The following is a 60948-nucleotide window of genomic DNA, read 5'->3' on the forward strand; positions in this document are numbered from 1 at the left end:
AGTGTAGAACAACAACAACAGAGGATGGTGGTGTAGAACAACAGAGGGATGGTAGTGTAGAACAACAGAGGGATGGTGGTGTAGAACAACAACAGAGGGATGGTAGTGTAGAACAACAACAGAGGGATGGTGGTGTAGAACAACAACAACAGAGGGATGGTGGTATAGAACAACAACAACAGAGGGATGGTAGTGTAGAACAACAACAACAGAGGGACGGTGGTGTAGAACAACAGAGGGATGGTAGTGTAGAACAACAGAGGGATGGTAGTGTAGAACAACAGAGGGATGGTAGTGTAGAACAACAACAACAGAGGGATGGTGGTGTAGAACAACAGAGGGATGGTGGGTGTAGAACAGAGGGACGGTGGTGTAGAACAACAGAGGGATGGTGGTGTAGAACAGAGGGACGGTGGTGTAGAACAGAGGGACGGTGGTGTAGAACAACAGAGGGATGGTAGTGTAGAACAACAACAACAGAGGGATGGTGGTGTAGAACAACAACAACAGAGGGATGGTGGTGTAGAACAACAGAGGGATGGTAGTGTAGAACAACAGAGGGATGGTGGTGTAGAACAACAGAGGGACGGTGGTGTAGAACAACAGAGGGACGGTGGTGTAGAACAACAGAGGGATGGTAGTGTAGAACAACAACAACAGAGGGACGGTGGTGTAGAACAACAGAGGGATGGTAGTGTAGAACAACAGAGGGATGGTAGTGTAGAACAACAGAGGGATGGTAGTGTAGAACAACAACAACAGAGGGATGGTGGTGTAGAACAACAGAGGGATGGTGGTGTAGAACAACAGAGGGATGGTGGTGTAGAACAACAGAGGGATGGTGGTGTAGAACAACAGAGGGACGGTGGTGTAGAACAACAAGAGGGATGGTAGTGTAGAACAACAACAACAGAGGGACGGTGGTGTAGAACAACAGAGGGATGGTAGTGTAGAACAACAGAGGGATGGTAGTGTAGAAACACAGAGGGATGGTAGTGTAGAACAACAACAACAGAGGGATGGTGGTGTAGAACAACAGAGGGATGGTGGTGTAGAACAACAGAGGGATGGTGGTGTAGAACAACAGAGGGATGGTAGTGTAGAACAACAACAACAGAGGGACGGTGGTGTAGAACAACAGAGGGATGGTAGTGTAGAACAACAGAGGGACGGTGGTGTAGAACAACAGAGGGATGGTAGTGTAGAACAACAGAGGGATGGTAGTGTAGAACAACAGAGGGATGGTAGTGTAGAACAACAGAGGGATGGTAGTGTAGAACAACAACAACAGAGGGATGGTGGTGTAGAACAACAACAACAGAGGGATGGTGGTGTAGAACAACAGAGGGATGGTGGTGTAGAACAACAGAGGGATGGTAGTGTAGAACAACAACAACAGAGGGACGGTGGTGTAGAACAACAGAGGGATGGTAGTGTAGAACAACAACAACAGAGGGATGGTGGTGTAGAACAACAGAGGGACGGTGGTGTAGAACAACAGAGGGATGGTAGTGTAGAACAACAGAGGGATGGTAGTGTAGAACAACAGAGGGATGGTAGTGTAGAACAACAACAACAGAGGGATGGTGGTGTAGAACAGAGGGACGGTGGTGTAGAACAACAGAGGGATGGTAGTGTAGAACAACAACAACAGAGGGATGGTGGTGTAGAACAACAGAGGGATGGTAGTGTAGAACAACAACAACAGAGGGATGGTGGTGTAGAACAACAACAGAGGGATGGTGGTGTAGAACAACAACAGAGGGATGGTGGTGTAGAACAACAACAGAGGGATGGTAGTGTAGAACAACAACAGAGGGATGGTAGTGTAGAACAACAACAGAGGGATGGTGGTGTAGAACAACAACAACAGAGGGATGGTGGTGTAGAACAACAACAGAGGGATGGTGGTGTAGAACAGAGGGACGGTGGTGTAGAACAACAGAGGGATGGTAGTGTAGAACAACAGAGGGATGGTAGTGTAGAACAACAACAACAGAGGGATGGTGGTGTAGAACAGAGGGACGGTGGTGTAGAACAACAGAGGGATGGTAGTGTAGAACAACAACAACAGAGGGATGGTGGTGTAGAACAACAACAACAGAGGGATGGTGGTGTAGAACAACAACAACAGAGGGATGGTGTGTAGAACAACAGAGGGATGGTGGTGTAGAACAACAACAGAGGGATGGTGGTGTAGAACAACAACAGAGGGATGGTGGTGTAGAACAACAGAGGGATGGTGGTGTAGAACAACAGAGGGATGGTAGTGTAGAACAACAACAGAGGGACGGTGGTGTAGAACAACAACAGAGGGATGGTAGTGTAGAACAACAACAGAGGGATGGTGGTGTAGAACAACAACAGAGGGATGGTGGTGTAGAACAACAGAGGGATGGTGGTGTAGAACAACAACAAGAGGGATGGTGGTGTAGAACAGAGGGACGGTGGTGTAGAACAACAACAACAGAGGGATGGTGGTGTAGAACAACAGAGGGATGGTGGTGTAGAACAACAGAGGGATGGTAGTGTAGAACAACAACAACAGAGGGATGGTGGTGTAGAACAACAACAACAGATGGATGGTGGTGTAGAACAACAACAGAGGGATGGTGGTGTAGAACAACAACAACAGAGGGATGGTGGTGTAGAACAACAGAGGGATGGTAGTGTAGAACAACAACAACAGAGGGATGGTGGTGTAGAACAACAACAACAGAGGGATGGTAGTGTATAACAACAACAGAGGGATGGTGGTGTAGAACAACAGAGGGATGGTAGTGTAGAACAACAGAGGGATGGTAGTGTAGAACAACAACAACAGAGGGATGGTGGTGTAGAACAACAGAGGGACGGTGGTGTAGAACAACAGAGGGATGGTAGTGTAGAACAACAGAGGGATGGTAGTGTAGAACAACAGAGGGATGGTAGTGTAGAACAACAACAGAGGGATGGTGGTGTAGAACAACAGAGGGATGGTGGTGTAGAACAGAGGGACGGTGGTGTAGAACAACAGAGGGATGGTAGTGTAGAACAACAACAACAGAGGGATGGTGGTGTAGAACAACAGAGGGATGGTGGTGTAGAACAACAGAGGGATGGTAGTGTAGAACAACAACAACAGAGGGACGGTGGTGTAGAACAACAGAGGGATGGTAGTGTAGAACAACAACAACAGAGGGATGGTGGTGTAGAACAACAGAGGGATGGTGGTGTAGAACAGAGGGACGGTGGTGTAGAACAGAGGGACGGTGGTGTAGAACAACAGAGGGATGGTAGTGTAGAACAACAACAACAGAGGGATGGTGGTGTAGAACAACAGAGGGATGGTAGTGTAGAACAACAGAGGGATGGTAGTGTAGAACAACAACAACAGAGGGATGGTGGTGTAGAACAACAACAGAGGGATGGTGGTGTAGAACAACAGAGGGATGGTAGTGTAGAACAACAACAACAGAGGGATGGTAGTGTAGAACAACAACAACAGAGGGATGGTGGTGTAGAACAACAACAACAGATGGATGGTGGTGGTGTAGAACAACAGAGGGATGGTGGTGTAGAACAACAGAGGGATGGTGGTGTAGAACAACAGAGGGATGGTGGTGTAGAACAACAGAGGGATGGTGGTGTAGAACAACAGAGGGATGGTAGTGTAGAACAACAACAACAGAGGGATGGTGGTGTAGAACAACAGAGGGACGGTGGTGTAGAACAACAGAGGGATGGTAGTGTAGAACAACAACAACAGAGGGATGGTGGTGTAGAACAACAGAGGGATGGTGGTGTAGAACAGAGGGACGGTGGTGTAGAACAACAACAACAGAGGGATGGTGGTGTAGAACAGAGGGATGGTAGTGTAGAACAACAACAACAGAGGGATGGTGGTGTAGAACAACAGAGGGATGGTAGTGTAGAACAACAACAGAGGGATGGTGGTGTAGAACAACAACAGAGGGATGGTAGTGTAGAACAACAACAGAGGGATGGTGGTGTAGAACAACAACAACAGAGGGATGGTGGTGTAGAACAACAACAACAGAGGGATGGTAGTGTAGAACAACAACAACAGAGGGATGGTAGTGTAGAACAACAGAGGGATGGTAGTGTAGAACAACAACAACAGAGGGATGGTGGTGTAGAACAACAACAGAGGGATGGTGGTGTAGAACAACAGAGGGATGGTAGTGTAGAACAACAACAACAGAGGGATGGTAGTGTAGAACAACAACAACAGAGGGATGGTGGTGTAGAACAACAACAACAGATGGATGGTGGTGGTGTAGAACAACAGAGGGATGGTGGTGTAGAACAACAGAGGGATGGTGGTGTAGAACAACAGAGGGATGGTGGTGTAGAACAACAGAGGGATGGTGGTGTAGAACAACAGAGGGATGGTAGTGTAGAACAACAACAACAGAGGGATGGTGGTGTAGAACAACAGAGGGACGGTGGTGTAGAACAACAGAGGGATGGTAGTGTAGAACAACAACAACAGAGGGATGGTGGTGTAGAACAACAGAGGGATGGTGGTGTAGAACAGAGGGACGGTGGTGTAGAACAACAACAACAGAGGGATGGTGGTGTAGAACAGAGGGATGGTAGTGTAGAACAACAACAACAGAGGGATGGTGGTGTAGAACAACAGAGGGATGGTAGTGTAGAACAACAGAGGGATGGTGGTGTAGAACAACAACAGAGGGATGGTAGTGTAGAACAACAACAGAGGGATGGTGGTGTAGAACAACAACAACAGAGGGATGGTGGTGTAGAACAACAACAACAGAGGGATGGTAGTGTAGAACAACAACAACAGAGGGATGGTAGTGTAGAACAACAACAACAGAGGGACGGTGGTGTAGAACAACAGAGGGATGGTAGTGTAGAACAACAGAGGGATGGTAGTGTAGAACAACAACAACAGAGGGATGGTGGTGTAGAACAACAGAGGGATGGTGGTGTAGAACAGAGGGACGGTGGTGTAGAACAACAGAGGGATGGTGGTGTAGAACAGAGGGACGGTGGTGTAGAACAGAGGGACGGTGGTGTAGAACAACAGAGGGATGGTAGTGTAGAACAACAACAACAGAGGGATGGTGGTGTAGAACAACAGAGGGATGGTAGTGTAGAACAACAGAGGGATGGTAGTGTACAACAACAGAGGGATGGTGGTGTAGAACAACAACAGAGGGATGGTGGTGTAGAACAACAGAGGGATGGTAGTGTAGAACAACAACAACAGAGGGATGGTGGTGTAGAACAACAACAACAGAGGGATGGTGGTGTAGAACAACAACAACAGAGGGATGGTGGTGTAGAACAACAACAACAGATGGATGGTGGTGGTGTAGAACAACAGAGGGATGGTGGTGTAGAACAACAGAGGGATGGTGGTGTAGAACAACAACAGAGGGATGGTGGTGTAGAACAACAACAGAGGGATGGTGGTGTAGAACAACAACAGAGGGATGGTAGTGTAGAACAGAGGGATGGTAGTGTAGAACAACAACAACAGAGGGATGGTGGTGTAGAACAACAACAACAGATGGATGGTGGTGTAGAACAACAGAGGGATGGTGGTGTAGAACAGAGGGACGGTGGTGTAGAACAGAGGGACGGTGGTGTAGAACAACAGAGGGACGGTAGTGTAGAACAACAGAGGGACGGTAGTGTAGAACAACAGAGGGACGGTAGTGTAGAACAACAACAACAACAGAGGGATGGTGGTGTAGAACAACAGAGGGACGGTGGTGTAGAACAACAGAGGGATGGTAGTGTAGAACAACAGAGGGATGGTAGTGTAGAACAACAACAACAGAGGGATGGTGGTGTAGAACAACAGAGGGATGGTGGTGTAGAACAGAGGGACGGTGGTGTAGAACAACAGAGGGATGGTAGTGTAGAACAACAACAACAACAGAGGGATGGTGGTGTAGAACAACAGAGGGATGGTAGTGTAGAACAACAACAACAGAGGGATGGTGGTGTAGAACAGAGGGACGGTGGTGTAGAACAACAGAGGGATGGTAGTGTAGAACAACAACAACAGAGGGATGGTGGTGTAGAACAACAACAACAGAGGGATGGTGGTGTAGAACAACAACAGAGGGATGGTGGTGTAGAACAGAGGGACGGTGGTGTAGAACAGAGGGACGGTTGTGTAGAACAACAGAGGGATGGTAGTGTAGAACAACAACAACAACAGAGGGATGGTGGTGTAGAACAACAACAACAGAGGGATGGTGGTGTAGAACAGAGGGACGGTGGTGTAGAACAACAGAGGGATGGTAGTGTAGAACAACAACAACAGAGGGATGGTGGTGTAGAACAACAACAACAGAGGGATGGTGGTGTAGAACAACAACAGAGGGATGGTGGTGTAGAACAGAGGGACGGTGGTGTAGAACAGAGGGACGGTGGTGTAGAACAACAGAGGGATGGTAGTGTAGAACAACAACAACAACAGAGGGATGGTGGTGTAGAACAACAGAGGGATGGTAGTGTAGAACAACAACAACAGAGGGATGGTGGTGTAGAACAGAGGGACGGTGGTGTAGAACAACAGAGGGATGGTAGTGTAGAACAACAACAACAGAGGGATGGTGGTGTAGAACAACAACAACAGAGGGATGGTGGTGTAGAACAACAACAGAGGGATGGTGGTGTAGAACAGAGGGACGGTGGTGTAGAACAGAGGGACGGTGGTGTAGAACAACAGAGGGATGGTAGTGTAGAACAACAACAACAGAGGGATGGTGGTGTAGAACAACAGAGGGATGGTAGTGTAGAACAACAACAACAGAGGGATGGTGGTGTAGAACAACAACAGAGGGATGGTGGTGTAGAACAACAGAGGGATGGTAGTGTAGAACAACAACAACAGAGGGATGGTGGTGTAGAACAACAACAACAGAGGGATGGTGGTGTAGAACAACAACAACAGAGGGATGGTGGTGTAGAACAACAGAGGGATGGTGGTGTAGAACAACAGAGGGATGGTGGTGTAGAACAACAGAGGGATTGTAGTGTAGAACAACAACAGAGGGATGGTGGTGTAGAACAACAGAGGGACGGTGGTGTAGAACAACAGAGGGATGGTAGTGTAGAACAACAACAACAGAGGGATGGTGGTGTAGAACAACAGAGGGATGGTGGTGTAGAACAGAGGGACGGTGGTGTAGAACAACAACAACAGAGGGATGGTGGTGTAGAACAACAGAGGGATGGTAGTGTAGAACAACAGAGGGATGGTAGTGTAGAACAACAGAGGGATGGTAGTGTAGAACAACAACAACAGAGGGATGGTGGTGTAGAACAACAGAGGGATGGTGGTGTAGAACAGAGGGACGGTGGTGTAGAACAGAGGGACGGTGGTGTAGAACAACAGAGGGATGGTGGTGTAGAACAACAACAACAGAGGGATGGTGGTGTAGAACAACAACAGAGGGATGGTGGTGTAGAACAACAACAGAGGGATGGTAGTGTAGAACAGAGGGATGGTAGTGTAGAACAACAACAACAGAGGGATGGTGGTGTAGAACAACAACAACAGATGGATGGTGGTGTAGAACAACAACAGAGGGATGGTGGTGTAGAACAGAGGGACGGTGGTGTAGAACAACAGAGGGATGGTAGTGTAGAACAACAGAGGGATGGTGGTGTAGAACAACAGAGGGATGGTGGTGTAGAACAACAACAGAGGGATGGTGGTGTAGAACAACAGAGGGATGGTAGTGTAGAACAACAGAGGGATGGTGGTGTAGAACAACAGAGGGATGGTGGTGTAGAACAACAGAGGGATGGTAGTGTAGAACAACAACAACAGAGGGACGGTGGTGTAGAACAACAGAGGGATGGTAGTGTAGAACAACAGAGGGATGGTAGTGTAGAACAACAGAGGGATGGTAGTGTAGAACAACAACAACAGAGGGATGGTGGTGTAGAACAACAGAGGGATGGTGGTGTAGAACAACAGAGGGATGGTGGTGTAGAACAACAGAGGGATGGTAGTGTAGAACAACAGAGGGATGGTAGTGTAGAACAGAGGGACGGTGGTGTAGAACAACAGAGGGATGGTAGTGTAGAACAACAACAACAGAGGGATGGTGGTGTAGAACAACAGAGGGATGGTAGTGTAGAACAGAGGGATGGTAGTGTAGAACAACAGAGGGATGGTGGTGTAGAACAACAGAGGGATGGTGGTGTAGAACAACAGAGGGATGGTGGTGTAGAACAACAGAGGGACGGTGGTGTAGAACAACAGAGGGATGGTAGTGTAGAACAACAACAACAGAGGGACGGTGGTGTAGAACAACAGAGGGACGGTGGTGTAGAACAACAGAGGGATGGTAGTGTAGAACAACAGAGGGATGGTAGTGTAGAACAACAACAACAGAGGGATGGTGGTGTAGAACAACAGAGGGATGGTGGTGTAGAACAACAGAGGGATGGTGGTGTAGAACAACAGAGGGATGGTGGTGTAGAACAACAGAGGGATGGTAGTGTAGAACAACAACAACAGAGGGACGGTGGTGTAGAACAACAGAGGGATGGTAGTGTAGAACAACAGAGGGATGGTAGTGTAGAACAACAGAGGGATGGTAGTGTAGAACAACAGAGGGATGGTAGTGTAGAACAACAACAACAGAGGGATGGTGGTGTAGAACAACAGAGGGATGGTAGTGTAGAACAACAACAACAGAGGGACGGTGGTGTAGAACAACAGAGGGATGGTAGTGTAGAACAACAACAACAGAGGGATGGTGGTGTAGAACAACAACAACAGAGGGATGGTGGTGTAGAACAACAGAGGGATGGTAGTGTAGAACAACAGAGGGATGGTAGTGTAGAACAACAGAGGGATGGTGGTGTAGAACAACAGAGGGATGGTGGTGTAGAACAACAGAGGGATGGTGGTGTAGAACAACAGAGGGATGGTGGTGTAGAACAACAGAGGGATGGTGGTGTAGAACAACAGAGGGATGGTGGTGTAGAACAACAGAGGGATGGTGGTGTAGAACAACAGAGGGATGGTGGTGTAGAACAACAGAGGGATGGTGGTGTAGAACAACAGAGGGATGGTGGTGTAGAACAACAGAGGGATGGTATGGTGTCGAACAACAGAGGGATGGTGGTGTAGAACAACAGAGGGATGGTGGTGTAGAACAACAGAGGGATGGTGGTGTAGAACAACAGAGGGATGGTGGTGTAGAACAACAGAGGGATGGTGGTGTAGAACAACAGAGGGATGGTGGTGTAGAACAACAGAGGGATGGTGGTGTAGAACAACAGAGGGATGGTGGTGTAGAACAACAGAGGGATGGTGGTGTAGAACAACAACAACAGGGTGTGGTAGTGTATGAATCCAGCAGACTGTTAGTTAGGCCATATTCATCAAGACAACACAGAATATCTTCCATTACACAGGGTATATGAAATATACAGTCAAGTGTTCCCAGGAAAGATAGATAACAGCCAGCAGTTCTGCCTGACCTGACAGTTTGTTAGGGAAATGACCGGATGACAAGACTAGCCGACCTAAATTTCTGCACCATCTAAATTATCTCTGCATGCAAATACTCACGTTAACCAGTAGCCATGTCAGTCTAAATGGGCCTGCAGTCTAATCTTTGCTTCCTCAATTTCTCTCAAAGCTCATTGGAGGAGGGGATCCAAGGTCCCTCCCTCCTCTAATGAGCTTTGAGAGGAAACAAGAATTTTGACAGCTAGTACCTTTTCACACACAGCCCAAGTTTGGTAATAGATATAGACAGGATGCTATAGCTTTTGTAACTTCCTGTCTGACTCAACCACTGGCAGCGTGTCACAGGAAGTACATCCATCAGGAAGTAAGAGTCAGACATCGTCAGCGGTTCCAAAGTGACGTCACCTCAAGCACAGCCAGGCGTGCACTAACGCCCCGCACCTCTGATTCAGAGGGTTGCATGAAGAAGACACATTTCAGTTGGGGATACCTAGTCAGTTGTTCCTTTTCCTTCCCCTAACCACCTTCCAATCCACAGTTATGAAACATACCGAAGACAACAAAAAAATGATATCAAAAACATCCTGACAGCTGTGATGGAGGGGAAGTTTCAGTAATGTTTTTTAATAGATATATTTTTAAATACAGACAGGTTTCCATCCAATTGGTGACAGATTCTACCTACTGACAGTCACTTAATTAGCCTATGTCAGGAATATATTTAGTTTTATTGTAAGTCAGTTGACTGCTAGACTGTCTAATTACTGACCCGGGGGGCCCCCCCCATTGATTTTGTTAGTCACTCACTCAGATATCATATTAAAAACTGCCAACGTTTCTCTCCACCCGACGGCAAAATGTGTACGACAGCAATAAATTAGCGGTAAACTGCTGAATCTCTTCTCTGCCTCATGGCAAAATGAGTCAAATAACTGCTGAATCTCTTCTCTGCCTCATGGCAAAATGAGTCAAATAACTGCTGAATCTCTTCTCTGCCTCATGGCAGAATGAGTCAAATAACTGCTGAATCTCTTCTCTGCCTCATGTCAAAATGAGTCAAATAACTGCTGAATCTCTTCTCTGCCTCATGGCAAAATGAGTCAAATAACTGCTGAATCTCTTCTCTGCCTCATGTCAAAATGAGTCAAATAACTGCTGAATCTCTTCTCTGCCTCATGGCAAAATGAGTCAAATAACTGCTGAATCTCTTCTCTGCCTCATGGCAAAATGAGTCAAATAACTGCTGAATCTCTTCTCTGCCTCATGGCAAAATGAGTCAAATAACTGCTGAATCTCTTCTCTGCCGCATGGCAAAATGAGTCAAATAACTGCTGAATCTCTTCTCTGCCTCATGGCAAAATGAGTCAAATAACTGCTGAATCTCTTCTCTGCCGCATGGCAAAATGAGTCAAATAACTGCTGAATCTCTTCTCTGCCTCGGGAGGTCTGGAGTGCTCACCTCGTGATGAATATAGTCCCACACATATATATATATATATATATATCACACACACACACACACCTGTCCCATGGAGAGTTCTTTAGACCAGCAGCCTCCCTATCATCCTCAGAGATAGCAGGCTCATAAACACTGGCCCAAACTGTCAACTGACTGATAGGAAAATACCTATTCAAATACAACTGGGACTGCAGGCGTTGCATCAGACAGACCCGGGCCACGTTCAGTAGCAAAACATTGTGGAACATTGAAAATGGTCCCTCCTGCCCCTGCCTGAACTGTGCTCTTTGGAATGTCTTGCCGTAAAAGCCAAACTCAATATCCACGTCGACTCTCCCTCATGTCACTCTGCTGCTGAGTTTGATTGACTGTCTTGACCTGAAGCAACTTGTTGATATCTCCCCCCCCACACACACACACTTGACCTGGTCATCACTGACCACATCAACAACATGCAGGTCTATGACCTCAGTGTGCCTGACCACAAGGTTGTCTCACTGGACTTGACATTCCTTCCCCCCTCTAACCACGTCCAAGCATCGCATACGTTTCCAGAACTAGAAAACATCGACCCAGCCAGCCTGTCAGTGGATGAAATTGTGGAGTTCTTACAACCAACCCCTGAGCATTGTGCTTGACCTCCACGCCTCCATAAAAACACAGGACATCACGTTCGCTCACTCAGCTCCCTGGTTTACTCCATGTCACAAACCGGCTCATAGCCCATAACAAAGAGGGCAACAACGTGGAGATAATAAATATATTTGTGTTATTCCTTAAGTAAACTATATACACAATTAACAATGGTGTGTAGTCAGTTATCAGTAGTGTAAGTGAGTGGTTGCATGCAGAGATGGTGATAATGAGGGGTGTTGAGAGGTGCCAAAAACAAACCACAAAATGCCACAACCAAAGCATAACATTGTGTCTGCATGGAGAGAGTCTCCTCAATGAATGGGAGGTGTATTTATCCCCTGGACACACCGGGGCCCAGGTGTGTCCCATTTCACTGATGACCCTCCCAGTTCCGCCCACCAACATCCTATTAAGGATAAGAAGAGTAAAGAGAAAGAATTCGGCAGACAGAGGTGGGAGGGTCGTCACATCCAAGAACTATAAAATATTAAATCCATTGGCTGCATCCTGGAGCGTCTCAGAAACTTGGGCCTCAACAGCCCCCTTCTGAAGCCCCGCCCTGGACCCAGAAGTACTGGCCAATTACAGGCCAATATCCAACTTCTCCTTTCTTTCTAAGGTGTTGGGGGAAAAAAGTGGTTGATGTACAGCTTCAAGGCCATCTCAATCAGAAGCACCCATTTGAGAAGTTCCAGTCAAGTTTCTGGCCCACAGCACTGAAAAACGGCCCTCAGGGTCACCAATGACCTGCTGATGGCGGCTGATGCAGGCAGTCTCCAGATCATCCTGGACATGCACGCAGACACGGTCGACCACCCCACCCTCCTGAAATGCCTCCGGGACACCATTGGACTGTCTGGACCAGCTCTGAGCTGGTTCCACTCCTACCTCTCAGACAGGACGGAGTACTTGTCGAGAGGTGGGTCCAGGTCCCAGACCCACCACATCACCTGCGGTGTCCCACATGGATCTGTTCTTGGACCCATTTTAATTTTTTTTATTTAACCTTTATTTAACTAGGCAAGTCAGTTAAGAACAAATTATTTTTTCTCAATGACGGCCTAGGAACAGTGGGTTAACTGCAGAACGACAGATTTGTACCTTGTCAGCTCGGGGATTTGAACTTGCAACCTTTCGGTTACTAGTCCCACGCTCTAACCACTAGGCTACCCTGCCGCCAATACATGCTCACCCCCATTGGGTTGTGTGGAATCTCGTTCCACTGCTATGCTGTTGACACCCAGCTGTAGGTGTCAACAGCCCCCCAAGTCCCTCTGATGCATGTGCTCGTCTGAACACCTGCCTTGAGGAGGAGAGATGAGGGCATGGATGAAGCAAAACATCCTTCAACTGAACAGCAGCAAAACCAAAGCCCTACTAGTTGGCAGCCCCGACCAGGTCCAGCATGCACCAATAACACACCTCACCATTGCAGGACAGAACGTTTCTGGCCCCCTCAGGTTCCAGTCTGGGTGCAAAGCTCCATTCCTCCCTGACAGCCGCATCAAACAAAAGTGTAAAACGTAATTCTATCACCTCAAGAGCATTGACCAAACTCAGTCCCACCCCCTCACTCAGTCTGATGCAGAGAAGCTGGTCCATGCCTTTATCTCCTCAAGGCTGGACTACTACAATACAGTGTTCACCGGGATCCCTGGGAGGAGTCTCCAGGACTACTACAACACAGTCTTCACCTGGATCCCTGGCAGGAGTCTCCAGGACTACTACAACACAGTGTTCACCTGGATCCCAGGCAGGAGTCTCCAGGACTACTAGTACACTGTCTTCACCTGGATCCCTGGCAGGAGTCTCCAGGACTACTAGTACACTGTCTGCACCTGGATCCCTGGCAGGAGTCTCCAGGACTACTACAACAGTGTTCACCTGGATCCCTGGCAGGAGTCTCCTGGCTCCCCAGCTCAACACCACCACATCAACTCCATCCTGGCTCCCCATCACATCACCTCCATCCTGGCTCCCCATCTCAGCACCATCACATCACCTCCATCCTGGCTCCCCATCTCAACTCCATCCTGGCTCCCCATCACATCACCTCCATCCTGGCTCCCCATCTCAGCACCGTCACATCACCTCCATCCTGGCTCCCCATCTCAGCACCATCACATCACCTCCATCCTGGCTCCCCATCTCAGCACCATCACATCACCTCCATCCTGGCTCCTCCAGTCTCTCTCGTCCCCTCCTGTACTCCCTGTTCACCCACGACTGCATGGCCAGGCATGACTCCAACACCATCATTAAGTTTGCAGATGACACAACAGTGGTAGGCCTGATCACCGACAACGACAAGACAGCCTATAGAGAGGAGGTCAGAGACCTGGCCGGGTGGTGCCAGAATAACAACCTATCCCTCAAAGTAACCAAGACTAAGGAGATTATTGTGGACTACAGGAAAAGGAGGACCGAGCACGCCCACATTCTCATCGACGGGGCTGTAGTGGAGCAGGTTGAGAGCTTCAAGTTCCTTGGTGTCCACATCAACAACAAACTAGAATGGGCCAAACACACCAAGACAGTCGTGAAGAGGGCACGACAAAGCCTATTCCCCCTCAGTAAACTAAAAAGATTTGGCATGGATCCTGAGATCCTCAAAAGGTTCTACAGCTGCAACATCGAGAGCATCCTGACTGGTTGCATCACTGCCTGGTACAGCAATTGCTCGGCCTCTGACCGCAAGGCACTACAGAGGGTAGTGCGTACGGCCCAGTACATCACTGGGGCTACGCTGCCTGCCATCCAGGACCTCTACACCAGGCAGTGTCAGAGGAAGGCCCTAAAAATTGTCAAAGACCCCAGCCACCCCAGTCATAGACTGTTCTCTCTGCTACCGCATGGCAAGCAGTACAGGAGTGTCAGGTCTAGGACAAAAAGGCTTCTCAGTTTTTACCCCCCAAGCCATAAGACTCCTGAACAGGTAATCAAATGGCTACCCGGACTATTTGCATTGTGTGCCACCCCCAACCCCTCTTTTACACTGCTGCTACTCTCCGTTTATCAAATATGCATAGTCACTTTAACTATACATTCATGTACATACTACCTCAATTGGGCTGACCAACCAGTGCTCCCGCACATTGGCTAACCAGGCTATGTACATTGTGTCCCTCCGCCCACCACCCGCCAACCCCTCTTTTACGCTACTGCTACTCTCTGTTCATCATATATGCATAGTCACTTTAACCAGATCTACATACTACCTCAATCAGCCTGACTAACCGGTGTCTGTATGTAGCCTCTCTACTGTTGTAGCCTCTCTACTGTTATAGAGCCTCGCTACTGTTAAAGCCTCGCTACTTTATAGCCTCCCTACTGTTAGAGCCTCGCTACTGTTATAGCCTCGCTACTTTATAGCCTCCCTACTGTTATAGCCTCGCTACTGTTATAGCCTCGCTACTTTATAGCCTCGCTACTGTTATAGCCTCCCTACTGTTATAGCCTCCCTACTTTATAGCCTCCCTACTGTTATAGAGCCTCGCTACTGTTATAGCCTCGCTACTGTATATAGCCTCTACTGTATATAGCCTCCCTACTGTTATAGCCTCGCTACTGTTATAGCCTCGCTACTGTTATAGCCTCCCTACTGTTATAGCCTCGCTACTTTATAGCCTCCCTACTGTTATAGAGCCTCGCTACTGTTATAGCCTCGCTACTGTATATAGCCTCTCTACTGTATATAGCCTCTCTACTGTTATAGCCTCGCTACTTTATAGCCTCCCTACTGTTATATAGCCTCCCTACTGTTTATAGCCTCCCTACTGTATATAGCCTCCCTACTGTTTATAGCCTCCCTACTGTTTATAGCCTCCCTACTGTTTATAGCCTCCCTACTGTTTATAGCCTCCCTACTGTTTATAGCCTCCCTACTGTTTATAGCCTCCCTACTGTTTATAGCCTCCCTACTGTTTATAGCCTCTCTACTGTTATAGCCTCCCTACTGTTATAGCCTCCCTACTGTATATAGCCTCCCTACTGTATATAGCCTCCCTACTGTATATAGCCTCTCTACTGTATATAGCCTCCCTACTGTATATAGCCTCCCTACTGTTATAGCCTCACTACTGTATATAGCCTCACTACTGTATATAGCCTCCCTACTGTATATAGCCTCCCTACTGTATATAGCCTCCCTACTGTATATAGCCTCCCTACTGTATATAGCCTGTCTTTTTACTGTTGTTTTTATTTCGTTACTTAATACCTTTTTTGCACTGTTGGTTAGAGGCTGTAAGTAAGCATTTCACTGTTGTATTTGGCACACGTGACAAATAAACTTTGATTTAATTCATAACAACGCCCCTCCTTATCTCAAGGAAGTGCTCTTCCTCCATAACGCCCCCCTCAGATCAAGCGATAACCTGCTCTTCCACGCCTCCGGGACCAAGCTCTGTCCCTCGGGGGATCGGGCTGTCAGCTCTACTTTTTTTTGTTGATTTTATGCACTTGCAAATGATTCTGTATAATGAGAAGAGCTTTACAAATGTAATAAATAATAATAATAATGTTATTATAATGAAGGGCTTGATGAGTTCAATCAGGTGTGCTAGTTGTGTAATAGTTCAAATAAATGGAAGGGCTGAGGGTCCCTGAGTAGAGGTTGGAAAAACGCTGCTCTAAACTAGAGTCAAGTCAACAGGTCATACCTTGTAGTTCTCCAGTTCCATGTGTAGCCTGTTGTTCTGTGTGACGAGTTCTCGGTTCTGTGTTTCACACTGCTTGAGTTCAGTCTCCAGTTCCACCTCGTAGTCACGACTCATCTGCTGGAACTCCTGTAGCTCCTCCTGCGCCTCCTCAGCCCTGGGAGAGGTTAGGGGTCAATATGGTGGTTGTGGAGTAACAGAGGACACTACGGTTTAAGCAGATACCTGTGGGTACCTCTGCTGTAGCATGGCAGACTGCTCCTTTCTTTCTTTCTCTCTGTCTGTGTCTGTGTGTGTGTACCTCTGTTGGTGCTTGGCAGTCTGTTCCTTCCAGTAGTCCACCTCCTCCTCCAGAGAGACAAACTTAAGGGACTCTGGTTCTCCCATCTCTGCCCACGCCACTGGTCACTCTTCTCTATCCGATCTCTTCTCTCCCTCTCTTACAGTTCTCCTCTCACTGAGTCAGTAAATGGAAGGAAGGCGAGAGTCAGTAAATGGAAGGCGGGAGAGAGTCAGTAAATGGAAGGAAGGAGAGAGTCAGTAAATGGAAGGCAGGCGAGAGTCAGTAAATGGAAGGCAGGCACGAGTCAGTAAACAGGTACGAGTCAGTAAACAGGTACGAGTCAGTAAACGGGTACGAGTCAGTAAACGGGTACGAGTCAGTAAACGGGTACGAGTCAGTAAACGGGTACGAGTCAGTAAACGGGTACGAGTCAGTAAACGGGTACGAGTCAGTAAACGGGTACGAGTCAGTAGGCTAAACTTAGATGATCAACAGTGATTGATACTTTTTCAACCAAAAGAGATAACGAGTTCTCTAGTCAGCATTTCCAAGTCAACAATGTGCTTCAGGCAAGAAAGGACAGCAGAAAAGGGTTAAAGGAGTTTAGTGCAAACTACAATGACATAAGTCATCACAGTCATCCCCTAGCTAGCTAACGAGTGCGCTGTCAGTGTCAACTGATGACAATAGGCTGGCTGTCAAACTATAGGAACGCAAAGAAAAGCACAACGCAAGGCTTAATGAACATCAATTTTATTTAAAAAGCCATTTTTTACATCAGCCGATGTCAAAAGTGCTGTACAGAAACCCAGCCTGAAACCCCAAACAGCAAGCAATGCAGGTGTAGAAGCACGGTGGCTAAGAAATACTCCCTAGAAAAGCCAGAACCTAGGAAGAAACCTAGAGAGGAACCAGGCTATGAGGGGTGGCCTGTCCCCTTCTGGCTGTGCCAGGTGGAGATTGAATAAACATGATATATTAATGTACTGTTAATTAAACAAAGCAAATAGACCAATTTGGAATATGACTTGTTTATTTTGTAGCCATTGCCATTCTACTCATAATCAAAATCTTAAAAGCAGTGTTTGTAAGATTTAAACAATATCTAAACTTGTACATTCAAGTACTTGCTAACTGATGTTTGGCAGCAAGCAAACAAGGCAGCAAACAAAAGAGACTGCACTTTGGTCAGAACACAAAAGGGGAAGTGTATTCTCGCCTTCACACCAGTGACAAGCAGTGTCAACTGGATAACGTTAGATTGCTAATGCTTGCAATATGTCGTCTCTGGTCAAAATAAGTAGCTATGCTCTGGCATTTATTTTCTGCCAATTTTACAATAACGCAACCAGAGTCAGAATTGACAAAAAGCAGTTAAATGTATATGTGCAGACAGCATCATTTGCCAATACATCGAACTATCGGACGAGTCTGTCATAAATTCACGTTACCATCGCGATTTAAATCCCAGTAAATTGACAGTTAATACTAACCTACCTAGGATTGCTTGCGATGGCTAGCAGCCGGTGCTCCAACAGTGCCGAAAGATGACGGTACCTTTATAACGGAGCTACAAAACGGAACAGAAGTATCCAGCAAATGTTGTTACATAGATCATTCCTTGGCTGAAAGTAGTGACAAAGTTGCCACCTAGAACAACGCGAAGGTTGCATATATATCTCTTTTGTCCAAAGTAGACTCATCGCTAATCCTCCAACCACCGCGATAGTTTAACCGCTCACCATTGGTCGGTTATACTGTCAATCAAGTGTGTAGGGCGATGAATGGCCAATCGCGTTCATGATTTGCCTACGAGGTCGGTTAAATCAAATGCGCTTTTAAGCAGAGAGGAAGAGGCGAAGCGAGAGGTTTTACTCCGCACAAAATCTGTCCAAGAAAATGTTTGTATTGGAGGTCAATGAGTGTTGAATTTGGTAAACAAAATATGTAATTGCTAATTTGCTACGTAAGGCTTATATGATCTAATAAAGTTGTGTAATGGTTAGGTTGTTACAAATGCACTGATATGACGCACGTGGCAACTTCGAGAAAAACACAGATTTATATCTAGTGCTATTTTTTTATGTGAGGGATCCCCCCCAAAAAAATATGTAAAGACGTCATAATTTCCTTAATCAAAGTTTGTACCGACAGATGTAACCTATCATTACAGGGCTCTCCAACCCTGGTGCTCCACCGTGCTGTAAGGATTCACTGCTACCCCAGTTGTAACTAGCCTGGTGCTCCCGAGTGGCTCAGTGCTACAGGGGTCATTACAGACCTTGGTTCGATTCCAGGCTTTATCACAACCGGCCATGATTGGGAGTCCCATAGGGCGGCGCGCAATTGGCCCAGCGTCGTCCTGGTTAGGGTTTGACCGGAGTGAATGAATTTGTTCTTAACTGACTCGCCTCGTGAAATAAAGGTTAAATAAAAATAAATAAAATAACCTGATTAATCTTATAAACCAACAAATTATTAGAATCAGGTGCGCTAGATTAGGGTTGGAATGAAAACCTACAGGAAGGTAGCTATCCAGACGCAGGGATGGTGAGCCCTGTTTAGAATAGGCATAAAATGCATCCTCCATTAGCAACGTCTGACCAGGCCCACACATATTGTATCAATAACATGTTTTTATTGTTAATACCCTCAAACACCAAGTTAGACATACCTAATTAAAACGAATAGGCCGTCATCACTGTCAATCGTGAATCGTAATTCTTCAGGTTTTTACCGGTGAAACGGCATTTGCATGCCAATCGTTTGATTGATCTCAATCAGTTTTCACGGGAATATGGATTTCTACCTTCTTGAATGACTGTTTCGTGAGCGAATTACAGCAAATGGTGTTAACTAAGTGTTAGCCTTTCTTGTATTCTAGTTTCAATCGAAGCATATATTTCCGGCCCAGTGGCTCTTTTGAGTGTGGGCAATATTTTTCATATTTTTCCACTTTTCAGCTTCACCATCCTAAAATCTCGATAGAAATGTGGTGTGTTTGGTGTAACAGTAATGTTATTGCCCTACTACGCTACGCTATTATATTTGGTTTTGTCAAGTAAAATCGGCTACTAATGAATCATTGTGATTTTACAAGACATTGATTCCCGCTTTGATCTAACTTTACTGAACGAGCACCTTTGTGAGAAGTGATAATCTTCTTTGTATTAATAAGTGATGAGCAGAACAGATGTTAAGGGTTATTTTTTAAAGGTTTCCACGAAAAAAAAAAATAATAGTATTTCGATAATGTCAAAACGATACAATATATCGTTCAAAAAAATATTGAGTAACTTGATTGTGTTTTTGTTCTGCCATCACTAACGCAGGAAGGAGGAGAGAAAAGGAGAGAGTTCTTCTTCCTGCCTGTTCAGGCTCTTATTATCCATAACAGTGGTGGTTCCCAAACCTTCCATCATCGGGGGAACATAAGGTCTGACATGACGAGGACAACTGTTCATGCACCTTGTGCTTCGTGGTTCTAAAAGGTCAGCGCGAAATCAATTTTGATTTGATTAGCTTGAACACATGGTTACAATATACCCTATTACTGAATAAAAGAAAAACACAGAGGTTAACTATCATCTAATTTATTTGCATAGACGTAATCATCAAATCAATTGATTAAGTAGTGAACATAAATCATTACTACGTAGAATTGCAGGAAATTCGTTTTAAAAAGAGCCATAAAATCCATATTTTGGTGTGGTGTATTCACGCATCTCAATAAACTAGAACCTAAATGCATTATTACCCTCGAACTTGGCCCAATTCACATTTCCCACCCTGACATACCAAGGTAGAAATGTAAGGCTACATGTGTGCAATGCAAAGGCCCATTTCGCTACACTCGCAATAACATCTGCTGACCATATGTATGTGACCAATAAAATCTGCTAACCATGTGTATGTGACCAATAACATCTGCTAACCCTGTGTATGTAACCAATAACATCTGCTAACCATGTGTATGTGACCAATAACATCTGCTAACCATGTGTATTTGACCAATAACATCTGCTAACCATGTGTATGTGACCAATAACATCTGCTAACCATGTGTATGTGACCAATAACATCTGCTGACCATGTGTATGTGACCAATAACATTTTATTTGATTTTAGAGAATTGAGAACTTTGGCCAATCAGAACGTTTAAAAAGTCACCACTTAGTTACAGTTAAACCGTTCTTCCCGAGGACACCCAACCTAGAGTGGCCGCAGCAAAGCACAATGAGCCTGACCCATCCTGGAAGTTTCTGTAGCCCTGCTTGGGATATTTAGCCAACACTGGCTATTGGTTGAGACGCAGAGCCGTTCATCGTCTTTCTCGCCACCACCAGACAGAAGACCTGTAGGCTGCTGTAGCCTGCGTATTTATTTGGTTGGTCATTCAATCGTTGTTCATGGAATATTTGTGATAATTAAATATAATATATTTTGGATCTGAATACATTTTCGGTGTATTATCAAACTGAAAAAGATGAGGAAGTGCACCTACCTCCTCCAGCACTACACACCTGTTATATCTGAGTTGGGCCTGTTGTCATAGAGATAAGAGAACTCGTGAGAATAAACCGTTTTAGCATAAGGGCATCCAGTTTCACCATTTTAAAGTAGGGTGGGGATTCATATGAGTTGGGAGCAATTTAATCCAATGAAGAAGAAAAATGTACTACTTTAAAATGGAGATAAGAGCTAAAAAAAATGGCAGATACAAGAATGAGTCCTGTATCTATCTCAATGGCCTGTTGTTCACAGTGTATCTGCCCTCTCTTTGGCTAGACCGGTCCCACCTGATCTCACCTCCTCCAGCCTGCCTTCCATCATGGAGGATTCCATCATGGATTTCCATTGTTAAAGCAGTCACTCAAAATCTTGTCAATTTAATAAACAATTGTTGTTTCAGGACAACTGGGAATTCAGAAAAAACTGAGGTCAAATCCTGATTTCAAATGACCTTCAGGTCAGAGGGATTCCGACTTGAGCTGGACGACTGTTAAAAACACATTTTCCCTGTCAGAGATAAAATTAGTAAAGTAAAGTTGGAGGTTGGCGATTTCCAAGTTCCCAGATGTCTTGAACGCAGCATGATGGTAAATTGGGACTGATTGTCTGTTTACGTAGCAGGTTAGGATAATTAACTTTGCAGGTTAAAATAATCTGGTTTCCCATTGTTGACGTAGCTATGCAGTTCTGAGACAACCATCCGTGAGGGGGGGGGGGGGGGGGGGGGGGGGGGGGGGGGGACACAGACACAGACTGACGCCTTGATCACACCGAGAGTGTTTGGCGCAAAATAGAACGCAGCATAATCTAGATATACGGGCAACAGAAGTTCAACATTGACCTACTGCTATTTCTGTCAAGCCATCTACACATAGTTTGACGCATATATTTGATAAATCCAATGTATGCACTACACAGAACGCACTGCAGGGCAAACGCAGCATTCCATTGGAAATTAATGTCCTTCTGGTGTACCAAAACGCAAAACACTGTCGGTACAATCGAGGCGTGAACGTGTCATCTCCCCACAATTCCCAACCAAACGCAGCTCCATTAGGACCAACTCAAGAAACTGCTTGAGCTACGGCTGAGAATTCGAAAAGTATGAAAGACAACGGTCCGATATTCTAGAACATTGCTGTGCTCTAAAAAGGAATACACCTTTTTGGATTATGATCGACACACTCCTTGATCCCAGCGACAGCGTTATTGCGTTTTGGTCCACCAGAAGTGCATTCCTTTCCAATGGGAACGCTGTGTTTGCCTTGCAGCATCGCGTTGCAGAGGCAGTTGCAGCGCGTTCTGTTTGGTGCACACGGTGGATTTATCTAACATATGCATCAAACTGGATGCAAAGACAGCTTGACAGAAATGGTAGCAGAAGTTGAATGTTAAACTTGTGTGGCTCCCGAATGGCGCAGCAGTCTAAGGCTCTGCATCTCAGCGTTAGAGATCTTACTACCGGCCCTGGTTCGATTCCAGGCTGTATCACAACCGGCCGTGATTGGGAGTCCCATAGGGCGGCGCACAATTAGCCCAGCATTGTCCGGGTTAGGGTTTGGGGTAGGGTTAGGGTTTGGGGTAGGCCGTCATTGTAAATAAGAATTTGTTCTTAACTGACAGACAGCCTGAGGAACAGACAAGGACAGGTCAGTTCTAGCCTGAGGAACAGACAAGGACAGGTCAGTTCTAGCCTGAGGAACAGACAAGGACAGGTCTGTTCTAGCCTGAGGAACAGACAAGGACAGGTCAGTTCTAGGCTGAGGAAAAGACAAGGACAGGTCAGTTCTAGGCTGAGGAACAGACAAGGACAGGTCAGTTCTAGGCTGAGGAACAGACAAGGACAGGTCAGTTCTAGGCTGAGGAACAGACAAGGACAGGTCAGTTCTAGCCTGAGGAACAGACAAGGACAGGTCAGTTCTAGGAACAGGACAGGTCAGTTCTAGCCTGAGGAACAGACAAGGACAGGTCAGTTCTAGGAACAGACAAGGACAGGTCAGTTCTAGCCTGAGGAACAGACAAGGACAGGTCAGTTCTAGCCTGAGGAACAGACAAGGACAGCTCAGTTCTAGCCTGAGGAACAGGGGCATGAGTGACTAATCTGGTCAGTAAGGAACAAAGAGAGACACAGGGATTTGTCCTATCAGTGCTACCAGTGCTTTAGCCTCCTGGTGGATGGAACAGTCCATTACACCAAGGCATACAACTCAAGGTGAGATGGGTGAGTGATCTTGCATTGGTGATACATCTTAAAGCAGGAGGGGCAGGATCGACTTTGTGAAACGTAAAACTTAATACCACCATAATCAAGGCCAGATTAAGAAATCATAGTCGCCAGTACATAATATAGACTGGATTTTGTTTTGCTACCTCTTGGGCCCCCACCTTGGGGCCCCCACTTTGGGTCCAGGGGTTTCAGCCCCAGTAAACCCCTGCATTAATCCGGCCCTGACCATAAGGCACTGTATTCAGAGTTAACGTAGGCCTAGTTGGTGAGGCCTCCATGAAGACAATATCACCATAATGCACTGTATTCAGAGTTAAAGTAGGCCTAGTTGGTGAGGCCTCCATGAAGACAATATCACCATAATGCACTGTATTCAGAGTTAACGTAGGCCTAGTTGGTGAGGCCTGCATGAAGACAATATCACCATAATGCACTGTATTCAGAGTTAAAGTAGGCCTACTTGGTGAGGCCTCCATGAAGACAATATCACCATAATCCACTGTATTCAGAGTTAAAGTAGGCCTACTTGGTGAGGCCTGCATGAAGACAATATCACCATAATGCACTGTATTCAGAGTTAACGTAGGCCTACTTGGTGAGGCCTGCATGAAGACAATATCACCATAATGCACTGTATTCAGAGTTAACGTAGGCCTACTTGCTGAGGCCTCCATGAAGACAATATCACCATAATGCACTGTATTCAGAGTTAACGTAGGCCTACTTGGTGAGGCCTGCATGAAGACAATATCACCATAATGCACTGTATTCAGAGTTAACGTAGGCCTACCTGGTGAGGCCTGCATCACCATAATCCACTGTATTCAGAGTTAAAGTAGGCCGAGTTGGTGAGGCCTAGTTGGTGAGGCCTACTTGGTGAGGCCTGCATCACCATAATGCACTGTATTCAGAGTTAACGTAGGCCTACTTGGTGAGGCCTGCATCACCATAATGCACTGTATTCAGAGTTAACGTAGGCCTACTTGGTGAGGCCTGCATGAAGACAATATCACCATAATCCACTGTATTCAGAGTTAAAGTAGGCCTACTTGGTGAGGCCTGCATGAAGACAATATCACCATAATGCACTGTATTCAGAGTTAACGTAGGCCTACTTGGTGAGGCCTGCATGAAGACAATATCACCATAATGCACTGTATTCAGAGTTAACGTAGGCCTACTTGCTGAGGCCTCCATGAAGACAATATCACCATAATGCACTGTATTCAGAGTTAACGTAGGCCTACTTGGTGAGGCCTGCATGAAGACAATATCACCATAATGCACTGTATTCAGAGTTAACGTAGGCCTACCTGGTGAGGCCTGCATCACCATAATCCACTGTATTCAGAGTTAAAGTAGGCCTAGTTGGTGAGGCCTAGTTGGTGAGGCCTACTTGGTGAGGCCTACTTGGTGAGGCCTACTTGGTGAGGCCTGCATCACCATAATGCACTGTATTCAGAGTTAACGTAGGCCTACTTGGTGAGGCCTGCATCACCATAATGCACTGTATTCAGAGTTAACGTAGGCCTACTTGGTGAGGCCTACTTGGTGAGGCCTACTTGGTGAGGCCTGCATCACCATAATGCAGCACAGAGTTTACAAAAAAAAGTGCTTTGAATAAGATCCTTTTTGACTGACATTGAAAAACAAGATTTGTTCCTAAAATAAAAAACCCAATTTCAAATTCAGTTTCTTGGTCAAGTTATTAAATGTGCCATTTAAAATGCAGCTTTTCATCGAAAACAAATCCCAAGTTGCTTACAGGTAACACTATCAATTTGCTGGCCTCACATCTGAACGTGACTCCACCTCCACCTGTCTACTTTCACAGAAGAGAAAACCATACATTTACTCTTGCTTGGATTAAAAGCACAAGTTTCAATTGGAAAAAGTAGATTTTGAACAGCATCATGGTGTCATCAGCATACAGATGAAGATTTGCAGTCAACAGTTTTCCCTATATCATTTATATACAGTGTAAAAAAGGATCGGACCCAACATTGAGCCCTGGGGAACTCCTTTTGTAAACCTTCAAAACTCAGCTTTCAGACCCTTCTGTGCTACACACTGTTCTGTCAGAAGGATTTCATATTCAAACAGCTGGCAAGCTGATGTTCAAATCAAATATAACTTTATTAGTCACATGTGCAAGCTGATGTTCAAATCAAATATAACTTTATTAGTCACATGTGCAAGCTGATGTTCAAATCAAATATAACTTTATTAGTCACGTGTGTAAGCTGATGTTCAAATCAAATATAACTTTATTAGTCACGTGTGTAAGCTGATGTTCAAATCAAATATAACTTTATTAGTCACATGTGTAAGCTGATGTTCAAATCAAATATAACTTTATTAGTCACATGTGTAAGCTGATGTTCAAATCAAATATAACTTTATTAGTCACATGTGCAAGCTGATGTTCAAATCAAATATAACTTTATTAGTCACGTGTGTAAGCTGATGTTCAAATCAAATATAACTTTATTAGTCACATGTGTAAGCTGATGTTCAAATCAAATATAACTTTATTAGTCACGTGTGTAAGCTGATGTTCAAATCAAATATAACTTTATTAGTCACATGTGCAAGCTGATGTTCAAATCAAATATAACTTTATTAGTCACATGTGCAAGCTGATGTTCAAATCAAATATAACTTTATTAGTCACATGTGCAAGCTGATGTTCAAATCAAATATAACTTTATTAGTCACATGTGCAAGCTGATGTTCAAATCAAATATAACTTTATTAGTCACATGTGCAAGCTGATGTTCAAATCAAATATAACTTTATTAGTCACATGTGCAAGCTGATGTTCAAATCAAATATAACTTTATTAGTCACATGTGTAAGCTGATGTTCAAATCAAATATAACTTTATTAGTCACATGTGCAAGCTGATGTTCAAATCAAATATAACTTTATTAGTCACATGTGTAAGCTGATGTTCAAATCAAATATAACTTTATTAGTCACATGTGTAAGCTGATGTTCAAATCAAATATAACTTTATTAGTCACGTGTGTAAGCTGATGTTCAAATCAAATATAACTTTATTAGTCACATGTGCAAGCTGATGTTCAAATCAAATATAACTTTATTAGTCACATGTGCAAGCTGATGTTCAAATCAAATATAACTTTATTAGTCACATGTGCAAGCTGATGTTCAAATCAAATATAACTTTATTAGTCACATGTGCAAGCTGATGTTCAAATCAAATATAACTTTATTAGTCACATGTGCAAGCTGATGTTCAAATCAAATATAACTTTATTAGTCACATGTGCAAGCTGATGTTCAAATCAAATATAACTTTATTAGTCACATGTGTAAGCTGATGTTCAAATCAAATATAACTTTATTAGTCACATGTGCAAGCTGATGTTCAAATCAAATATAACTTTATTAGTCACATGTGTAAGCTGATGTTCAAATCAAATATAACTTTATTAGTCACATGTGTAAGCTGATGTTCAAATCAAATATAACTTTATTAGTCACATGTGTAAGCTGATGTTCAAATCAAACATAACTTTATTAGTCACATGTGCTGAATGAAACAGGTGTAGACCTCACAGTGAAATGCTTACTTACAAGCCCCTTAACCAACAATGCAGTTTTAAGAAAAACGAATAATTAAAGAGCAGCAGTAAATAACAATAGCGGGGCTTTATACAGGGGGTACCAGTTCAGTCAATGTGTCAATGAGTCAATGTGCAGGGGCCACGGGAGCGAGGTAATTTAGGTAATTATGTACATGCAGATAGGGATATTGAAGTGGCTATGCATAAATAATAACAGAGAGTAGTAGCAGCGGGGGGGGGGGGGGGGGGGGGGGTGGTACAAATAGTCTGGGTAGCCATTTGATTAGCTGTTCAGGAGTCTTATGGCTTGAGGGTAGAAGCTGTTTTGAAGCCTCTTGGACAAACGGTACCGGTTGCCGGTGCTGTAGCAGAGAGAACAGAGAAAAGTCTATGACTTGGGTGACTGGCATCTTTGACAATATTTAGGGCCTTCCTCTGACACCGCCTGGTATTGAGGTCCTGGATGGCACGAAGCTTGGCCCCCGGTGATGTACTGGGCCGTACGCACTACCCTCCGTAGTGCCTAGCAGTCGGAGGCCGAGCAGTTGCCATACCAGGCAGTGATGCAACCCGTCAGGATGCTCTCGATGGTGCAGCTGTAAAACCTTTTGAGGATCTGAGAACTCATGCCAAATCTTTTCAGTCTCCTGAGGAGAAATAGGTTTGGGATGTTGGCCCTAACTCATAGGATTACTCCAATATCTACATTGTTTTTTACATTGCATATGTAGACAAACAATTGACATCTTGATTTTAGATTTTTTACTTTCAAAATCTACAAGTGATACTGTTTCACAGAACTTTTGGAAATTGGCAGATTTTTTTTGGGCTGATTTAAGATAAAACTTCAACCCTGTTACGGTCCACACAGAGACACTGTGCTTCTGGAAACACCTACAGCTAAGGCACACGCTATGCCCTGGGGTCTGGACCACCCGTTTCATTAGATATCCCTGGGGTCTGGACTACCCGTTTCATTAGATATCCCTGGGGTCTGGACCACCCATTTCATCAGATATCCCTGGGGTCTGGACCACCCATTTCATCAGATATCCCTGGGGTCTGGACCACCCGTTTCATCAGATATCCCTGTGGCCTGGACCACCCATTTCATCTGATATCCCTGTGGTCTGGACCACCCATTTCATCAGATATCCCTGGAGCCTGGACCACCCATTTCATCAGATATCCCTGGAGCCTGGACCACCCGTTTCATTAGATATCCCTGGGGCCTGGACCACCCATTTCATCAGATATCCCTGTGGCCTGGATCACCCATTTCATCTGATATCCCTGTGGCCTGGACCACCCATTTCATCTGATATCCCTGTGGCCTGGACCACCCATTTCATCAGATATCCCTGGAGCCTGGACCACCCATTTCATCAGATATCCCTGGACCACCCGTTTCATCAGATATCCCTGGACCACCCGTTTCATCAGATATCCCTGGACCACCCGTTTCATCAGATATCCCTGGACCACCCATTTCATCAGATATCCCTGGACCACCCATTTCATCAGATATCCCTGGACCACCCGTTTCATCAGATATCCCTATGAAGATCATTGAGCACTATGGGAAAAGAGACAAGGTCTCATATTATAATATACTCTACTCAACCTTAAGTCTCCAATCAGATTGCATGGGAAAATACTTTATTTAACCTTTATTTAACTAGGCAAGTCAGATAAGAACAAATTATTATTTACAATGACTTCCCTACCCCGGCCAAACCCGGACGACACTGGGTTAATTGTGCACCGCCCTATGGGACTCCCAATCACAGCCAGTTGTGATACAGCCTGGAATCGAACCAGGGTGTCTGTAGTGACGCCTCAAGCACTGAGATGCAGTGCCTTAGACCGCTGTGATACAGCCTGGAATCGAACCAGGGTGTCTGTAGTGACGCCTCAAGCACTGAGATGCAGTGCCTTAGACCACTGTGCCACTCAGGAGCCATATGGACATATCCTTCACAGATGAGGAATGGCAAAACATACCGAGGTCCAATAAGACACTAAGACCGTTGCAAGAGAGCTGCGGTCAAGGCTATCTCCGTTGACAACCATCCACAGGTTCTACTGGACTCTCCTGACTGCTGGCGATGCAACCAGGACAGAGGCACCTTGGTTTACTTGTTATGGACGTGCCCACATTTACAACAGTTCTGGAAGATTCCCTTTGACTGTTCCCCAGACTGTTCCCCAGACTGTTCCTACTCTCCAATCCCTTTGAACTGAAACAGAACATCACCCTCGCTGCCTTGTTTTCGTCCTAACCAACTCACTTTTTTTTTGGTGACCCCAAACTTTTGAACAGTAATGTATGCCCAGGCCGTGAGCAGAGCAAAAGGCCCAACCCCAACTAATGCACCCCTCAAGTCCCATCCTGGACCTAAAAGGTATGTATCAGAAGCTCAACGTGCTCTGCTCACACTCCCTTTGGCCCTAGACTGTTCCTACTCTCCAATCCCTCTGAACTGAAACAGAACGTCACCCCCTCGCTGCCTTGTTTTCATCCTAACAACTCCCTTTGGCCCCAGACTGTTCCCCAGACTGTTCCTACTCTCCAATCGCTCTGAACTGAAACAGAACATCACCCCCTCGCTGCCTTGTTTTCGTCCTAACCAACTCACTTTGGCCCTAGACTGTTCCCTAGACTGTTCCTACTCTCCAATCCCTCTGAACTGAAACAGAACATCACCCCCTCGCTGCCTTGTTTTCATCCAAACCAACTCCCTTTTCAGTCTCAGTCAGGCTTTTTTTTTATGACCACCTTTCTATGAATAGAACATGTATTTTTCCTTCAGTCCTTTTCTTGTCGGCTAGGTCCTCTGTTCAGTTGGAGCTCTCAGCGTTGCAAAACAACACTGGGGATTGTAAAACAAAACTACCCTGCTCTGTGCCTGCAAAACTATACCCCCCCCACCCTCAAATAGAAGAGCCGTGACATTGATCCAGTACAGGATGTGCGAATGGTTAAGACTGCTACATATGAACACATTTGATACAAACTGATTAAGCACATTCAAAACTTTTGAGTTAAGGTGGGCTAGCCAGCTATGCAATATTTCAGACCCCTCTCAACCTCAGATAGCAGGTTGACGCTTGTCATGGTTCTTGTCCTGGAGGCAAAACAGAGCCATTTCCCCTCCGATAGGTCAGCTGCAAAGTCCAAATTGGCTACAGTGAATTCGGAAAGTATTCAGACCCCTTCACTTTTTTTTGGTTACATTTTGTTACATTACAGCCTTATTCTAAAATTGACAACAACGAAAAAAAATCCTCTTCGATCTACACACAATAACACAAAATGACAAAGCGAAAACGGGTTTTTAGAAATGTTTGCAAAAAAAATTATTTTCTAACCCTTTGCTATGAGACTCAAAATTGAGCTCAGGTGCATCCTGTTTCCATTGATCATCCTTGAGACGGTTCTACAACTTTATTGGAGTCCAGCTGTGGTAAATTCAGTTGTTTGGACATGATTTGGAAAGGCACACACCTGTCTATATAAGGTCCTACAGTTGACAGTGCATGTCAGAGCAAAAACCAAGCCATGAGGTTGAAGGAATTGTCTGTAGAGCTCTGAGACATGATTTTGTCGAGGGAAGGGTCACAGATCTGGGGAAAGGTACCAAATAATGTCTGCAGCATTGAAGGTCCACCAAGAACACAGTGGCTTCCATTATTCTTAAAATGGGAGAAGTTTGGAACCACCAAGACTCTTCCTAGAGCTGGCCGCCCAGCCAAACTCAGCAATCGGGAGAGAAGGGCCTTGGTCAGGGAGGTGATCAAGAACCTGATGGTCACTCTGACAGAGCTCGAGAGTTTCTCTGTGGAGATGGTTGTCCTTCTGCAAGGTTCTCCCATCTCTGCAGCACTCCACCAATCAGGCCTTTATGGTAGTGGCCAGATGGAAGCCATCCCTCAATAACACGCTCATGACAGCCCGCTTGGAGTTTGCCAAAGTGCACCTAAAGGACTCTCAGACCATGAGAAACAAGATGCTCTGGTCTGATGGAACCAAGATTGAAGTCTTTGGCCTGAATGCCAAGCACCACACCTGGAAGAAACCTGGAACACTCCCTACGGTGAAGCATGGTGGTGGCACCATCCCTACAGTGAAGCATGGTGGTGGCACCATCCCTACAGTGAAGCATGGTGGTGGCACCATCCCTACAGTGAAGCATGGTGGTGGCACCATCGTGCTGTGGGGATGTTTTTCAGCGGCAGGGACTAGGAGACTAGTCAGGATCAAGGGAAAGATGAACTGAGCGAAGTACAGAGAGATCCTTTCTAGGGAGTTTTTCCTAGCCAACGTGCTTCAACACCTGCATTGCTTGCTGTTTGGGGTGTTAGGCTGGGTTTCTGTACAGCACTTTGAGATATCAGCTGATGTAGGAAGGGCTATATAAATACATTTGATTTGATCCTTGATGAAGTCCTGAGCACTCTAGAGCAGGTTCTCAGACTGGAGCGAAGGTTCACCTTCCAACAGGAGAACGACCCGAAGCACACAGCCAAGACAACATAGGAGTGGCTTCGGGACAAGTCTCTGAATGTTCTTGAGTGGTCCAGCCAGAGCCCGGACTTGAATCCGGTCGAACATCTCTGGAGATACCTGAAAATAGCTGTGCAGCGACGCTCCCCATCAAACCTGACAGAGCTTGACAGGATCTGCTGAGCAGAATGGGAGAAACTGCCAAAATACAGGTGTGCCAAGCTTGTAACGTCATACCCAAGAAGTCTGCTGTAATCGCTGCCAAAGGTGCTTCAACAAAGTACTGAGTAAAGGGTCTGAATACTTATGTAAATGTAATATTCCATTTTTATTAACAAAATTAAAATAATTGCTAACATTTCTAGACCTGTTTTTGCTTAGTCATCATGGGGTATTGTGATGTCATCATGGGGTATTGTGATGTCATCATGGGGTATTGTGATGTCGTCATGGGGTATTGTGATGTCGTCATGGGGTATTGTGATGTCGTCATGGGGTATTGTGCATAGATTAATGAGGAAAATAACAAATAAATCCATTTTAGAATGAGGTTGTAATGTAACAAAATGTGGAAAAAAAGGGGAAGGTGTCTGAAAACTTTCCGAACACACTGTGTTGTCAGAAATCATACAAACACAAGTTAAGATCAAAAAGCAAATTTAAGGTTAGAAATGAGGGTTAGCAGTGTGGTTAACAATTAGGTTTAAAATCAGCTTTTATGACTGTGCCAGCTAGTGAGCACTCCGCAGCGCTGCCTCCGGAACAACATTCAAAACTAACCTGCACTAAGAATGCATCCCCCTCTTGACCCCCCCCTCCCCTTATCAAGTTGTGTTGACAGAATGCTAATATTAGTTGAAATCAAAGTTACACTACCCAAAATATACTCAATTTGTGGAAGGACCCACACACTCGGTCCTCAGCCCTAGGCTCAATGCCAACAAGGTATCCACACTCACTATGTCCTCTGTATGCTGTTCTAACCCATCTATGAAAGGGTGTGATGCATTCTTGGTTGGAATGAGGTCCATGTCCATCTCAGCTTTTCTCTTCCTTGGAGAAAAGGTCAGTGGAAGATCTTTATCCTGTGGAACATGGGCCTTCATATCCTGCAACACGCTTCTGAGCTGTGAAGACAGGTCAGTCACGTACTGTTCCTCTTCGAGATGATAAGTGAGTTCTGTGATCTCTTTAAGATATCCTGCACATTGCCTCCGTAACCGCAACAGCTTCCTAGAGGACCTCTTCTTTCCTCTTCCAGGTGGACCTTCGTATGGACGGTCAATGTTGGAGTCTCCGGTGGCCCGCTTGGTCTTAAACATGACATTTCTTATGTCACTGTCAGTGGGGTAATAGCGCCTGCGAGTAGGTGGAGGGGGCTGCTCTCCGTGGAAAAGCTCTTCCACTACAAAGGTGTTCAGATGACACTTCATTTCAGTCATCTTTCTCACACCAGACAGAGTCAGCTGCTCAATCTTCTCTCTCAGCCTGGCATCTACAGCTTCCCTAACATGAGCTGCCTGTTGGAGAAAGAACACATGGGTTTATCATAAAGGGGTCAGGGGGTAACTTAACCAACAGTCTATTATATAGGTTCTGTAGTTATATTTACCTCGCCAACAACTGCATGTGAGCTGTGCTCAGAGAGGGAGGGGAACCTGACGCAGTAGACAACCTCTGCCTTCACGGAGCTGGGTGTTTCACTTAGTGCTGCCTTCAGAGTTTGGGAGGCCTCCTTTTTAGAGCACACTGTACTTTCCTCAATCTAGACATGAAAAAGGGGTATTTGTTACATATGTACTGGTACTATGTACAGTGTTAGGCTGATTCACACAGACAGTCCAATTCTGATCTTTTTTTCCCCCCACTAATTGATCTTTTCACCAATCAGATCAGCTCTTTTGCCCATAATTGGACTGCCTGTGTACACACGGCCTTAGACTTTGACCAACTGTAGGCGTAGACCTTAAAACCTTTTCATATTTACCTTAAAATCAGGAAAGCGAATAATGTGGGCGATGTTTATTATAGCCTTGCAGTCCACTTTTTTGGTATTTTGTACCAGTTTCCGTTTCTGTAGAAAGGTATGGTCTTCAAGCTATGGAAGATATAATAATTCATTTGACTTTTATAGCAAAACATTTAATAATAATAAATAAATTGACTGGCAGTACCAGTTTAAAGTTTGGACACAGCTACTCATTCAATTTGTACTATTTTCTACATCAAACCTATGATATAACATATTTCTTTCACTCTGCGGTCCAACTCATCGCCAACTATCTCAATTGGGTTGAGTTAGTACTTCAACATGATTCTAACTAAATGTTATATCAAGTGTGTGGTGTAAATGACAGTGATCCGTCTATGAACTTACTTCCTTCTTGTCTCTTTCAGCAGCATATCTCTCTTTGGCTTTTGTCTGTCTGTCTTTGCCCTGGTGGCATTCATACGTCTTTGTGCCAACAACTTGAAACGGAACACCATTGAACGGGATACTTTTACTCTCCCAGCTGAGTTTTTTCCGTGCCAAAGGCTGTGCATCTGTTAAAAAGGTCAACAATATGATATATTACTATTAGAATGATAGGCTTGTCGGGGGAAACTAACAAAGTTGCTCTCTGTCAAATAACTCATCTGTTCTTGAAAATGGATCCCTCTATGCTGATGATGCAATAGCAATTGAGGCAATAAAGTTGAGCATCGTTGCCATGGCAGCATTGGTTGCTGCAACCAATGTACTCTTAAGGAGTGTAGGTGAGTCTACCATTACTCTTTAATTAAGGTCAAAGGACCTTATACACTACACGATAAAAAAAAAATGTGGACACCTGCTCGTCGAACATCTCATTCCAAAAATAATGGGTATTAATATGGACTTGGTCCCCCTTTTCCTGCTAGAGCAGCCTCCACTCTTCTGGGAAAGCTTTCCACTAGATGTTGGAACATTACTGAGGGGACTTTCTTCCATTCAGACACAAGAGCATTAGTGAGGTCGGGCTCTGATGTTGGGCGATTAGGCCTGGGTTGCAGTCGGCATTCCAATACATCCCAAAGATGTTCGATGGGGTTGAGGTCAGGGCTCCGTGCAGGCCAGTGAAGTTCTTCCACACAGATCTCAAAAAACCATTTCTGTATGGACCTCTTTGTGCATGGAAGTATTTAGGGGAATATTTAGGAGTGGAAACTTTCCGTGGGGATTATATGCAAATGAATATTAATACCGTTTAAATGTAGATGTGTTTTGCATTGGATGTATTTACCATATCATATGGAGACAGAAACATAAATCTTTTACCTCATAAGTAGATATAATTGCAAATGATTAAATCCTTCTAATAGAAATATGAAAAAACAATTTAGTTACAAATTGAACTTTAATTAAATGAGTTGACTCTTCACATGGGATGATTTCACTGAACAACAAAAGAAAGGGATATTGAATGATCCCCAATGATCCATCGCATCTCCCAGAAACGTTTTCAACATACATCTGTAAAATGATAGTCTAGAAACTAAAGCTTTGGTTGTCTTCCTCTCAGGCTTCCATGTCTTCTCCCTGGACCTCCTCAATATCCACCTCTTGACCATCAGACTCTGAGGCCTCATCTTCACTATCACTTTCCAACCTTGTTGAGGATGGCTCGTTGTCAGGCTCAAAAAGTCTCAGATTTGTCCGGATGGCCACCAATTTTTCAACCCTCGTATTGGTCAGCCTGTTGCGTGCTTTGGTGTGTGTGTTCCCAAACAAGGACCAACTGCACTCTGAGGCGGCTGATGTTGGTGGGATTTGGAGGATGATGGAGGCAACAGGGGAAACAGGAGGCAGGCAACAGGAGCATCAGATCCACAAAGTCCCTTCCACCAGGTGGCTGATGAGATGTGTTGGCACGACTGCCATATTGCATCTCCATCCCAAAGCCCTTGCTTGGAAGTGTACTTCCCCAGACTGCCAAGAACCTTGCCCTCATCCAGGCCAAGGTGGCGAGACACGGTAGTGATGATGCTATAGGCCTTGTTGATCTCTGCACCAGACAAGATGCTCTTGCCAGCATACTTGGGGTCCAACATGTACGCTGCGGCGTGTTTGGGCATCAGGCAGAAGTCTTCATGCTTTTTGATGTATTTCAGAACTGAAGTTTCCTCTGCTTGGAGCAACAGTGAAGTGGGCAGGGCAGTATGGATTTCTTCTCTTACATCTGCAAGCAGAGTCTGAACATCAGACTGCACGGATTGAGGGAGACAATGCCATCCTATGGTTACCGCTATAGGTTTCAGGGGTTTTGTGCGGCTTACCACTCTCCCAAAATACATCATTCAGGAGGATCCTCTTGATGGGACTGTCCATATCGGCAGACTGTGATATGGCCATTTCTTGGAGAGACTCCTTCCCCTCCAGGAAACCGTCAAACATGATGACAAAACCAGCCCAACGGGTGTTGCTGGGCAGCTTCAATGCGGTGCTCTTATTCTTCTCACATTGCTTGGTGAGGTAGATTGCTGCTATAACTTGATGACCCTTCACATACCAAATCATTTCCTTGGCTCTCATTGTTTTCAGTGCCATGATGTCCTTGAGGAGCAGATTCAATGCATGAGCAGCACAGCCAATGAGTGTGATGTGAGGGAAAGACTCTTCCACTTTAGACCAAGCCGCCTTCATGTTCGCAGCATTGTCTGTCACCGGTGCCTTCTGTGGTCCAAGGTCATTGATGACTGCCTTCAGCTCATCTGCAATGTAGAGACCGATGTGTCCGTTGTCCCTTGGGTCTGTGCTCTTGGGTCTGTGCTCTTGGGTCTGTGCTCTTGGGTCTGTGCTCTTGGGTCTGTGCCCTTGGGTCTGTGCTCTTGGGTCTGTGCTCTTGGGTCTGTGCTCTTGGGTCTGTGCTCTTGGGTCTGTGCTCTTGGGTCTGTGCTCTTGGGTCTGTGCTCTTGGGTCTGTGCTCTTGGGTCTGTGCTCTTGGGTCTGTGCTCTTGGGTCTGTGCTCTTGGGTCTGTGCTCTGGTTGTGCTCTTGGGTCTGTGCTCTTGGGGTCTGTGCTCTTGGGTCTGTGCTCTTGGGTCTGTGCTCTTGGGTCTGTGCTCTTGGGTCTGTGCTCTTGGGTCTGTGCTCTTGGGTCTGTGCTCTTGGGTCTGTGCTCTTGGGTCTGTGCTCTTGGGTCTGTGCTCTTGGGTCTGTGCTCTTGGGTCTGTGCTCTTGGGTCTGTGCTCTTGGGTCTGTGCTCTTGGGTCTGTGCTCTTGGGTCTGTGCTCTTGGGTCTGTGCTCTTGGGTCTGTGCTCTTGGGTCTGTGCTCTTGGGTCTGTGCTCTTGGGTCTGTGCTCTTGGGTCTGTGCTCTTGGGTCTGTGCTCTTGGGTCTGTGCTCTTGGGTCTGTGCTCTTGGGTCTGTGCTCTTGGGTCTGTGCTCTTGGGTCTGTGCTCTTGGGTCTGTGCTCTTGGGTCTGTGCTCTTGGGTCTGTGCTCTTGGGTCTGTGCTCTTGGGTCTGTGCTCTTGGGTCTGTGCTCTTGGGTCTGTGCTCTTGGGTCTGTGCTCTTGGGTCTGTGCTCTTGGGTCTGTGCTCTTGGGTCTGTGCTCTTGGGTCTGTGCTCTTGGGTCTGTGCTCTTGGGTCTGTGCTCTTGGGTCTGTGCTCTTGGGTCTGTGCTCTTGGGTCTGTGCTCTTGGGTCTGTGCTCTTGGTCTGTGCTCTTGGGTCTGTGCTCTTGGGTCTGTGCTCTTGGGTCTGTGCTCTTGGTCTGTGCTCTTGGGTCTGTGCTCTTGGGTCTGTGCTCTTGGGTCTGTGCTCTTGGGTCTGTGCTCTTGGTCTGTGCTCTTGGGTCTGTGCTCTTGGGTCTGTGCTCTTGGGTCTGTGCTCTTGGGTCTGTGCTCTTGGGTCTGTGCTCTTGGGTCTGTGCTCTTGGGTCTGTGCTCTTGGGTCTGTGCTCTTGGGTCTGTGCTCTTGGGTCTGTGCTCTTGGGTCTGTGCTCTTGGGTCTGTGCTCTTGGGTCTGTGCTCTTGGGTCTGTGCTCTTGGGTCTGTGCTCTTGGGTCTGTGCTCTGGGTCTGTGCTCTTGGGTCTGTGCTCTTGGGTCTGTGCTCTTGGGTCTGTGCTCTTGGGTCTGTGCTCTTGGGTCTGTGCTCTTGGGTCTGTGCTCTTGGGTCTGTGCTCTTGTAGAATACTGTGCAAAATAGTGCTATTTAGTTATTTTTTTGTGCAATTGTTAAACTTTTTTTTTTTTTTTAACTTATTTTGTACATAATGTTGCTGCTACCGAAAATAACTTCTGGACATCAGAACTGGGATTACTCACCACGAACTGGAAGAAGATTTCTCCTTTAACGAGTCCAACGAGAAAGATATACTGCTCTCCCGGGAACAGGCCCAAATCCCCCCAAAAGGAAAAGAGGACGCGGATTGGGCTGCCTTTTGAGAATCCATAGGCCAGCGAGTAAACTCCCACTGCCATCAATTCTACTTGCTAACACGCATATTGGAAAATAAAATCGATGACCTACGATTACAATTATCCTACCAACCGGACATTAAGAACTGTAATACATTATGTTTCACCAAGTTGTGGCTGAACGACGACACGGATAATATAGAGGGATTTTCAATGCGCCGGCAGAACAGAGAAGCTACGTCTCGTAAGACGAGGGGTGGGGTTGTGTCTTTTTGTCAATAACAGCTGGTGTGCGATGTCTAATATTAAAGAGGTATTGCTCGCCTGCAGTAGAGTACCTTATGATAAACTGTAGACCACACTATCTATATTATTCGTAGCCGTCTATTTACCACCACAGACCAATGCTGGCACTAAGACCGCACTCAACCAACTCTATAAGGCCATAAGCAAACAAGAAAATGCTCACCCTGGAGTGGCGTTCCTTGTGGCCGGGGGCTTTAATGCAGGCAAACTTAAATCAGTTTGACCAAATTTTTACCAGCATGTCACATGTGCAACCAGAGGAAAAAAAACACTAGACCACCTTTACTCCACACACAGAGATGCATACAAAGCTCTCCCCCGCCCTCCATTTGGAAAATCTGACTAATAATTCAATCCTCCTGATTCCTGCTTACAAGCAAAAACTAAAGCAGGAAGTACCAGTGACTCACTCAATATGGAAGTGATCAGATGACGCGGATGCAACGCTACAGGACTGTTTTGCTAGCACAGACTGGAATGCGTTCTGGGATTCATCCAATGGCATTGAGGAGTCTAGCACCTCAGTCATCGGCTTCATCAATAAGTGCATCGACGATGTTGCCCCCACAGTAACTGTACGTACATAACCCAACCAGAAGCCATGGATTACAGGCAACATCCTCATCGAGCTAAAGGCTAGAGCTGCCGCTTTCAAGGAGCGGGACACTAATCCGGACGCCTATAAGAAATCCCGCTATGCTCTCAGACGAACCATCAAACAAGCAAATCAACAATATAGGATTAAGATTGAAGACGAGCTAAATGCCTTTTCTGTCACTTAGAGGCAAGCAACACTGAAGCATGCACGAGAGCACCAGTTGTTCTGGATGACTGTGTGATAACACTCTCAGTAGCCGATGTGAGCAAGACCTTTAAACGGGTCAACATTCACAAAGACCAGATGGATTCCCAGAACGTGTACTCAAAGCATGCGCGGACCAACTGGCAAGTGTGTTCACTGACATTTTTAACCTCTCCCTGACAGTCATACCTGTAACATGTAATACCTACATGTTTCAAGCAGACCACCATAGTCCTTGTGCCCAGGATGCGAAGATGACATGCCTAAATGATTACAGCCCCATAGCACTCACGTCGGTAGCCATGAACTGCTTTGAAAGTCTGATTATCATATCAACAGCATCCTCTCGGATACCCTTGACCCACTCCAATTTGTATACCGCTCCAACAAATCCACAGATGATGCAATCTCAACCGCACTCCACACTGCCCTTTCTCACCTGGACAAAAGGAACACCTATGTGAGAATGCTATTCATTGACTACAGCTCAGCGTTCAACACCATAGTGCTCACGAAGCTCATCACTAAGCTAAGGACCCTGGGACAACACCTCCCTCTGCAACTGGATCCTGGACTTCCTGACGGGCTGCCTCCAGGTGGTAAAGGTAGGCAACAACATGTCTGCCACGCTGATCCTCAACACTAGGGCCCCTCAGGGGTGTGTACTTAGTCCCCTCCTGTACTCCCTGTTAACCCACGACTGCATGGCCAAACACGACTCCAACACCATCATTAAGTTTGCTGACGAAACAACAGTGGTAGGCCTGATCACCGACAACGATGAGACAACATATAGGGAGGTCAGAGAACTGGCATTGTGGTGCCAGGACAACAACCTCCCCTTCAATGTGAGCAAGACAAAGGAGCTGATCATGGAATACAGGAAAGGCTTGCCGAACAAGCCCTCATTAACATCAATGGGGCTCTAATGGATCGAAAGTATCAGGTTCCTTGGTGTCCACATCTCCAATGATCTATCATGGGCCAGACTAGAGGTTGACCGATTAATCGGAATGGCCGATTTCAAGTTTTCATAACAATCGTAAATTTGTATTTTGGGGCTTTAACGTTTTTATTTTTTTTATTTTACCTTTATTTAACCTGGCAAGTCAGTTAAGAACACATTCTTATTTTCAATGACGGCCTAGGAACAGTGGGTTAACTGCCTTGTTCAGGGGCAGAATGACAGATTTTCACCTTGTCAGCTCGGGGGATCCAATCTTGCAACCTTACAGTTAACTAGTCCAACGCTCTAACCACCTGCCTCATTGCACTCCACGAGGAGCCTGCCCGTTACGCGAATGCAGAAGAAGCCAAGGTAAGTTGCTAGCTAGCATTAAACTTATCTTGTAAAAAAATAATCAATCAATCATAATCACTAGTTATAACTACACATGGTTGATGATATTACTAGTTTATCTAGAGTGTCCTGAGTTGCATATAATCGATGCAACGCTGGGGGATGATTTAACAAAAGCGGAAAAAGCACAATCGTTGGATGACTGTACCTAACCATAAACACCAATGCCTTTCTTAAAATCAATACACAGAAGTATATATTTTTAAACCTGCATATTTAGCTAAAAGATATCCAGGTTTGCAGGCAATATTAACCAGGTGAAATTGTGTCATTTCTCTTGCGTTCATTGCACGCAGAGTCAGGTTATATTGCAACAGTTTGGGCCGCCTGGCTCATTGCGAACTAATTTGCCAGAATTGTACGTAATTTGTACAATGTAACAAGAATATTTAGACTTAGGGATGCCACCCGTTAGATAAAATACCGAACGGTTCCGTATTTCACTGAAGTAATAAACGTTTTGTTTTCGAAATGATAGTTTCCGGATTAGACCATATTAATGACCAAAGGCAGTCTGACTGAGCGATGGTAGGCAGCAGCAGGCTCGTAAGCATTCATTCAAACAGCACTTTTGTGCATTTTGCCAGCAGCTCGTCGCAAGCACAGCGCTGTTTATGACTTCAAGCCTATCAGCTTAATGGCTGGTGTAACCGATGTGAAATGGCTAGCTAGTTAGCTGGGTGTGCGCTAATAGCGTTTCAAACGTCACTCGCTCTGAGACTTGGAGTAGTTATTCCCCTTGCTCTGCAAGGGCCGCGGCTTTTGTGGAGCGATGGGTAACGATGCTTCGAGTGTGGCCGTTGTCGATGTGTTCCTGGTTCGAGCCCAGGTAGGGGCGAGGAGAGAGACGGAAGCTATACTGTTACACTGGAAATACTATAGTGCCTATAAGAACATCCAATAGTCAAAGGTATATGAAATACAAATGGTATAGAGATAAATAGTCCTATAAATACTATATTAATTACAACCTAAAACCTCTTACCTTGGAATATTGAAGTCTCATGTTAAAAGGAACCACCAACTTTCATATGATCTCATGTTCTGAGCCAGGAACTCAAACGTTAGCTTTTTTACATGACACATATTGCACTTTTACTTCTCCAACACTTTGTTTTTGCATTATTTAAACCAAATGGAACATGTATCATTATTTATTTGAGGCTAAATAGATTTTTATTGGTGCATTATATTAAGTTAAATTAAGTGTTCATTCAGTATTGTTGTAATTGTCATTATTACAAATAAAATTTAAATTCAAATTTAAATTGTCCGATTAATCGGTATCGGCTTTTTTTTGGTCCTCCAATAAATCGGTATCGGTATCGGTGTTGAAAAATCATAATCGGCCAAACATACCAAGACAGTCGTGAAGAGGGCACGACAAAACCTTTTCCCCTTCAGGAGACTGAAACGATTTTTCATGGATCCCCAGATCCTCAAAAAGTTCTACAGCTGCACCATCGAGAGCATCCTGACCGGTTGCATCACCGCTTGGTATGGAAACTGCTCAGCATCTGGCCATAAGGCGCTACAGAGGGTAGTGCGTATGGCCCAGTACATCACTGGGCCCAAGCTTCTTGCAATCCAGGGCCTCTATAATAGGCTGTGTCAGAGGAAAACACAAGCCATAAGACTGCTGAACAATTCATCAAATGGCCACCAGAGTATTACATTGACCCCCTCCATTTGTTTTGTACACCGCTGCTACTCGCTGTTTATTATCTATGCATAGTCACTTCACCCCTACCTACATTTACAAATTACCTGGTACCCCCTGTATATAGCCTCATTATTGTTATGTTACTGTGTTAATTTTTACTTTAGTTTATTTGGCAAATATTTTCTTAACTCTTCTTGAACTGCACTGTTGGTTAAAGGGCTTGTAAGTAAGCATTTCACGGTAAGGTCTACACTTGTTGTATTCGGCGCATGTGACAAATAGTTTGATTTGACATGATCATAATTGACTGTAGCAACATATAAAACGCCCACAAGCTACCAGTGGCTGAAAACACAATTGCAGCGGGATGTACGAGTGACGAATTTCCGGGCCAGGATGGTCCATTTAAAATGAATTCCTTCCTTCCTCCCTCGCCCTGCAAGTGTAAACTCGCCAGACGTCATGATAAGTCATCAGAAGTGTCCACTGAATTTGAGGGCTGAGGGGAGAGTGTGTTTTTAATGCAGCCTTTATTGTACAATCCTTACTGTTGACCAATCACCGACGAAGTGGCTTAGACTTCGGCTTGCCTCTAGAAAAAAATGTTGTGTGCCCGAACAACAGACCGAAAGGGTAAACCAGAGACGTCTTAGGGGCTATAAAGCTGAAGCGTCCCTTTAGAATGGTAGTGAGAGAAAATCCAGTCGCGGGTAGTGGGAGCGGATGGAAATAGCGGAAACTGGGCCGACATAATGCTAATTTTGTCGTCGATGAAACATCTGATCTCAATACAATTTGAATGTACCAAAAGTACAATATGTTACGAGCACAGTGCGCTAAGTTTTATAGACTTGAAGATTTGCCGAAGTTTTAAAAAATTGCGTTCAGGAGTGCAAGGGTCGAATTGAGTTTGTGCTTGGCTTTGCCCACTATGCTCATACTGTAAACAGCACAGATGAACTAACTTCGTTTTGGAAACAATTTCCAAAAGCCTAAATGTCATAATATATGCACGAATTTTCCAAACTGTTCGGCTGGGAAGAATCCCTGGTTCATCGTCCGTGCTTCAGCTGATGACACCGAACATGGAAAGACTGACTGAGACGGGCAAACCCCACTCCGTTGCCAGCAACATTGCATAGCAATATTGCCCCCCAGAAATGGCCAGTGTATCATTAGCCGTCACGTAAGTAACTTCGTTATTTCAACAGTAATTAATGAACATGTCTAATTTATTGGGCTAGTGTATCATCAGCTTTAGGTCATTTTAGATGAGTAGCAAAAGTAAGCTACTAGCTACCTAATGTTAGCTATTTAGGCTATGTAACGTTATGTTTTTTAAGATAACTTACCCTTTTGCCCAAAACTTTTGTCCTTTCTCAATGTTATGAATTTCAGTGACGTTTCCAATTCTTGTTCCCGAATGTATTTAGTTATTTCGTCCTCAAACTTGAACTCGAGATATGCCATTTCGAAAATATGGCGTTTTCCACCATAGATATTAAGCAGTGTACTAGCACAGTTTCTAAACCTAGAGACGCAACATCGCGATACTTCCGGGAACGCTTGCGGACCAGGACGACGCCTCGATCACACCAACAGTTTTCCCCTCCCCCGTTTTGGAACACCAGAAGTACATTAATTTCCGATTTAACGCTGTGTATGCATTACAGTATTGCTGAGACAGTTGTGTGGCGTATTATTTATTTATTTATATATATATATGAGAGAGAAATGTCCTTGTTTTTGAAAGAAAAACACTTTTTTTTGCCCATTAAAATAACATCAAATTGATCAGAAATACAGTGTAGATGTGTAATTGATTCAAACTGTAATCGAAGTGTAATTGATTCAAACTACATAATAGTAGGATGATACACAGCCAATACAGTAGGTGGCAGCATGCCCCTAGAACAATTGTTAGAAGAACAACTATAACAACATTTGGCCTCACACTCCAGAACAGTAGGTGGCGCCAAGTGGTTTATGCTGATTGTACGGAGATTGTGACAGCCTGGTTAAATGGTGTCCCTTGACAAGGCAAGAACAAGATGTATGTCAGGAGAAGTGCAGTATTATCATAAGGAGACTTGGAAATGGAGGAGGAGTGGAGGGGGGAAAAGAGTGACAGAGGATGTCTAAGAAAGAGATGGAGGAAGAGGGTGAACTTGAGTCAGTTAAAAATGGTGGGGGAAAAAGGAGGTGGTCGGTGTGGTGAAGTTATCAGAGCCCGAGGCGTGCACCGAGAGTCAGGATAAAGATGAGCCTGTGACAGCAGGAGTGAAGTTTTTGGAAAAAGTGGACGCCTGCCTTTTGGCTGATCCATTTGTGGTTTCAGGGTGGGTGAAAATGGAGTTGGGTGCGGGTAACCAGAAGTGGTAATTGTATGTGTTTCTGCTGGTCAGAGGGAGCAGGCGCTACACGTTAAACGAATGGGGACAAGAGGTGTGAATTGTTTTGCTCTCAAGAAAATGGCGCCATTGAAAGGAGTGATTACTGGGGTAGCAGTAAAAGCTGACCAACTGAAGGGGAAGATTCCCGGTGTTTGTGACGCTCGTCATTTGATGCGTGAGTGGAGAAACAGAAGAGTCATTGTCTGTTCTTTTGAGTTTTGATGTTGAGTCTGCCCGACAAAGTGCTGTTAGGATATGTTTTCCTGTACGAACTTTTGTGCCGGTTACATTACGTTGTTTCAGGTGTCAAGCTTGTGGGCATGTGGCAGCAGTGTGTAGGAGGGAGGTTCCTATGTGTGCAGAAGGCCATGAGACAAAGAAATGTGTAGCATTGGGGAAAGTAGTGGTATATGTTAATTGTAGCAGTGCCCATTGCTACAATTAGAAATGGGGATTAGAAATGTCCCGTGCGAGAGAGGCAGGTTGAGGTTTCCAGGGTTAGAGTAGTGCAGAAGTTGTCATACACTGAGGCAGTGAAAAAAGTAGAGGAAGATGGGTCAAGGGGGAGGGATCCTGAGAGGAGTGGTGTGAATAGTAGATCTGTACCAGTACAGAGGGATAAACCAACAAGTGATATACAGTTGAAGTCAGAATTACATACACCTTAGCCAAATACATTTAAACTCAGTTTTTCACAATTCCTGACATTTAATCCTAGTAAAAATTCCCTGTTTTAGGTCAGTTAGGATTACCACTTCATTTTAAGAATGTGAAATGTCAGAATAATAGTAGAAAATTATTTATTTCAGCTTTTATTTCTTTCATCACATTCCCAGTAGGTCAGAAGTTTAAATACACTCAAATAGTATTTGGTAGCATTGCCTTTAAAATGGTTTAACTTGGGTCAAACATTTCAGGTAGCGTTCCACAAGCTTCCCACAATAAGTTGGGTGAATTTTGGCCCATTCCTTCTGACAGAGCTGGTGTAACTGAGTCAGGTTTGTAGGCCTCCTTGCTCGCACACGCTTTTTCAGTTCTGCCCACAAATTTTCTTGTAGGATTGAGGTCCCGGGCTTTTTGATGGTCACTCCAATACCTTGACTTTGTTGTTCTTAAGCCATTTTGTCACAACTTTGGAAGTATGCTTGGGGTCGTTGTCCATTTGGAAGACCCATTTGCGACCAAGCTTTAACTTGGTGACTGATGTCTTGAGACGTTGCTTCAATATATCCACCTCATTTTCCTGCCTCATGATGCCATCTATTTTGTGAAGTGCACCAGTCCCTCCTGCAGCAAAGCACCCGCACAACATGATGCTGCCACCCCCGTGCTTCACGGTTGGGATGGTGTTTTTCGGCTTGCAAGCCTCTTTGCTGTTGTTCTGGGATTGATTTTCACTTTTTGCACCAAAGTACGTTCATCTCTAGGAGACAGAACGCCTCTCCTTCTTGAGTGGTATGACGGCTGCGTGGTCCCATTGTATTTATACTTGCGTACTATTGTTTGTACAGATGAACGTGGTACCTTCAGGTGTTTGGAAATTGCTCCCAAGGATGAACCAGACGTGTGGAGGTCTGCAATTTTTTTTCTGAGGTCTTGGCTGATTTCTTTTGATTTTCCCATGATGTCAAGCAAAGAGGCAATGAGTTTGAAAGTAGGCCTTGAAATAGATCCACAGGTGCACCTCCAATTGGCTCAAACTATGTCAATTAGCCTATCAGAAGCTTCTAAAGCCATAACATAATTTTCTGGAATTTTCCAAGCTGTTTAAAGGCACAGTCAACTTAGTGTATGTAAACTTCTGACCCACTGGAATTTTGATACAGTGAAATAATCTGTCTGTAAACAATTGTTGGAAAAATGTCTTGTGTCATGCACAAAATAGATGTCCTAACCGACTTGCCAAAACTATAGTTTGTTAACAAGACATTTGTGGAGTGGTTGAAAAATTAGTTTTAATGTATGTAAACTACCGACTTGGAGTTTTGGCATTTATAGTAATCGTTATCAACTGTTCTGCAGAGATGGAACGTAAAGTCGCAGAAAATAGAAGTTGTGGTGGCAGCTGCAGAGGTCTTTGGCTGTGCGTGACTTGACATCAGAATAATTACAGGGTGTGTTAAGTGGTGGTCTCCCATCCTTTCAGGCTGTTGGCCTGAAGTAGGACTAAATATATATATTTTTTATTTTAACTCAGCAAGTCAGTTAAGAACAAATTCTTATTTTCAATGACGGCCAAGGAACAGTGGGTTAACTGCCTTGTTCAGGGGCAGAACGACAGATTTGGACCTTGTCAGCCCAGGGATTTGACCTAGCAACCTTTCAGTTACTGGCTCAATGCTCTAACCACTAGGCTACCCTGCCACTCCAATAGTGGAGCATGGTATTTATTAGGATTTATTATTATTTTGTGAGTGTAGTGTGAAATTGTAGTTTTTTAAAAATATTTTTTATTTTATTTATTTTTTTAGCAAAGTACAAGGGAGTTACTCCAGTCTATTGGTAGCGGTAGACCTCATCGGAGAAGAACAGTAGGTGGCAGTGTATGCTGCTAAAGGTTGAATGCGATCCGCCAACCCAATCTCAAAGAAGAAGAACGTATTCGCTAACGCCATATTTTCGAAATGGCATATCTCGAGTTCAAGTTTGAGGACGAAATTACTAAATATATTCGGGAACAAGAATTGGCAACGTCACTGAAATTCGTAATATTGGGAAAGGACAAAAGTTTTGGACAAAAGGGTACGTTGTCTTTTTCTTTATTTCATAACTAGTAGCTAACTTTTGCTACTCTCATCTAAAATGATGCTAAGTTAGCTAGCTAGCATAACAGATTCCATTCCAAGCGCTCGACCAGAGAGCAACTTTGTTAGTTTCCCCCCACAAGCCTATCATTCTAATAGTAATATATCATATTGTTGACCTTTTTAACAGATGCACAGCCTTTGGCACGGAAAAAACTCAGCTGGGAGAGTAAAAGTATCCCGTTCAATGGTGTTCCGTTTCAAGTTGTTGGCACAAAGACGTATGAATGCCACCAGGGCAAAGACAGACAGACAAAAGCCAAAGAGAAATATGCTGCTGAAAGAGACAAGAAGGAAGTAAGTTCATAGACGGATCACTGTTATTTACACAACACACTTGATATAACATTTAATTAGAATAATGTTGAAGTACTAACAGTGGAATGTTCCTCAATAAGATGGGACTTTAAAGGGTTGTCCTAACGCTGTGGTCACTAAAGAGGCCATGGCACTTATTGCAAGAGTATGTAGGTGGGGTTAGGGTGGTGAGTTTCCCTGTACACTGTAAAGAGCTTTGGGTGTCTAGAAAAATGCTATAAAAGTCAAATGTATAATTATATCTTCCATAGCTTGAAGACCATACCTTTGTAAAGAGACGGAAACTGGTACAAAATACCAAAAAGGTGGACTGCAAGGCTATAATAAACATCGCTCACATTATTCGCTTTCCTGATTTTAAGGTAAATATGAAAACTTATATCAAGGTCTAGGCCTTCTGTTGGTCTGTCTAAAAAAAATTATCAGAATTGAGCTGGATATGTAAACACAACCTGTGAATCAGCCTAACACCGTACATAGTACCAGTACATATGTAACAAATACCCCTTTTTCATGTCTAGATTGAGGAAAGTACAGTGCGCTCTAAAAAGGAGGCCTCCCAAACTCTGAAGGCAGCACTAAGTGAAACACCCAGCTCCGTGAAGGCAGAGGTTGTCTACTGCGTCAGGTTCCCCTCCCTTTCTGAGCACAGCTCACATGCAGTTGTTGGCGAGGTAAATATAACTATAGAACCTATATAATAGACTGTTGGTTAAGTTACCCCCTGACCCCTTTATGATAAACCCATGTGTTCTTTCTCCAACAGGCAGCTCATGTTAGGGAAGCTGTAGATGCCAGGCTGAGAGAGAAGATTGAGCAGCTGACTCTGTCTGGTGTGAGAAAGATGACTGAAATGAAGTGTCATCTGAACACCTTTGTAGTGGAAGAGCTTTTCCATGGAGAGCAGCCCCCTCCACCTACTCGCAGGCGCTATTACCCCACTGACAGTGACATAAGAAATGTCATGTTTAAGACCAAGCGGGCCACCGGAGACTCCAATATTGACCGTCCATACGAAGGTCCATCTGGAAGAGGAAAGAAGAGGTCCTCTAGGAAGCTGTTGCGGTTACGGAGGCAATGTGCAGGATATCTTAAAGAGATCACAGAACTCACTTACCATCTCGAAGAGGAACAGTACGTGACTGACCTGTCTTCACAGCTCAGAAGCATGTTGCTGGATATGAAGGCCCATGTTCCACAGGATAAAGACCTTCCACTGACCTTTTCTTCAAGGAAGAGAAAATCTGAGATGGACATGGACCTCATTCCAACCAAGAGTGCATCACACCCTTTCATAGATGGGTTAGAACAGCATACAGAGGACATAGTGAGTGTGGATACCTTGTTGGCATTGAGCCTAGGTTAGTAGGGCTGAGTGGATACCTTGTTGGCATTGAGCCTAGGTTAGTAGGGCTGAGTGGATACCTTGTTGGCATTGAGCCTAGGTTAGTAGGGCTGCGTGGATACCTTGTTGGTATTTAGCCTAGGGTAGTAGGGCTGCATGGATACCTTTTTGGCATTGAGCCTAGGTTTGTACGGCTGAGTGGATACGTTGTTGGTATTTAGCCTAGGGCTGATGACTGTGGGTTCTGCCACCAATTGAGTATATTTTGGGTAGTGTAACTTTTATTTCAACTAATGTTAATGTAACGGATGTGAAATGGCTAGCTAGATTTAAAGTTATACTGTTACATTAACAACTTCATAAAAACATGTTTTCTCATCTCAAGATGTAAAACAAATACATGACTATAGTAAGTCATTTAGGAGGCATATAAACACACTGTTCCACTCATCTGCAGCTACTCTGCACTTTATTGTATTATGGTCTGTCCTGATGCCTAGTCACTTTACTCTGCACATTTATCTCCTTGATCTGGTACTTCCTGTATATAGTCGCACATTGATCTGGTACTGGTAATCCCTGTATATAGCTGCACATTGATCTGGTAATCCCTGTATATAGCTGCACATTGATCTGGTAATCCCTGTATATAGCTCCACATTGATCTGGTAATCCCTGTATATAGCTGCACATTGATCTGGTAATCCCTGTATATAGCTGCACATTGATCTGGTACTCCCTGTATATAGCTGCACATTGATCTGGTAATCCCTGTATATAGCTGCACATTGATCTGGTACTCCCTGTATATAGCTCCACAGTGATCTGGTAATCCCTGTATATAGCTGCACATTGATCTGCTACTGGTAATCCCTGTATATAGCTGCACATTGATCTGGTACTGGTACTCCCTGTATATAGCTGCACATTGATCTGGTACTCCCTGTATATAGTTGCACATTTATCTCCTTGATCTGGTACTTCCTGTATATAGCTGCACATTGATCTGGTACTGGTACTTCCTGTATATAGCTGCACATTGATCTGGTACTGGTAATCCCTGTATATAGTCGCACATTGATCTGGTACTGGTACTTCCTGTATATAGCTGCACATTGATCTGGTACTTCCTGTATATAGCTGCACATTGATCTGGTACTTCCTGTATATAGCTGCACATTGATCTGGTACTTCCTGTATATAGCTGCACATTGATCTGGTACTTCCTGTATATAGCTGCACATTGATCTGGTACTCCCTGTATATAGCTGCACATTGATCTGGTACTCCCTGTATATAGTTGCACATTTATCTCCTTGATCTGGTACTTCCTTTATATAGCTGCACATTGATCTGGTACTGGTACTTCCTGTATATAGCTGCACATTGATCTGGTACTGGTAATCCCTGTATATAGTCGCACATTGATCTGGTACTTCCTGTATATAGCTGCACATTGATCTGGTACTTCCTGTATATAGCTGCACATTGATCTGGTACTGGTAATCCCTGTATATAGCTGCACATTGACCTGGTACTGGTAATCCCTGTATATAGTCGCACATTGATCTGGTACTGGTACTTCCTGTATATAGCTGCACATTGATCTGGTACTTCCTGTATATAGCTGCACATTGATCTGGTACTGGTACTCCCTGTATATAGCTGCACATTGATCTGGTACTGGTAATCCCTGTATATAGCTGCACATTGATCTGGTACTGGTAATCCCTGTATATAGCTGCACATTGACCTGGTACTGGTAATCCCTGTATATAGCTGCACATTGATCTGGTACTTCCTGTATATAGCTGCACATTGATCTGGTACTGGTAATCCCTGTATATAGCTGCACATTGATCTGGTACTGGTACTCCCTGTATATAGTGTTATTATTGTGTATTCTATTCCTCTTGTTACAATCCCCATGTTTTTTTTTACTTTGAATCGCTGTGAAGGGCTGTAAGCAAGAATTTCACGGGTAAATCTACACACCTGTTAAATTCGTCGCATGTGACAAATAAAGTGCCCAAATAAAGTAACAGGGTTGACCTTAAGTGTTGACGTTTAAATCTTCAATCAGACCATTTCTAAATATGCATTAATGACTGTTTCTTTGAAGCTGTGTACGTTTTACTTGTGGATTTATTTTTTAAACAAAAATTGAAAATCAAGATGTATCAATTTGTTTGTTTTTTATAAAATGGCATGTAGATATTGGAGTAAACCTATTTTGGGTTAAAACAACTAACTCTTGAGTAAGGGCCAACATGATTAGCTTGCAATCTGATTGGTTGATCTGGTTGAGTGCATTGTTTTATAACTAAATATTCCCTTTCCTTGAATAAGCAACCTGGTCTCAGAGCATTTGGTATTATTCTGTACGTAAATCTGAGATACTCCATTTTAGTATATATTTCGTATGGTATATATTAATCTGGAGATGTCCATCACCCATTCCGTATATCTTACGAAGTACAATTAATATTCTATTTTACGAATTTGCAGAAAATATGCTATGTTACGAATTCAAGCTAGGTGGGTAATGTTAGCCAGGCTAGGGGTTAGGCTAGGGGTTAGGTTAGGGGAAGGGTTAGCTAACATGCTAAGTAGTTGCAAAGTAGCTAAAATGCTAAAGTTGTCCGTGATGAGATTCAAACTCGCAACCTTTGGCTGTGTGTTATACACCTACCCAGCCACCTGACTTCAGTAGCCATACCAAACGTAACATACGGTGCATTCAGACCCCTTCCCTTTTTCCACATTTTGTTATGTTACAGCCTTATTCTAAAATTGATTAAATTAAATGTTCGTCAATCTACACACCATACCCCTAATGACAAAGCGAAAACAGGTTATACATTTTTGTTAATTTATTTTTACAAATTAAATCTAAAATTGATACCTTATTTGCATAGGTTTTCAGACCCTTTGTGATGAGCCTTGAAATTGATCTCCGGTACAGCCTGTTTCCATTGATCAGCCTTGAGATGGTTCTACAACTTGATTGGAGTGCACCTGTGTTAAATTCAATTGATTGGACATGATTTGGAAAGGCACACACCTGTCTATATAAGGTCCCACAGTTGACAGTGCATATCAGAGCAAAAACCAAGCCATGAGGTCGAAGGAATTGTCCGTAGAGCGCCGAGACAGGATTGTGTCGAGGCACGGGTCTGAGGAAGGGTACCAAAACATGTCTGAAGCATTGAAGGTCCCCAAGAACAGTGGCCTCCATCATTCTTAAATGGAGAAGTTTGGAACCATCAAGACTCTTGCTAGAGCTGGCCGCCCGGCCAAACTGAGCAATCGGGGAAGAACGGCCTTGGTCAGGGAGGTGATCAAGAACCTGATGGTCACTCTGACAGAGCTCTAGAGTTCCTCTGTGGAGATGAGAGAACCTTCCGGAATGACAACCATCTCTACAGCACTCCACCAATCAGGCCTTTATGGTAGTGGCCTGATGGAAGCCACTCCTTAGTAAAAGGCACATGTCAGCCCGCTTGGAGTTTGCCAAAAGGCATCTAAAGGACTCTCAGAAAAAATTGGAAACAAATTCTCTGGTCTGATAACCAAGATTGAACTCTTAAGCCCGAATGCCAAGTGTCACATCTGAAGGAAACATGGCACCATCCCTACGGTGAAGCATGGTGGTGGCATCTTGCTGTGGGGATGTTTTTCAGGGACTGAGAATGTCCTTGAGTCTGAATGTTCTTGAGTGGCCCAGCCAGAACCTTCGACTTGAATTAGATCGAACATCTCTGGAGAGACCTGAAAATAGCTGTGCAGCGACGCTCCCCATCCAACCTGACAGAGCTTGAGCCTTTCTGCAGAGATGAATGGGAGAAACTGCACAAATACAGGTGTGCCAAGCTTGTAGCATCATAACAAGAAGACTGTGATTGCTGCCAAAGGTGCTTCAACAAAGTACCGAGTAAAGGGTTTGAATACTTATGTAAATGTGATATTTCAGTTTTTTTCATTAATACATTTAGCCAACATTTCTAAACCTGTTTTTGTTCTGTCATTATGGGGTTGGGGGAAGAAAAAAACAGTTATCAACTTTAGAATAAGGCTGTAAAGTCAAGGGTTCTGGATACTTTCTGATTGCACTGTATCATACTAATTTGTGTGTCCTGGACTTCCACGTACTATGTTACGTCTAGTCTTTGAGACCAGGCTGGAATAAGACATCCGATTACCACTTTGCATTTAGAACAGGCCACCGTTGGTTTTATTATAGCTAATAAATAACCAAATCAATGAGGTAACGGAAACGTATGTCCTTTTTCTCAATTGGATTTTGCTCAACTCCTTCGTTCTCGCTCTCTGTCACTTTTTTGATAAAGATCATATGTAAACGACGAGAGGGAATTGGGATGAAAAATGTGCTTGTATGAAATTCTCCACTCGCGCATCATCATGCAAATGAGGTTTTAAAGTGGTGGATTCCGAAATAAATGAGGAAAGTGATTACAACCCAATTAAGTTAGTTGTGCAAGACGTTTTCTATGTAACCAATACTTTTCTTAATCAACGTGGCAGGATAGAAGAATGAGGTTATCTTAACCTGCTATGTAAACGTACCCTCAGTATTGCCTTGTTCACGTGCTAGTCGGAACTAGTCAATTCTGAAATGGCGACTTGCTAAGTGATGTCGTTGAAGCGGCAGGTAGCCTAGTGGTTAGAGCGTTGGACTAGTAACCGAAAGATCAAATCTGTCGTTTTGCCCCAGAACAAGGCAGTTAAACCCACTGTTCCAAGACCGTCATTGAAAGTAAGAAATGGTTCTTAACTGACTTAGTTAAAGGTAAAAAATATATATATATACACGTGCTGCGTTGAACATAGCAAGTGGTAAATGTCAGACTTTCCTAGTTCCGACTAGCACGTGAACATGGGATAATGCCACTACATTGGCATACGTGTCATCCCACTCCATCTGATTGGTCGGGTAGATGGGCCTTGTGGTGTGTTAACTAGTGACGACCGTTTCACTGGTACCGTAAAATCATTTTTCATCAGGCTATTTATTGACGACTTTACTGATTGGGATTAAATAATCTGATTCTAGATATTTAGGTAATAAAGTTATATATTTTTTGTCCTCTGAATGTGATCTGAATGTGATCACTGGAATACATTCCTATGTCATTTTGTTATGAGACTGTCCATGTTGTTATGAGCCTGTCCATGTTGTTATGAGCCTGTCCATTTTGTTATGAGCCTGTCCATGTTGTTAGGAGCCTAGCGTGTCCATGTTGTTAGGAGCCTGTCCATTTTGTTATGAGCCTGTCCATGTTATGAGCCTGTCCATTTTGTTATGAGCCTGTCCATTTTTTGTTATGAGCCTGTCCATTTTGTTATGAGCCGAGCCTGTCCATTTTGTTATGAGACTGTCCTGTCCATTTTGTTATGGGCCTGTCCTGTCCATTTTGTTATGGGCCTGTCCTGTCCATTTTGTTATGAGCCGAGCCTGTCCATTTTGTTATGAGCCTAGCCTGTCCATGTTGTTATGAGCCTGTCCATTTTGTTATGAGCCGAGCCTGTCCATTTTGTTATGAGCCTGTCCATTTTGTTATGAGCCTGTCCATTTTGTTATGAGCCTCTCCATTTTGTTATGAGCATAGCCTGTCCATTTTGTTATGAGCATAGCCTGTCCATTTTTAAAAGCAGCCCAGAATATTTCAGTCACTATCTCAGAGGATGTGGGCTAGAAAATAGAGGTTGCGGTTATGCAATGATCTTTGCCTATCCATGTGTTGTCAATGACATACGAGGAGACCATGCATTCCTAAACATATTGCAGAAACTGTTAGGGGACAGTGAGGAGATCATGCATTCCTAAACATATTGCAGAAACTGTTTGGGGACAGTGAGGAGACTGCATGCCTAAACATATTGCAGAAACTGTTTGGGGACAGTGAGGAGACTGCATGCCTAAACATATTGCAGAAACTGTTTGGGGACAGTGAGGAGATCATGCATTCCTAAACATATTGCAGAAACTGTTAGGGGACAGTGAGGAGACTGCATGCCTAAACATATTGCAGAAACTGTTTGGGGACAGTGAGGAGACTGCATGCCTAAACATATTGCAGAAACCGTTAGGGGACAGTGAGGAGATCATGCATTCCTAAACATATTGCAGAAACTGTTAGGGGACAGTGAGGAGATCATGCATTCCTAAACATATTGCAGAAACTGTTTGGGGACAGTGAGGAGACTGCATGCCTAAACATATTGCAGAAACTGTTTGGGGACGCTGTAGAGACTGCATGCCTAAACATATTGCAGAAACTGTTTGGGGACGCTGCAGAGACTGCATGCCTGTTTAGTGGGGCAGATGTCTCCACCTGTAGCTGAATGGAAGAAACTACAGTTAAAATTGAATGTAGAATTCTGTCAAGATTATTTTTTGACCATTTCAATGAAATAATGAGAACTCTCCAATACCTTTAACTTTAAAGCCTTTTATTTTGACCCACTGCTAATCTATTCATTTATACAATGGGTATTTTTCCACAAACCATCGTAAGAAAATGTGTTACTCATGTTATGACCAAGGCATTTCCATTCTTTTCAAGGATCATTATTATAGTCAAAACACACACGGTTCATCATTATAGTCAAAACACACACTTGGATCATCATTATAGTCAAAACACACACGGTTCATCATTATAGTCTAAACACACACGGTTCATCATTATAGTCAAAACACACACTGTTCATCATTATAGTCAAAACACACACTTGGATCATCATTATAGTCAAAACACACACTTGGATCATCATTATAGTCAAAACACACACGGTTCATCATTATAGTCAAAACACACACTGTTCATCATTATAGTCAAAACACACACTGTTCATCATTATAGTCAAAACACACACGGTTCATCATTATAGTCAAAACACACACGGTTCATCATTATAGTCAAAACACACACTTGGATCATCATTATAGTCAAAACACACACGGTTCATCATTATAGTCAAAACACACACGGTTCATCATTATAGTCAAAACACACACTTGGATCATCATTATAGTCAAAACACACACGGTTCATCATTATAGTCAAAACACACACTTGGATCATCATTATAGTCAAAACACACACGGTTCATCATTATAGTCAAAACACACACTTGGATCATCATTATAGTCAAAACACACACTTGGATCATCATTATAGTCAAAACACACACGGATCATCATTATAGTCAAAACACACTTTGCTTTAAAACAACAAATTAAAAAATCCAATTTTGATACATTCATTGGGACAGTTTCAGATGAGCAGTATTGCATTCTCCATGTCGGCAGAGAGTAGACAGTAGGCCTTCTCCAGGGCCCTGTCCAGAAACAACACAAACAGCCCAGAGGCCTAGGCCACAGAGAGTAGACAGTGGGCCTTCTCCAGGGCCCTAGACCAGAAACATCACAAACAGCCCAGAGGCCTAGGCCACAGAGAGTAGACAGTAGGCCTTCTCTAGGGCCCTGGCCAGAAACATCACAAACAGCCCAGAGGCCTAGACCACAGAGAGTAGACAGTAGGTCTTCTCCAGGGCCCTAGACCACAGAGAGTAGACAGTAGGCCTTCTCCAGGGCCCTGTCCAGAAACAACACAAACAGCCCAGAGGCCTAGGCCACAGAGAGTAGACAGTAGGCCTTCTCCAGGGCCCTAGACCAGAAACATCACAAACAGCCCAGAGGCCTAGGCCACAGAGAGTAGACAGTAGGCCTTCTCTAGGGCCCTGGCCAGAAACATCACAAACAGCCCAGAGGCCTAGACCACAGAGAGTAGACAGTAGGCCTTCTCCAGGGCCCTAGACCACAGAGAGTAGACAGTAGGCCTTCTCCAGGGCCCTGTCCAGAAACAACACAAACAGCCCAGAGGCCTAGGCCACAGAGAGTAGACAGTAGGCCTTCTCCAGGGCCCTAGACCAGAAACATCACAAACAGCCCAGAGGCCTAGGCCACAGAGAGTAGACAGTAGGCCTTCTCTAGGGCCCTGGCCAGAAACATCACAAACAGCCCAGAGGCCTAGACCACAGAGAGTAGACAGTAGGCCTTCTCCAGGGCCCTGTCCAGAAACAACACAAACAGCCCAGAGGCCTAGGCCACAGAGAGTAGACAGTAGGCCTTCTCCAGGGCCCTAGACCAGAAACATCACAAACAGCCCAGAGGCCTAGGCCACAGAGAGTAGACAGTAGGCCTTCTCTAGGGCCCTGTCCAGAAACAACGCAAACAGCCCAGAGGCCTAGACCACAGAAAGTAGACAGTAGGCCTTCTCCAGGGCCCTGGCCAGAAACATCACAAACAGCCCAGAGGCCTAGGCCACAGAGAGTAGACAGTAGGCCTTCTCCAGGGCCCTAGACCAGAAACATCACAAACAGCCCAGAGGCCTAGACCACAGAGAGTAGACAGTAGGCCTTCTCCAGGGCCCTGTCCAGAAACAACACAAACAGCCCAGAGGCCTAGGCCACAGAGAGTAGACAGTAGGCCTTCTCTAGGGCCCTGTCCAGAAACAACGCAAACAGCCCAGAGGCCTAGACCACAGAAAGTAGACAGTAGGCCTTCTCCAGGGCCCTGGCCAGAAACATCACAAACAGCCCAGAGGCCTAGGCCACAGAGAGTAGACAGTAGGCCTTCTCCAGGGCCCTAGACCAGAAACATCACAAACAGCCCAGAGGCCTAGGCCACAGAGAGTAGACAGTAGGCCTTCTCTAGGGCCCTGTCCAGAAACAACGCAAACAGCCCAGAGGCCTAGGCCACAGAGAGTAGACAGTAGGCCTTCTCCAGGGCCCTGGCCAGAAACATCACAAACAGCCCAGAGGCCTAGGCCATAACTCAGTCATGCGTTGATGTCAGTGGGAGACTAAATGAAAATGTAACATAAATGGAAGTCAGGGTTGAGACCAGCCTGCTGACAGCTATCCATTCCTTTCAGAACGACATGAAGTGGTTAGGCCATGGGTAGAGGGGTTAGGGGCTGTTTCTGGACAGGGCCCAGCCATGGGTAGAGGGGTTAGGGGCTGTTTCTGGACAGGGCCCAGCCATGGGTAGAGGGGTTAGGGGCTGTTTCTGGACAGGGCCCAGCCATGGGTAGAGGGGTTAGGGGCTGTTTCTGGACAGGGCCCAGCCATGGGTAGAGGGGTTAGTGGCTGTTCTCTGGACAGGGCCCAGCCATGGGTAGAGGGGTTAGGGGCTGTTTCTGGTCAGGGCCCAGCCATGGGTAGAGGGGTTAGTGGCTGTTTCTGGACAGGGCCCAGCCATGGGTAGAGGGGTTAGTGGCTGTTTCTGGACAGGGCCCAGCCATGGGTAGAGGGGTTAGGGGCTGTTTCTGGACAGGGCCCAGCCATGGGTAGAGGGGTTAGGGGCTGTTTCTGGACAGGGCCCAGCCATGGGTAGAGGGGTTAGGGGCTGTTTCTGGACAGGGCCCAGCCATGGGTAGAGGGGTTAGGGGCTGTTTCTGGCCAGGGCCCAGCCATGGGTAGAGGGGTTAGGGGCTGTTTCTGGACAGGGCCCAGCCATGGGTAGAGGGGTTAGGGGCTGTTTCTGGACAGGGCTCAGCCATGGGTAGAGGGGTTAGGGGCTGTTTCTGGACAGGGCCCAGCCATGGGTAGAGGGGTTAGGGGCTGTTTCTGGACAGGGCCCAGCCATGGGTAGAGGGGTTAGGGGCTGTTTCTGGACAGGGCCCAGCCATGGGTAGAGGGGTTAGGGGCTGTTTCTGGCCAGGGCCCAGCCATGGGTAGAGGGGTTAGGGGCTGTTTCTGGCCAGGGCCCAGCCATGGGTAGAGGGGTTAGGGGCTGTTTCTGGCCAGGGCCCAGCCATGGGTAGAGGGGTTAGGGGCTGTTTCTGGCCAGGGCCCAGCCATGGGTAGAGGGGTTAGGGGCTGTTTCTGGACAGGGCCCAGCCATGGGTAGAGGGGTTAGGGGCTGTTTCTGGACAGGGCCCAGCCATGGGTTAGAGGGGTTAGGGGCTGTTTCTGGACAGGGCCCAGCCATGGGTAGAGGGGTTAGGGGCTGTTTCTGGACAGGGCCCAGCCATGGGTAGAGGGGTCAAATACTTTCTTTTCCAGGATCGGAGGTCAGCCAAGCAGGGATGTCTGGGTCACTTTGCGCCGTTCAGAGATTACCAATGTGATCCTGGTTAATCCACATGCTAACTATCAGCAGGCAGGGCCCCACACTACTCACACTCACTCACTCACTCACTCACTCACTCACTCACTCAACTCACTCACTCACTCACTCACTCACTCACTCACTCACTCACTCACTCACTCACTCACTCACTCACTCACTCACTCACTCCACTCACTCACACTCACTCACTCACTCACTCACTCACTCACTCACTCACTCACTCACTCACTACTCACTCACTCACTCACTCACTCACTCACTCACTCACTCACTCACTCACTCACTCACTCACTCACTCACTCACTCACTCACTCACTCACTCACTCACTCACTCACTCACTCACTCACTCACTCACTCACTCACTCATCACTCACTCACTCACTCACTCACTCACTCACTCACTCACTCACTCACTCACTCACTCACTCACTCACTCACTCACTCACTCACTCACTCACTCACTCACTCACTCACTCACTCACTCACTCACTCACTCACTCACTCACTCACTCACTCACTCACTCACTCACCACTCACTCACTCACTCACTCACTCACTCACTCACTCACTCACTCACTCACTCACTCACTCACTCACTCACTCACTCACTCACTCACTCACTCACTCACTCACTCACTCACTCACTCACTCACTCACTCACTCACTCACTCACTCACTCACTCACTCACTCACTCACTCACTCACTCACTCACTCACTCACTCACTCACTCACTCACTCACTCACTCACTCACTCACTCACTCACTCACTCACTCACTCACTCACTCACTCACTCAGCGTAGCCTAGTGGTTAGAGCGTTGGACTAGTAACCGGAAGGTTGCAAGTTCAAACCCCCGAGCTGACAAGGTACAAATCTGTTGTTCTGCCCCTAAACAGGCAGTTAACCCACTGTTCCTAGGCCGTCATTGAAAATAAGAATTTTTTCTTAACTGACTTGCCTAGTAAAATAAAGGTACAATTTTTAAAAAACTCACTCACACACCAAGAGAAATCTACAGGATCTGCTCTCTCTCTCTGAATAGAATAGATGATGTTTACACCACAGTAAACCATGACGTCTGGTCTGGGCCACCGTGTGGCATCACCACCACCAGCAGATTAAACAGATCAGTGTCTGTCTTCACCTGTCAATCACAGACGCATAGCCTGTATGGTACCCTATTCCCTACATAGTGCACTACTTTAGACCCTATTCCCTACATAGTGCACTATTTTCGACCAGGTCCTTGGCACCATATTCCCTACATAGTGCACTACTTTAGACCAGGTCCTTGACACCCTATTCCCTACATAGTGCACTACTTTAGACCAGGTCCTTGACACCCTATTCCCTACATAGTGCACTACTTTAGACCAGGTCCTTGGCACCCTATTCCCTACATAGTGCACTACTTTAGACCAGGTCCTTGGCACCCTATTCCCTACATAGTGCACTACTTTAGACCTGGGTCCTGGTCTTGGGTGCCATTTTGGATGCACACTTAGTGACCTTCAGTACGAGAGCAGTTGAGGTCAGAATGAAGTTGTTTAGCTTCACGTCCACCACACTAAGGGGCTCAGATTACTGGGTTGCCAGGGGATTCCAATATCACAAGGTAAAAGAACACTACACACTGGTTGACTGATGCTCCTGTGTGGTTTATTGAAACAATGTGAGGACTGGGAACACACTGTAACAAGACTCCCATTAGTGACCCTCAGAGACATTTAGAGTTGGGACGTTGACGTAGCATTTACACGACACCACAATATTCTAAAGGCGGCCATGTTGGTTCCCCATTAACATTTCACAGGGAATATTTAAACACGATGCTATATAACTGGATGTCTAGAATTTAGAACAATGTTCAAAGAGTTCTTTAAAAAAATATATGGCTCTGCTGTCCACTTCATTCATCGCCCTTTGACCTCTTCCTACTGCGCAGCACCCTGACTGTGTGATCTATCCAGGTCACGGCAGTGGCACCGCTGTCAGAGTACATTGTGTTCTACACCAAGCTAGCCTGCGGGCCAATCTGCTTCGGCTCTACTGCCCGAA

General features: G+C 45.0%; 3 protein-coding genes across 6 annotated transcripts in view; 1 reads left to right on the forward strand and 2 right to left on the reverse strand.

The window, feature by feature from the left end:
• The window catches only part of LOC109885223 (nuclear distribution protein nudE homolog 1-like), a 43464-nt gene extending 25182 nt beyond the window's left edge, over positions 1-18282 (reverse strand). The window contains exons 1-3 of one of the 2 annotated variants that reach the window (XM_031813921.1): positions 18015-18282; positions 16536-16691; positions 16238-16391 (exon numbers count right to left, since the gene is read on the reverse strand). In XM_031813921.1, coding sequence (XP_031669781.1) covers positions 16238-16391; positions 16536-16621 — 240 coding nt within the window. In that variant the 5' untranslated portion in view covers positions 16622-16691; positions 18015-18282. Of the gene's footprint in view, positions 1-16237; positions 16392-16535; positions 16692-18010 lie in introns of both variants that reach the window. The other variant, XM_031813922.1, reaches the window with a different exon arrangement.
• Positions 18283-31665: 13383 nt separating this feature from the next.
• LOC116359913 (uncharacterized) lies at positions 31666-43439 on the reverse strand. Its single transcript, XM_031813940.1, has 5 exons — positions 43219-43439; positions 33734-33900; positions 33344-33454; positions 32969-33121; positions 31666-32876 (listed from the first exon to the last, which is right to left on the reverse strand). The coding sequence occupies exons 1-5, from the start codon at positions 43334-43336 to the stop codon at positions 32244-32246; spliced, it is 1182 nt and encodes a 393-aa protein (XP_031669800.1). The 5' UTR covers positions 43337-43439; the 3' UTR covers positions 31666-32243.
• On the forward strand, positions 42235-49314 carry LOC116359914 (uncharacterized). Of its 3 annotated transcripts, XM_031813942.1 has the most exons (6): positions 46842-47001; positions 47194-47360; positions 47633-47743; positions 47903-48055; positions 48148-48750; positions 48793-49314. In XM_031813942.1, exons 1-5 carry the CDS (start codon positions 46884-46886, stop codon positions 48745-48747), a joined length of 1149 nt encoding a protein of 382 aa, XP_031669802.1. In that variant the 5' UTR covers positions 46842-46883; the 3' UTR covers positions 48748-48750; positions 48793-49314. The 3 variants fall into 3 exon arrangements, 2 of the variants coding, with proteins under 2 accessions (XP_031669802.1, XP_031669801.1); XR_004206814.1 differs by lacking the exon at positions 46842-47001 and adding an exon at positions 42235-43052 and having other exon boundaries at positions 48148-49314; XM_031813941.1 differs by having other exon boundaries at positions 48148-49314.
• Positions 49315-60948: the final 11634 nt, after the last annotated feature.

This window comes from Oncorhynchus kisutch, unplaced genomic scaffold (genome assembly GCF_002021735.2).
Source record: "Oncorhynchus kisutch isolate 150728-3 unplaced genomic scaffold, Okis_V2 Okis06b-Okis10b_hom, whole genome shotgun sequence".
NCBI classification, from domain to species: domain Eukaryota; kingdom Metazoa; phylum Chordata; class Actinopteri; order Salmoniformes; family Salmonidae; genus Oncorhynchus; species Oncorhynchus kisutch.

Excerpts from the sequence above, each read along its gene's own strand:
- LOC116359913 (XM_031813940.1), bottom strand. The coding sequence starts at position 43,336 with ATGGCATATCTCGAGTTCAAGTTTGAGGACGAAATAACTAAATACATT. Across the intron at positions 33,901-43,218 it reads CAAAAGTTTTGGGCAAAAGG|ATGCACAGCCTTTGGCACGG; the intron begins GTAAGTTATCTT and ends CCTTTTTAACAG. Across the intron at positions 33,122-33,343 it reads TTCGCTTTCCTGATTTTAAG|ATTGAGGAAAGTACAGTGTG; the intron begins GTAAATATGAAA and ends TTTCATGTCTAG.
- LOC116359914 (XM_031813941.1), top strand. The coding sequence starts at position 46,884 with ATGGCATATCTCGAGTTCAAGTTTGAGGACGAAATTACTAAATATATT. Across the intron at positions 47,002-47,193 it reads CAAAAGTTTTGGACAAAAGG|ATGCACAGCCTTTGGCACGG; the intron begins GTACGTTGTCTT and ends CCTTTTTAACAG. Across the intron at positions 47,361-47,632 it reads CTGAAAGAGACAAGAAGGAA|CTTGAAGACCATACCTTTGT; the intron begins GTAAGTTCATAG and ends TATCTTCCATAG.